This window comes from Chamaea fasciata, unplaced genomic scaffold (assembly GCF_029207755.1).
Source record: "Chamaea fasciata isolate MVZ Bird 193981 ecotype frontalis unplaced genomic scaffold, bChaFas1.0.hap1 SCAF_2, whole genome shotgun sequence".
Classification (NCBI taxonomy): domain Eukaryota; kingdom Metazoa; phylum Chordata; class Aves; order Passeriformes; family Sylviidae; genus Chamaea; species Chamaea fasciata.
Window position 1 is genome coordinate 114,825,588 of NW_027094087.1, and position 68,956 is coordinate 114,894,543.

A 68,956-nucleotide genomic window follows, 5' to 3' on the forward strand; every position below is an offset into this window, starting at 1 on the left:
TCCCGGGGCATCCCGGAGCTGTCCCGGGGCATCCCGGAGCTGTCCCGGGGCATCCCGGAGCTGTCCCGGACCATCCCGGAGCTGTCCCGGACCATCCCGGAGCTGTCCCGGAGCATCCCGGAGCTGTCCCGGAGCATCCCGGAGCTGTCCCGGTGCATCCCGGAGCTGTCCCGGGGCATCCCGGAGCTGTCCCGGGGCATCCCGGAGCTGTCCCGGTGCATCCCGGAGCTGTCCCGGACCATCCCGGAGCTGTCCCGGAGCATCCCGGAGCTGTCCCGGGGCATCCCGGAGCTGTCCCGGTGCATCCCGGGGCTCTCCCGGTACATCCCGGAGCTGTCCCGGGGCATCCCGGAGCTGTCCCCGGAGCATCCCGGGGCTCTCCCGGTACATCCCGGAGCTGTCCCGGGGCATCCCGGAGCTCTCCCGGTGCATCTCGGTGCATTCTGGGGTTCTTCAGGTGAATCCCAGGGTTCTCCCGGTGCATCCCGGGGTTTTGCCGGTGCATCCCGGAGCTGTCCCGGTGCTCTCCCGGCGCATTCTGGGGTTCTCCCGGTGCATCCCGGGGTTCTCCCGGTACATCCCGGAGCTCTCCCGCTGTATCCCGGAGCTCTCCCGCTGTATCCCGGGGCTCTCCCGCTGTATCCCGGAGCTCTCCCGCTGTATCCCGGGATTCTCCCGCTGTATCCCGGAGCTCTCCCGCTGTATCCCGGGGCTCTCCCGCTGTATCCCGGGATTCTCCCGGTGTATCCCGGAGCTCTCCCGCTGTATCCCGGGATTCTCCCGCTGTATCCCGGAGCTCTCCCGCTGTATCCCGGGGCTCTCCCGCTGTATCCCGGAGCTCTCCCGGTGTATCCCGGGATTCTCCCGGTGTATCCCGGGGCTCTCCCGCTGTATCCCGGGGCTCTCCCGGTGCGGAGCGGCCTCGGGGGGAGCCGCCGTCCCCGCCCGCGCCGCCAGAGGGCGCCGATCGCCCCGCCCGCCGGGCTGTACCATTTCCGCACAGTGGGGGGAGGCAGGTGACGCGCTGCGGGCTGTGGCGCGACGCGACAGCGGGTGACACCGGGAGAAAGGTGACAGCCACAGCGCGTGACAACCACAGCGGGCGACACGGCCGGCGGCCTCGGCTTGTAGGGGCCGGCTGGAGCCGTGCCGCACCGCCATGCCTCGGCGCTCCCCCGCGCGGCGCTCGGTGGTGCGGTCCCGCTGCGGGCCTGGCGGCGCGGGCGGGGGCGGCGTTCCGTGGGGCCGCGATTCCATCGGGCCGGGTCTCCATAGGGCCGGGATTCCATCGGGCCGCGCTGCCATGGACGCTGCGGGATCCTATGGGGCCGCGTTCCCTAGGGCCGGCTCTCCGTAGGCGCTGCGGGAGCCCTGCGCAGGTAGGCGGCGTCGGGCAGGGGACGGGAGGGGACGGAGCCCCGCCATCCCAGAGCGGCGGGGTTGGGAATGGCATCACCCGCCCCAAACCCCGCCGAGCCGCCGTCACCTGGGGCGGGTGACACGGGGAAAGCGCCCAGGTGGCTCCACGGCATTCCCGGAGATTTGGGATTGGGGGCGTTGAGGGATTTTTTGCGGCGTTTGGGCTGGGTGGTCCTGATGGATCTTCCCCGCCTCGGCGCATTCCATGATTTTCCCTGAGCAGCTGTTCCTGTGCTCCGGCACCTCCATGGGAAGAAGCTCTTCCCCGTGCCGAGGTGGAATTTCTTGTTTTCGTTTACGGCCATTGCTCCTCGTCCCGACACCCTCAGAGGTGGAAATTGATGAATAATTGTTTACATCAGGATTTACTAAAGAACTTTGTGACCTGGGATTTGGGATTTACCTCCCTAAAGGTCACTGGCAAGTGGCTTTTGTACGGCTTTTTAAATTATTTTATATTGTTATTTCTTTTCCTGCCTTTGTGTCCGGGCACCGACAAGATCTGTTTACCTTATTCAGATCGTTGGGTTTTATCAAACCTTGCTGATTGTTTAGATCGCTGGGTTTTATCAAACCTTGCTGATTGACAGGCAGGAATATCAATCCACACTAAACCATTACTCCCATCCTCGCTTTCCTGGGTGGAAATCAACTAAGTCGTTGATTTAAACATGTCTTCTCACTGGAAATCAATCTTGATTTAAACATGTCTTTTCACTTGAAAAAAAAATCCAAATTAAATGGCTGGAGAAGTGCTGTGACCTGTCAGCAAAGCAGCTGCCTGATTTTAAGTGATCCAGACAAATCTCTTCCTCCTGGAAGTGGGAACAGCCCTGACTTGGCAGAGAAAAACTTCCCAGCTCCTGCTTATTTTGTTCCAGGAACAATCCCACAATTACGATCCTTAGATGAGAGGAGGGAAATTGGCTTCCATCTCTTGCCCGGTGTTTGTCTCAGGTTACTCTTTAATTCTTTTGCTGACGGTATCTCGCAGCTTTTCCACTTTGTTGGGTTTTATGGATCCCAGATAAATGTCATTCCCTGTGTCTGCTGGGAGAGGCACTGCAAACATCCTGATAAAGACAAAATTCAGTGTTCTCTGTGGCCAAATAAACCAAATCTGGCCCCGATGACACTGTGTGATCGTTTTATTTTTTCCGTGGAGGTGGAGCTGGCTTGGCTGGCACAGAGTGGTTTTATTGGGAAAAGAAAAAAGAGAAGAAAAGAGAAGAGAGGAGAAAAGAAAAAAGAGAAAAGAAAAAAAGAGAAAAGAGAAGAGGAAAAAAAGAGAAAAGAGAAGAGAAGAAAAAAGAGAAAAGAGAAGAGAAGAAAAGAAAAAAGAGAAGAAAAGGGAAGAAAAGAAAAAAGAAAAGGGAAGATGAGAAGAGAAGAAAAAAGAAAAGAGAAGGGAATAGAAGAAAAAAGAAAAGAGAAGAAAAGAAAAGGGAAGGGAATAGAAGAAAAAATAAAAGAGAAGAAAAAAAAAAGAGAAGGGAAGAGAAGAAAAAATAGAAGAGAAGAGAAAAAAGAAAAGGAAAGAAAAGAAAAAAGAGAAGAAGAGAGAAGAGAAGAGAAGAGAAGAGAAGAGAAGAGAAGAGAAGAGAAGAGAAGAGAAGAGAAGAGAAGAGAAGAGAAGAAAAGAAAAGAAAAGAGAAAAAGAAAAGAAAAGAAAAGAAAAGAAAAGAAAAGAAAAGAAAAGAAAAGAAAAGAAAAGAGAAAAGAAAAAGAAAAGAAAAGAAAAGAAAAGAAAAGAAAAGAAAAGAAAAGAAAAGAAAAGAAAAGAAAAGAAAAGAAAAAAGAAAAGAGAAAAGAAGAAAAAAAAGAAAATCCTCAGGGAATTGCAAAGGTGCCTTAAACCTGCACTTAAAACTCCTTCTGTTTTTTCCATTTCCTGCAGCATTTTTGAGAGTTTCCCACCGAACCCCTTCCGTTGATGGAGTTAAAGTCGTTTATTAGAACGCATTTAATGTTGTAAGGGACACGGAGGATGCCTTGGCTTTATTTTTGTGTCCTAACAGCAGGGGACTGGATGCAGATGTCCTTCAGAAATGTAAAATTGTTACAGTTGTATTACAGAGCTGGGATTGACCTAAACCTAAACCTGAGCATATTTCAACTATTTTAGCATATTTCAACTATTCTAGGAGAATATTTTTTCATGCTTTCTGACAGAACTGGTGCCAGGGGTAACAAAGGTGAGAAGGAAGGGTTTTTAAGCAGGGGGAAAAAAAATCCAACCACGCTTGGATTCGAAACCAGCTACATTTGAGGTTTTAACCTAAAAAACGCCTTGCTAAAAACACCGGACAATTATATCTTGGACTGTCTAAACCCCACGGCTGTGTTCTCTTGAGATGCAGGGGGATGATAATGCATGGCTTGGCTTTTTGGCACAAACACCTTGGGCTCAAACTCGAGCATCTGCTGCTGCCAGGCTGAGCCCTTGAGCTGGAATCCTCTGGGAATTATTTGCACAGGGAATTTTTCCCGTTCCGGGCTTCAGGTGACCTTGCAGAGCACGGGGGAGGAGTTTAGGAAAGCAAATTCCCAGCTCCTCAACTGCCTGGCGGTGCTTGGAGGGAGGTTTTGGGGATCCTCCCCTTCGTTGTTGTGCGTGGAAAAGGGGGAAAAAACACGATCCAGGGAGAGGAAAAAATGACTGAAAATCTTCTGAAAGAGGCGCTGAGGAGCCCAAATCACACCCAGGGAATTGTCCCTGTGTCGAAATTTTAATCCGCTGACCCGTTTGTCGTGCTGTCAGTGCTTCCCCTCCGCGTTTATCATCTCAGAGCTGAAATTTGGGTGGCTTTTGGTAACTCTGTGGCGTGTTTTTAGTTCCCCAGGAGGTCCCACCCTGCTCTGAGAAGCCAGGATGGATCCAGAGGAGCAGGATTTGCTTGGGGATTACAGGTACAGGAATTATTCTTCAGCCATTGAGAAAGCTTTGAGGAACTTTGAGTCATCCAGCGAATGGGCGGATCTCATCTCTTCCCTTGGCAAACTCAATAAGGTAACAAGTGATGAAATTTTTTTTGTCATTTATTTGTGGTATTTGGAATGTTGTGAAGTTTTCTGTCTTTTGCACCACTTGGAAAAAAATTGAAAATTCACTCGAGGAAAATAATGGAAGGAGTTGAATCAGTATTTTTTTTTAATATAAATGTGAGAAATTCTGTCTTTATGCTGCTAAATTAATTTAATTTTAATCAAAGAAATCCTCACTCCAGAGCAGCTAAAAAGCTTTCCTAGAAAACAGGGAGTGACAAGTTTTGGAATATTTTCTGAGTCCAAACTTTTATTTATTTGGCTGTGCCCTTCCCTTGGATTTTGGGGAAATTTGGTGTCTTTTGACCATGGAGAGAGACAGAAATGTTGTTTTGTAACAAGAGTTCCACATTTCTGCCTTCACTTCTTCATCGTGATTCTGGCTCTCATCAAAATGTTTTTCTCAGAAAGGAAAAACATGAAATAAATCAAATAAAATATGAAATAAAATAAAATGTGAAATAAAATATGAAATAAAATTTGGTGTCTCTTGACCATGGAGAGAGACAGAAATATTGTTTTGGAGCAGGAGTTCCACATTTCTGCCTTCACTTCTTCCTCATGATCTTGGCTCTCATCAAGAGCCAGAGCTCTTCAAAATGTTTTTCTCCAAAGGGAAAACATGAAATAAATAAAATATGGAATAAATAAAATAAAATATGAAATAAAATTTGGTGTCTTTTGACCATGGAGAGAGACAGAAATATTGTTTTGGTAACAGGAACTCCACATTTCTGCCTCCACTCCTTCCTCATGATCCTGCCTCTCATCAAAATGTTTTTCTCCAAAGGGAAAACATGAAATGAATAAAATATGAAATAAATAAAATAAAATGTGAAATAAAATAAAATATGAAATAAAATTTGGGGTCTCTTGACCATGGAGAGAGACAGAAATACTGTTTTGCAGCAGGAGCTCCACATTTCTCCCTTTTTCATCATGATCCTGCCTCTCATCAAAATGTTTTTCTCCAAAGGGAAAACATGAAATAAATCAGAGAGAGAGGAAGGTTTTGATCTTTTCTCCTGACCCAGATGAACACTGAGCCTCTTCTTCAGGTGCAGAATTGCCCAGATCTGCGGCAGCAGAGGAGAAAAACCCAAAGGGAAAAAAAAAAAAAAGCTTTCAGCTGATCCATTAAATACATAAATTTTACGGATTTAATCTTTTTAGGAGTTTAACAGTTGGGTGGAGCAAATGATCCCCAGGTTGGTGTGTGCAAATCAGGGGGGGATGTGGCAGGGGAAGGTGTTGCCAGAAGGAAAATAAGATGTCAGTAAATAAGATTCCCTCAATTCTTTGTTCCTTGGTAATAAATAGAAATGTTAATGTAAAATAGAAAGTTTTAGCAGGGTTGGGGAAGGGGTTTGTGGCAGAAGAATCTGGTTTTTCCTGCAGTGGGTGAGCAGGAAGGAGCTCAGTGATGAAATTGTTTTCACAAACTCCACGTGGTTCTGTCAAAGCTCCTGAGGGGGGAGAACTGAGATTGTTCCCACGTGGAAATGCTGAGAAAGGGAAGGACGAAGCACCACAGAAATCAGGAAGTTCAGGAGTTCTTCTCCAGAGCACTGTGAAATCTCCTCTTGCTTCTTGGTGTAAATTTTATTTTATTTTATTTCATTTTATTTTATTTTATTTTATTTTATTTTATTTTATTTTATTGTATTTTATTTTATTTTATTTTATTTATATTTTATTTTATTTTTATTTTATTGTTTTATTTATTATTTTTATTTTCTTAAGCATTATTTCTTTTATTTATTTCATTTTATTATATATTTATTTTTATTTTTATTTTTATTTTATTTAGTAATTTATTTTTATTTTATTTCTTTTCTTTTATTATATTTTATTTTTATTTATTCATTCATTTTTTATTTATGATTTTATTTTATTTCTTTTTTATTATATTTATTTATTTTACTATTTGTTTTTTATTATTTTATTTTATTTCTTAATTATTATTTATTTTATTATTTATTTTCTTTTTATTGATTTTGATTTTATTTAGTTTTTTATTTCTTTTATTATATTTTATTTTTATTTATGATTTTATTTTATTTCTTTTATTATATTTATTTATTTTATTTATTTTCTTTTCTTTTATTTCATTTTATTTTTTATTTTATTTTATTTTATTTCTTTTTTATTTTTCGTTTTTAAGACTTTTTCTCCTGCAGGCACTCTTGAGACACACACACTCCCTGATTCCCATAAAGCTCAGTAGCCTCACTCCAGGCAATCCAAGGTCTGGAAAAAAGCCAGCCAGGCTTAAAAATGAGATTAAACCCAGGAGTTTGGGGAAGAGAAACAACCCTGCTGCTCCTCTGCTCTCCCTTGATGATCTCCAAATCTCTTCCAACCTCGATGATTCTCCTCAGGATAAACTGGAGATTGTTTTTGAGTTCCTCTGTTGCTTCTAACACCTCAAAATAACATTTTTCTGGCGACTTTTAGAACCAGGGAAACAACGTTTTGAGCGCTCGGATTTGCAGAGATTTGATTTTCTCATCTCAGACGAGCTTGATGTGACTTGACACGACTTCAGCTTCACCTCGAATTGCTTTCAGACAGGCAGAGCAGTGAATAAAGGAGTTTATTTTTATTTATTTTTGTTGTTTTGTGACTCATCTCTTGCTTCGAGTAGGTCAGAGGAATGTTGTCCTAAAACTGTGTGTGTTCCTCGTGGGGTTTATGGGGAGCCTGAGGAGTTACTGCATTTTTTGGGGGGCTGTTTTTTGGATTTTCAGATGAATTTCCCCCTTCAGAGGTAAAAAAAACCACAAACTTGAAGGTGCCAGGTGAGAATTGACAGAATTTCCTCATTTAACACCCCAAACTTCTGAGGGAAAAAAAGATCTTGGAGGGGAGGGGATTATTTAGAATAAAGCAGTCGTAATAAATCATGATGGGAAATGAGCAAGAGTGGAAAGACGCATTTCTAATAAAAACAGAAACAAGCAGGTGCAAACAGGTGGGTGAAACAGGCAATAAATGTGGATTTTAATATTTTAAAGAGTTTTTAGCTGCATTTGCAGTGAGAAATCACTTTCATGCTTGGATGAAAAGCTGTTGAGGTGGGAGGGATGTTGCCTTTTAAACTTAAAACCAGCTGGTGGCTCAGTACAGGTGCGTTTGTCCCTGAAACAGCTGCTTTTAATATTGGTTTTTATATCCCAACATTTTCTATCCAGAATTTTTAATATCCATATCTGGCACTGTGTTCAGAGTATAAACAAATAGCAAATGTGTTTAAAATGTTCATGTGTGGGGAAATTTTTTTTCTTAATTTCACCATTATTTTCATCCTCTTAACTGTCCAGGCAGTTAAGAGGATGAAAATAATGGTGAAATTAGGAAAAAACCCAAATGCACGGTTTGCTTCAGGGGTTTTTAATCTAGATTATAAATGTGTTTTCCAAATTTTAACCTTTACTTTGCAATTTCAAAGTGGTTTTTTTAAAAAAAAAAATTGAACTTCCAGCAGAAAAGAAATCTGGGATTTTTTGCTTCTGAAGGTTTTTTTTTTTTTGTCTCAGAAATTTGGAGGTGAACCTGAGCTCCCCTAAATCCTTGTTCTGTGTGGAGGGGAAAGGAAAACAAACCCCAAAATTCCACATTTATTGTTTTCCTGGGAGTGTCCAAGGACACTTGGAGCGCCCTGGGACGGTGGAATGACAAAAGTTGGAGCGAAAATGATTTTTAAGGTCTTTTCCAACCCAATCCATTCAGGAATTTTGGTGGTATTTGCTCTAAAAGGGCATTTTCTAACTCCTTTTTATCCTTGGATATAACACAACTCTGTAAATCCAAGTTTTAACCTTTAGTTTGCAATTTCAAAGCGATTTTTTTTTTAAAATATCAGACATCCAACAGAAAAGAAATCTGTGATTTTTTGCCTCTGCTGGCTCAGTCACAGATTTATGCTGAAAACAAACCTTATTTCTACTTCTGAGAAGTTCCTTTATTTATTTTTTCCCCCCAAACCCAATGGACAAATGCAATGTGCAGGATTAGGGATATTTTTATACACCCTTTTCTCTCTTCTTTTAATAAATCTCCAGCCCCTGCTTTCCTTACAACCAATTTTCAAATCAATTCTCCTTCAAAATTAAAATTTAAACTTTAAAATTCATTTTCTTCATGGTATTTCTATGGATGCTGGAGCTCTGTTTGGATTTCTTTTTTTTTTAAACTTGGAAAAATGAGTCAGTGGAAAATAGGATCACAGGTTCTTCTTCTCCTCCCCTCTCTCTCTCCTCACAACCAGCGTTTTTGAAACAAGGAATTATGGTCTGTCCTGATGGAAGATAAGCTCAGAAATTGGTGCTGCCTTTCCCAGGAATTCCAGTGATGGAAATAAAAATACTTCCTTGATTTGCATGGAGTTTTTTAATCCTTTTTTAGCAGTTTTCTAGTGCAGCAAGAAATTAAACCGGGAACTGAAGAAATGCAGATATTCCTCGTGTGCATGGGGTTTGACTTGAAGGCACAGGTGCAAAAAAAAAAATAGACAATTCTGTATTTTTCTAGCCCAATTTCAGGGAATTTCTCAGCATCCTTAGGTGTTAGTGTTGGAAGAAAAAGGTGTGGGATGGCATCTCGAGTTTATTCACCTCTACCAACCCAAAGTTCCAATTCCAGCATTCCTGGATCCTGATTTTTCTCTCTTGTTGGAAGCTCAGGATATTTAAAAACCCAACTCCAGTTCTCCCCTTTGCCTGTCAGCTGGAGGAGGAGATTAATGAGCATTTAGGAATCACTTTATTATCACCTCCCTCTTATTCCCTTTGCTAATTGATGCTTTTCAAACCTCTTTAAAAATCCTTGGAATTGCAATTCGGAGGGAAAAACCTGAACCTTCCAGCAAAGCAGCAGCCAGGTTTTGCTTGGGATGGTTCTTGGGGCGACCAAAGCCTTTTAAAATGTTTTCAGGGATTTAAAACAATCCCTGAATCTGCTGGAAAATCAGGGATAATTAGGAATTTTTTAAATAAGGGTGTCCAGAGAAGCTGTGGATCCTTGGAAGTGTCCAAAGGAATGTTTTGGATGAGGTTTGGAGCAGCCTGGGGTAACGAAAGGTGTCCCTTGCCCATCCCTGGATGATTTTTAAATTCCCTTCCAAACCCTTCCAACAATTCTAAATATTCAATTTATCTATCCCTGATATTTGGGGAAAGGAATTCTTATTTCCTTCAGCTCCTTGGAGCCAAACCCAACATGATTTCTGTGTAACAAACACTGAATATTTCCATTTTTCTGCCTGCTCGATCTTGAAATCCCAACTCTTGGAACATTCAGATGGTGTTTGTTCAGTCTGAACACTTGAGAGGGAAAAGATTTACCACTGGCCCGCTTTTTGTTGTTGTTGTTGTTGTCATTAACTCCTTTTAGATCTATAAATATACAGAGAGGGTGTGGGCAAACAGCTGCCAAGGAATATAAATAGAAAGTTTCAAAGTCCACCTTTGCGGAAATCTTTCCAAGTTCTTACGGCTCTGAGGGATTTTAATGTTGAAATGATATTTAATGTTGAAATGATGTGGTGTATGGATAAAACGGTCTCAAACATAAAAGGTATAAAGGGGCAAACTCCACAAATACGTGAAATAAAGGTTTATTTTTGGATTTTGGTTTTTTATCATCCGTTAAATGCAGCTCTGGGGGAGGGCAGGAAGGCAGTGAAGTGGCTCTAAGTGACGTCTCTGTTTGCTCTTGTTATAAACTCTCAACCTTTTGTGGTTTTTTTTTTCCTTCTCCAGTCAATTTCCTGCCAGCTGCTCTTAACTCCGAGGTGTGGATTTTATCTCCTCCCCTTCCTGCTCAGGAGCGCTCAGGGTGGAGCGACCTGCTTTAGCTTTATCCCAGGGAAGGTCATTCCACTTTCAAGCAAAATTAGAAGAACCTCAAGTTGAAAATAATTCCATGATTTAATTTTGGGAAGAGACAGGAGTTTATCCCAAATGTCCTCGTGCTCTGGAATATCTCTTTGTGTTCGCACGTTGAGCAAAGCCTAAAAAAGTGCCCCTGACTTGCAAATTTCGCTTTTTTAATTGTCTCTGGCTCGAAGAGAAAACTTCTTGATTTCCCTGCTGAAATGCTCTGGTGGCTCAAGGAAAGGAATTACCTTTCCCAAGAAGTTTTTTCCTAAAACCTGACCCAGGCGGCAAATCTTAAACACTTCAATATTTCCTGTCCTAAATAAACATCTTTTACCTGCACATGAATGCAGTGAGTGAATTCATCTCAGTGAATTAAATCCAGAGAATTCCAGATCAGAGCCACAGAGAATTCCAGATCTCTGCTTTGGTTGGAAGGTTTGTTATTTTTGTTTCACGTATTCAGGGAAAAAAATTGTTCCCTGTGAGAAGTTGTTGGAACCAGAGGATCTTTAAGGTCCCTTCCCAACCCATGCCATGATTCCATACATGAAGTGAGATTTTATGAGGAAAGATCAACTTTAATTCTTTCTTTATTCCCTAAAAGCTGAGATGCTTTTCTTGTCACTTCCCCTTTTCCCCCCCCCGGAGATGGGAGAAGGATCCTCTATCCCAATCCTGTTCTTTGATTTCCTTTTCCCTCAAACCAGACTTTTCTACATTCCCCATGCCTGATCCCAAATAAAAAAAAAAAAAACCTCACCTGCAGAGTTCTGCTGGAACCAAATACACTTAGGAGTTCAAACTCTTCCCAACATCCTCCTCAACCTTTAATAAACAGCCGTGAGATATTTTTCTATTTCACATCATAACTCTTCCTTCTCCTCTCCTTTCTCCCCCCAGGCTCTGCAGAGTAACCTGAAATATTCTCTGCTGCCCAGAAGATTGATCATCAGTAAAAGATTATCCCAGTGCTTGCACCCAGCCCTGCCCAGTGGGGTGCACTTAAAGGCTTTAGAAACCTATGAAATAATCTTTAAAATCATTGGCACCAAATGGCTTGCCAAGGATTTATTCTTGTACAGGTAATTTGAATTTTTTTTTTTTTTTTTTGCTTTTTCTGAGGCACAAAACAGCTCGCCAAGGATTTATTTTTTTTGTACATGTAATTTGAATTTTTTTATTATTATTATTATTCTCCATCTATTTTAATTAACTCTGATTTTTGTCTGTCTTTTTTTTGGATTCAAAGCTCTGGTTTGTTCCCTCTGCTGGCAAATGCAGCGATGTCAGTGAGACCTGTTCTCCTTGGCTTGTATGAGAAATATTTTCTCCCTCTCCAAAAATCCCTGCTGCCTGGTCTCCAGGCCTTTGTGATTGGGCTGCTGCCTGGCTTGGAAGAAGGATCAGAAATTTATGACAGGTAATCCTGAATTATTCCATGTTCCTTGAAGCAATATCCCGGATTTGGATTTTCTAGGGAATTCTCAAGAAATTTCTGTCTGATTTCTGTAGATAAAAGAGCTTTTAAAGGGCGGTGAGTGGTGGGACCTGGAAAGATGTCGAAGTAAAAAAAAACATCTATTCTCTTCTATTTTCAACCCAGGAGGAGGAAAGAAGAGGAAAAGGAGGGTTAAAAAAAAGAGAAGAGGAAAATGAGGGGGGAAAAAAGAAGAGGAAAAGGTGGGGTGAAAAAGAGAAGAGGAAAAGGAGGGTTAAAAGAGAAGAGGAAAAGGTGGGATGAAAAATGAGAAGAGGAAAAGGAGGGTTAAAATAAGAGAGGAAAAAGAGGGGTGAAAAAAGAGGAAAAGGAGGGTTAAAAGAGAAGAGGAATAAGGGTTAAAAAAGAGGAGAGGAAAAGGAGGGTTAAAAACAAGAGAAGATGAAAAGGAGGATTAAAAAGATGATGAAAAGGAGGGTTAGAAAAAGAAGAGGAAAAGGAGAATTAAAAAAAAAGAGGAAAAGGAGGGTTAAAAAAAAGCGAAGAGGAATAAAAGGGTTCAAAATAAGAGGAAAAGCGGGGTTAAGAACAAGAGAAGAGGAAAAGGAGGATTAAAAAAAGAAGAGGAAAAGGAGGGGAAAGAAAGACAAAAAGAAAAGGAGGGGGAAAAAAAAAAAAAGAGGAAAAGGAGGGTTAAAATAAAAGAGGAAAAGGAGGGTTAAGAATAGAAATGCTGAAAGAATAAAAAGTTTCTTCAAGCTCCTCTGACTCCTGAATAATTCACCTGACTCCCCAAAGCACTGCTCTGGAGATCAATTCTCTTTGGATTCTGTAACATGAGAGAGCAGCTGAATTCTTTCCAATATTTCCGTACAAGATGACCAAAAAATGGAGCAGGGAGTTCATGGGAGCTGCAGATGAACTTCCAACATCTGGCCTCTGGTTTTACACCTTTTTTTTCCCTTTTTTTTTTTCTTCTTCTTTGCCTTGAACAAACAGGATCTGACAGGAAAATTTATTTCCTAAATGACACGTATTTATGACATAAATACGTATATTTCATAAACCTTGGGGGAAAATAATGTTAAAATTAATATAACGAGGGTTTTTTTTGAGAAATACCTGAGGGAGTTTTCCTTTTGTTTACCCATTCTGTGTTAAGAGTATCTCGTCAGAAGATGTGTCAGGTTGATTTTCAATTCTTCTCTCCACTGAGTGTTTTCAGAGCCTTCAATATGGAGGTTCGTTAATGAATTAAAATTAAAATGAATCCATCTCCTGCCGTTCCTGAAAGCGAACAAAGGTTGTGCTTCAGCCTGGACACCATTTCCAGCTCCAAATTTCCCTGGCTTTGTGCACTCACACAGAAAATGGGGAAAAAAAAAAAAACAAACCTGCTTTGAGGGGTTTTTTAATAGAGAAATAGGGGAAAAAAATCACACTGGGAGCGTGTTGTTCCTCTTTTCTCAATCTTAAATTCTTCATGGGAGATTTTAATTCCTCCTTTATGGTAAAACATCAAAATATTCCAGAGCAGGGAATGTGCTCCAGGCACTGGATTTCCAGTGGGATGGTCTGGAATCCATTTCTGGGTGTCCTGTGTGCAATTTGTTGGTTTGTCTCATGGATTTAGGGAATGGTTTGGCTTGGAAGGGACATAAAAAATCAGCCAATTCCACGGGCAGGGACTTCCACGTCCCAGGCTGCTCCATCCTGGCCTTGGGCACTTCACATCTTTTTTTTCTTCCTCCAGTGCCTTCAAAATTAACCCAGTTGGTTTAAAGGTAGGAATTTTTAGGAGAGTATCTCCAGCTCCCACACTGATAAAATTGGCTTTTAGACTTCAATGAATTCCAGCTCAGCTTTTCACCCCTCTGACAAAAAATTCTGCCAGCAGAGGTGCTGCAGTTGTTTGGTCAGGATTAAACGTTTGCAGATATTTCCTGGAGGATTTCCCAGGACAGACAATATCCAAATGGAATAATCCAATTCCTTATCACTTGGTTTTAGTGATAAGGAATCGGATTATTTTTGGACAGTGAGATTCATCCATCCCCACCTGGGACAGGAGGTGGAATAAAGTGGCATGGGGTGGAATAAAGTGATCTTTGAAGTCCCTTCCAACCCAAACCATGCTGAGATCCTGTCATAAAGGGAAATATCCATAACACAAACCCAGAAGAGTCCTGTTGATTTATCATTCCATTTCTCTGGTATAAAATCAGCTGACAAAGGGGTTGTTTTTTCCTTCTTTCTGTGTACAGAACAGATGCTCTGCTGGTGAAGCTGTCCCTGCTGATGGGCCAGGAGGTTTTTTATGGAGCTCTCTGGGGCAGCGTCCTGGGCAGCCCCTCCATCAGGCTCCCTGCTTCCCTCTTCGTTGTCAGCCACATCAACAGGGAGCTCTCGGGCAAACAGCAGAAATTCATGCTTGGCACTGATCATAAACTCACTGTGAGTTCATTTCACACCCCGAAATCCCAAACCTTCTCTGGATTAAATCAAGATTAGAATTAAAATGAATATTTTGAGAAGAGAGGCTGAAAGGCTCATGCTCTGCAATGGCTTCCTGCATTGAATTTGGGGAGCAGCTCTTCTGCTTTTTCAAGTGCAGTTTCCCCCAAAGCCTTTGCTTTGTTCTGAGATTTTGGTGTCTTTTTTTTTTTTATTCTTCCAGTAAAATGGAAATCTTCTTTCTGCAGGGAGTCATTTGTGCTGAGTGATGGAATAAAAGTGAGGCTGATTAGAGTAACAGCTGCATTTTGGGAGGTTTTACATCTCCTGACTCTGGGACATTGTGTTACAAACCCAGTATGAACAGTGCTTTTAACAGCCACAAAAATTTGGTTTTAACTCACTTTGGGTGCAGGAGTTAAGTTGTAATAATCCTCTTTTTTTAAACAAAATACTGTCCATAGGTAGGCAATTTTTCTTCCTTTCCTTCCTGTGATTATTTGATAAAGTAAAATCAAATCAAATGTTGTGTTTTCCTTTTGCAGATAAAATCTCTGTGTGTGTCAGTGCTGGATTCCAATGTCCTTGTGCAGAGGAACACCCTGGAAGCAATCCTCTTCTTTTTCCCCTTTTACACAGCTTTGGTAAGGGGATTATTACGGGATTGTCCTGTGCAAACAGCCCAGCTCCCACCTCTGTTCTTACCAAATGGCTGAATTTTGAACCTTCCAGATCCATCAGTTTTAGGGTTTCTTGTGCCCCATCAATTTAAGGAGTGGAGGAGACCCTGAGAAGCATCTTTACAGCTTCCGAGGCTGAAGAAATTATTTCACAGGGACTTTTGGGGGATATTTGGGATGTGCTGGAAGTGTTCAGGCCTGAGTAGCTCATGTGGGAGAAAAAAAAAAATGGAATTTATTCAAGGAGGATTTTAGAATTTACAGTTGTCCACATGAAATTATTTCTGGTAAAGCCCAGGGATGAAAATCTTACTTAAAACTAAAGTTGTTGCCATTATTTCCTCACCTCCCTGTAGGACAGGCAGAGTTTAGGGTGGAGGGAGGATTTTTAAATCTTAGAGAGGGGAGAAGCTTTGGGCTGAGCTCAGGGTGGCCTTGCAGGGTCTGAAGGAGCCCCAGGAAACCTGGGGAGAGACAATTCCCAAGGCACGGAGGGACAGGGCACAGGGAATAGCTTCCAACTAAAAGATTGTAGGGTTAGGTGGGATATTGGGGGAAAAAATCATCCCTGGGAGGGTGGGGAGGGGCTGGGATGGAATTCCCAGATTGGCTGTGGCTGCCCCTGGATCCCTGGCAGTGTCCAAGGCCAGGTTGGACATTGGGGCTTGGAGCAGCCTGGGACAGTGGGAGGTGTTGGAATAGAAGCTTTAAAATCCCATCCTGTGGCTCCATGATCCCCCTTTTCTCAGCTCCCTTCAGGCTGTGTCACATTCCTTGACATTTTTCACACGCAAACCATTTTCCCCTTGATGCTTTGTTACCTTTTCCCCCCAAAAAACATTAACGTTCCCACTTCAAAAACCCAACCCATCGCCAGCTTCGCTCCTTTCAGTGCTCACCAACAGCTGAAAAATCCCTTTATTTTCCACCCCAGGACTGCGAGGAAAGCACCATCCTGCTGAGAAGGGCTGATCTGGTTTATATCCTGTCAGCAGCCACACAGACACTGCTGAGGAGAGACATGTCCCTCAACAGGAGATTGTATGCCTGGCTGCTAGGTAAAAAATCCAGGGGTTTTCTAGGCTCTGAAAACCTGACAGCAAAAAAAAACCCCAAAAATAATCTCTTTTTTTTTGAGCTGAAATATGCTGCTTTAGCTGTTACTGAATGATGGTGAAGTAAAGTGGTGTTTATTTGTCATTTATTAAGTGCCTTAATACAAGGAGATATTTGGCCAACGGGTGAATTTATTCACTTCAGAGGTGATTTCATTTCGCTCTGAATCCCAGGGTGTCTGGTAAATTCTGCTTCCAGCCACAGCTTGTTGTGGAGTGTTTCAGTGGACTGAAAGGACTAAAAGTTACTGGTTTAACCTTGTTTTTCTGGAAGAAATAGTGATTCCCACTGTGCTGGGCCTTGGTTTTGATTTATGTGCTGGGCTGAACATCTGGAGGCCCTCAGACTGGGACCTGTGGGCTGCTGAAATGCCAAAAAACTAAAAATTCAGTGTGATTTCAATATAAACCCCTCAGTGCTCTGTGCTGCTCTCTGGGCTCCTCCTGCCTCAGAGGCAGGAGGCCTCTGATATTATTATTTATTATTAATATTTTAAAATTTGTATTATTATTTCTTGTAGGCTCTGACATTAAAGGTGGCACTTTTGCTCCAGACTCCTCCACCACTTCTGAAGACCGCGCTGTTTATTTCTTTGCAAAATACTCCAAAGATCTTCTGGTTGAGGTTGGTGTTCATTTCATACAGATCTATTCCAGGTAAATCCGTGATCTTTTAAATTTTAGCTCCAACTGTGTCCAGAATTATTCCCGATGATGGATTTGTCCTTCCCTCTCTGTCCCTGTGGTTACATTTCCATCTCTCTCAAAGCCTCTGTGCTGTATTTATCCCAATACTGGATTGTTTATGGAATCTATTTAAATTCGAATTAGTTAAAAATGTTTCTCTGCGTAAGATCAACCCTTGAGCAGAGATGATGGGAAGATAAAATTGATTTGTTTACCCTGGCTGGAAAATTGGTGTTCATTTGTAGTCAGCCCTAAACAAAATCAAATTTAGAAACACTTCAGCTCTTAATAAGATGACAATCTATCTGTGATGGATAATAACATGGTGATGTTTTCCTTTTCCTAGAGTTTGATTGTGATTCTGCACCAGAAATTCCCAGAGTGTGACCCAGAGGAGAAGCACCAGGCTTATCTCAAACCCTTCAGGATCCTCATCAGCCTCCTGGACAAACCTGAAATAGGTGAAGCCCCAAATCTGAGCTGGGCTTAACAAAACCCTGCACAACCCTAATCCTGACTCTGTGGGAGTGTGCAGGAGGCTGTTCCTTGCCTTGGCAACAGATCCCCTCTGCAGGTTCTCTCTGGCTGCCCCACAGAGCCTGCGTGGATCCCAGGGAGGGAAATGGAAATCTGGGCTCTCCTGTAGGGTCAGCACAACCCAGGCTGGGATTTGTGCCAACCCCAACCCCACAGGCTGGGGACAAAGTGACCTGAGAGCTGCTCAGGCAGGAAAAGCCCTGGGGGTGCTGGTGACGGGCTGGACACGAGCCCAGGGGTGTCCAGGTGGGCAAGAGGCCCCTGGGCTGGATGAGGAATTGTGTGTCCAGCAGGAGCAGGGCAGGGATTGTCCCTCTGTGCTCCAGGGCTGTGTCCAGTTGTGGCTCCTGGAGGAGAGCCCTGGAGGGGCTGGAGCGTGTCCAGGGCAGGGCAGGGAGCTGGGGAAGGGGCTGGAGCCCCAGGAGGGGCTGAGGGAGCTGGGCAAGGGGCTGAGCCTGGAGAAAAGGAGGCTCAGGGGGGACCTGGTGGCTCTGCACAAGTCCCTGCCAGGAGGGGCAGGGAAAGGAGGAGAGGAAATGGCCTCCAATTGCACCAGGGGAGGCTCAGGGTGGAGATTGGGCAAGGAAATTTCCCTGGCACAGTGCTCAGGCCTTGGGATGAGCTGCCCAGGGAGGGTTGGAGTCACTGTGTGTGGGAGTGTTCAGGAGGAGTCTGGAGGTGGCCCTTGGGGACAGGGGTTGGCTGATGCTGGTGGCACTGGGGTGGCACTGGATGGTCCTGAAGGCTCTTCCCACCTTGATAATTCTGCGATTTTGTGCCTTGAGCTGGCATCTGAGGGACATTCCCAAAGAAGCACTTCCAGCCTTGTGTCAACATTCAGCTCAGTTTGTTCCTTGGGGTTTCTCTTCCCCTCCCTGTCCCGTGTTTGTGCAGCACCAGGAGGATGAAGCTCTGCCCATCCTCATTTCAAGGACAAATTCACCTTTCTGCATTAAAGAATTCAACCAAAGTGACTTGACAAATTTTTTAAAAAATATTTTGGGTGGAAAGTGATGTTGCCAAAGAGGTTGTTCCCCATTATAAATGCATTGATTATTCTAATTTAGAAAATAAATGAGAGACATGGCTGTGGATCCAATACTGGATGTGTTGCTTGGCTGCCTGACAATCTGCACTAATCCGAAGTACAAGTAAAGGGATGATAAATCCCTTTTAAATCAGGGATATTTAGCTCAACTGCATTATCCAGTTTAATCTTTCCAGGCAGCACATGAAGTTTAACTCCTTGAGCCTTAAGCCATTAAGACTTTCACTCCCTTTAGAAATGAATTTAACCATGCAGCAATTACTTAAAGGTATCAAGTCAAACATCACAAGCTTTTTCTGCTGTTCTTAAGTCACTTCAACTTTTACATTTTCATTTTTAAAAGCACTCATTGCAAAGCTTTATGCACCACTTTTTTATTATTATTATTCCATGTTCAGGGCGCTGAAATGATTACTTCTTCCCTTCCTCTGGAGACAACTCCTGGATTCTTTTGTCCCCTTTCCTTGCAGGGCCACAGGTTGTTGGGGATCTGTTCCTGGAAGTTCTCAGAGCTTTTTATTCCTACTGCGAAGACACCCTGGGTTCTGATCTCAAACTCAGCTACAATCAAAGTGGCAACATCCTGGCGAGGTATGACAAATTCCAAGCTCTGAGCTGAAACTGAATTGATTTTTTTTTAAGCTAAATGGTTAAAATTAAGGAGTTTAATGAAGTTTTTGGTTGTAACAAAGTGACTTTCTGGACAGAGGGTGAATTTTTTTTCTCTGGCTTCCCCTTTCCCCACGCACAATGAATTTCTTTTGGATTAGAAGAGAAAAAAAAAATGAAGTTTGCTGCATGTGATGGGTGTTGAGTAACCAGGCTGCTGACAGAGCTCAGCCTTGTGATTTCCATCATCTGAAAGATGCTCCAGCTATTCCACAATGATTTACTCTTTGATTTAAAAAAAAAAAAAAAAAAATCAGCTTTTTTTTTTAGCTTGTAGAGAAAGGGGAAAAGAGATTTTAGAGTCCCTCAGCTCATGTGATGTGAATCCTCACTGACATCTGCTTTTCTTCTCCTTCTCTTTCCCCTCCAGTGCAATCAAAGAGAACAAAAACGCGTCAGAAATCGTCAAAACGGTGAATTTGTTGATCACATCCTTGAGCACTGATTTCCTCTGGGATTACCTGACCAAATGCTTTGAAGATTGTTTCAGGTGTTTATGTTGTGCTCTCAAAAATGCCTAAAAACTTCAGAGGTGTCTGTTCAGGATAATAATATTTCCTGCAGCTTTTAAGGGACATCACACATGGTAGGACCGGCCAGATCTGTAAGTTGTGTCCACAAATAATTCAGGAATGCAGCCAGGTAAAGAATCAGATGGGAATTTCAACCTGGGAAAGAAAGAAATTCCGTTCAAATCAACAGAAGAAGGAGGAAGGGTTGGGAGGAGAGGTGGAGAGGGAAGAAAAAAGATAATAAATGGGCTTTAAGGTCTCTTCCATCCCTCTGATTCTGTGATATCTCCCTTTTTTATCGTTTTCTATGATATCTCTCTTTTTTTATAATTTTCTAACTCTAAGGCGGCAGATTCTGCCGCCTGAAAATGAGCAGCTCTTCATCACACCACACAGAGCTGAGGTTGTTTTGACAGAGCATTTTCTCCTGCTGCGTTAGAAGCCCTTTGCCTCAGAGCTGTTCAGTATTTTGTGCTGATTTCAATGAAGCTTTTTTTGCTTGTAACCAGAATTTTACCATTTTAAAAAAAAAAAAAAAAATCCACCAAAACCTTACATAAGAATGGTTTTTTTTCACTCCAGAAACAAATCCACAGGGATGAAGTATCCTCTGGAGAGTGTGAGCACTCCTCCTTCCATTTCAGAGCTCTGCACACTGCTGGTGTTCCTGCTGGATGTGATTCCTTTGGTAAGGCTGAGTTTATCAATCTCTGATGCATTTGATGGGAAAACCCCTTTAAAACATCCCTCATTTCTTCCAGGAGCTCTACTCAGAAGTGCAGACTCAGTACCTGCCCCAGATGCTCTGTTACATGGTGCAGTCTCTGCTGGAAAACATGGAATTGTTGGGGCTGCCAGAACTCACTCATGCCTTAAAAACCTGTTTTAAGGTGCTCAGCAAGGTGCAAATGCCTCCCTCCTACCTGGACATCGAGACAGGGAGTGGCAGTGGGGTAGGTGCTTTTCAACCCCTCAGGGATGGATTAAAAAAAAACCCTTGAAAACTCTTGGTTTGAAGGATTTTGGGGACAGAATTTAAAATGTTAATTCTCCTTCAGCCTAGAGGAAGGATTCTGAATCTGAGTCCCTCAGATTGCATCTGAAGGGAGCCACAGGAAAAATGCAGAGACAGTTTCCAGGAGATGGAGGGACAGGACACAGGGGAATGGCTTTAAACTGAAAAAGAGTAGGGGTAGATGGAATATTGGGAAGGAGTTATTCCCTGTGGGGGTGGGGAAGGGCTGGGATGGAATTCCCAGAGAAGCTGTGGCTGCCTCATCCCTGGAATTCTCCAGGGTTTGGAGCTCCCTGGGACAGTGGAAAGTGTCCCTGTCCATGGCACTGGGTCATTTCTAAGATCCTTTCCAACCCAAACCTATAATTCTATGACATTTTTAAGTACAACAACAAAGATTTGTTGTTTTTTTTTTTTAAACTTCCCTTCTTTGGCTCCTTCCAGAGCACTCTGCTGCTTTGTTACTCTCACTGGGTGTTCAGTTCTGGCCTGTTGGAATTATTTGTGGTTTAGTCTTGTCTGCCCCCTGAGAAGGATTGGGATCTAAATGGTTTTGGAGACAGTAACTAAAAAAACTGGAGTTCACAGCTGGTTAGGTCCGCGGGGCTTTCGATTGATATTTCAGTGGAACACAATGGGGCATTGTTGGTGTGCAGAGGAGCACGCTGAGGAATGAGGAATCAGTGGGATAAAGCAAACCCAGGAGCACAGCCTGCCAAAATGCGCCAGCGGAACAAACACCTGCATCTGAGCAGAAGTAATGCACCAGCTGGAACACTGCTCTGGGGGGGGAAATTGGTTTTACGGCAACACAGCCCTCTGTTTGGTGAGCCAGTGGGTGAGGTTGACACAGATATTTGTTGGGTTTGGAGTTGTTTTAAAGGGAAATGAACGGAGCTGTTTGTAAACGACTGGGATCCCCAAGCTGGAAATTTTTCTGTCACTGCTGCTCTGTTGGCAGAGCCACATTAACCACATCCCTGTTGCTGTTGCAGAGCCCAGTGCCAAAGGAAGGTGTGGACATAACCCTGGAGACCAAAGCTGAGCTGCAGGAGGAGGAGGAGGAGGCTCCATTCCCTCCCCTCAAGTCAGAGGACAGTGGCATTGGCCTCAGTGCCTCCTCCCCAGAGCTCTCCCAGCACCTGGGGGTGCCCACGGTGACCCTGGACAGAGATGATGTCTGGAAAAAAGGAGGGAGCATCCAAAAAACTCTTCATTGCATCCAGGAGCTGGTTGCCAAGTTTTCCAGCAAATACATTTTCGGGGTGCAGCTCCAAGAGGTGAATGCTGAAGGCGTTGCAGCAATAAATCTGAGTGGGAAGGAGAAAAAAGAGAATGGCTACAGGTTACCTGAGGGTGGCAACAAGAAAAAGAGTCCCTGGGATGCCAAACAAATCACCGTGCCTCAGGTGAAACAAATGCTCTCAGAGCTGTTCTCAGCCCGGGGCTCCCCCTTCAGGAGCAAGAATTCCCCTCCTCTCCTCTCTGGACACAAAAAGGAGAAGGAGGAGGAGGAGTGGGACCTGGAGCTGGTGTTGGGACCCCTCAGGGGTGACTGCAAGGAAGCTTTTTCTGCAGCTTGTCACCTGCTGCTGGATTGTACCACGTTCCCAGTGTACCTGTCCCAGGAGGAGATGGAACACTTGTACCTCTCTCTGTTTCAGGGGCCTGGTAAGAAAAGTTTCCTTCCTTTCCTGAGCATTTGTAGGATGCAAACAGTGAGAGTTTGGCTGTTCTCAAGACCAAAGTCAGTAAAAACCCCTAGGGACTGAAGGAAAATTGTGAATTAAAGCCTCACCCACCTCAGCATCTGGGGTGTGTCTGCCTGCTGAGTTTTGCCAAGCTTTTCAAATTCAATTTCTTTTTTTTTGGAAAAAATCCACTAGAAAATTTGGAGCTATGGAGATACAAAGACCTCCTGGCCTGCACAGCCTTGCATGGCTCAGGATTTTCAGGATATCCATCCCTGTTGTCCATCAGGGACATCCTGATGTCCATCCCTGTGTCTCTGAAAAAGGATGTTTCAGAGGAAGATGGGTGTAGGTGGAAAATTTGAGTTCTAAACCGTAAGAGAGGCAAAACCACCTCTTAGCCCAAACCTTCAGGATTCAAAGGAGTTCAGTGTAACAAATAACAATAATTCTGTGGATTTATCCGTTCCTTAGCTTTAGCAGGAGCTGTTATTGGCCTGGAAGTCAACTCACAAATAGGTTTGTGGGGAATGGAGAGGTGAGAAACTGGAAATTTGGGTTCTGTTCCTCACCTCACTCCATATTCCTGCAGTCTGATGATATTCCCACCCTCTCCATGGCTGAGCATGGCATAGGCATGGAATACTTCAGGAAAAGATGGCTTGGGTTGATGTCAGCCACCTCAGTTATAAATTTATAAATCCAGAAATGAGGGGCCCTCAGTGCTGCTGGAAGAGCATCCATGGATCCTGAGCCCTCTGGAGTTGTTTGTGACAACGGAAAACAAAACTGCTCCAAAGAATGGCTGGGAAGGAGCAGAAAGCAGAAATCCTATAGGTGTTGGGGTCCTGTAAGAGCTTTCTGCAGGGAGAAGGAGGGAAAACATGGAGAGAAATGTTCCAGGCCAGACTTGGAGCACCCTGGGAGAGTGGAAGGTGCCCCTGCCATCATCAGTGTCCCTCCCAACCCAAACCCCCTGTGATTCCACCAGCTATTGATGACGGCATCTAGGCACTCATTTTGACTCCTGTGACCTTCTTAAAGGATTTTTGGGAGCGTGACCCCAGCCCTGAGGTTGTCCCAAAGCCTTTCTGTCCCTTTCCCTTGTGAGCAGGAGGTGACCCCACCTTCCCCGCGTGGCTGAAGTCGCTGATGACCATCTGCTGCTGCGTCAGCGACTGCCACGTGCAGAACGTGTCCATCTTCACCCTCCTGGAGGTCATCAACCACTCCCAGTCCCTGGCTCTGGTCATTGAGGACAGGATGAAGAGGTACAAAGGGTCTGGCCACAACCCTTTCCTTGGCAAGCTGCAGATGGTCACCTTGCCTCCCATCGCTCCTGCCGTCCTGAAGATGATCTCAGAGAAAACAGATTTCTACCAGGTGTCCATTTTCTTTTCTTTCTTTCTTTTTTTTTTTTTTTTTAAATTTTTAATGATCCTCTAATTGGTACAATCCTGGGATTCTGAGGCAGTTTTGGGGATGCCTTCTGCCAACAGGAGGCCAGGAAGGAAATGCTTCTGATCATTAATATAATTCTGACTAGAATTCTGTTTAGTTGTTGGCTGTTTGTTTTTTTTTTTCCCCCTAGAGAGTCGCCTGTGTGCTGTGGAATCAGCTGAACAAGGAGACTCGAGAGCACCACATTGCCTGTGTGGAATTGTTCTACAGACTCCACTGCCTGGCTCCCTCAGCCAATATCTGTGAGGACATCATCTGCCAGGCCCTTCTGGACAGGGATAAAGTGAGTCCTGCATGCCCTGAAACCCCTCCAGCAGTGTGGAATCATTCCAGTGTTTCCCAGATTTCCTGCTGTTCCCTTCTCCATGTCTTCACTCCTGTGTTTTCCAAGAGTCTGACAGGCTCTGTCCATTGCTTTAACAATTCCCTGGGATTTGTTCAGCATGGGATTAGTGCTGGACTTAATCCCTGGATACAAAATCTAGCATTAGGTATTAGCTGGAGTTTTAGCTCAAGCCCAAATCCTGTGGTTTTTGTGGGTGTTTCCCATTGCACCAGCTCCACCAATATCTGTAAAAATCACTTTCTTTTAGCTCGATTTTCTAGTATTTGCTCTCACAATTAGCTGTATTTTAAGTGAGCCAGTTATTAATTCTTTTCCTCCCCTAATATAATTGGCAGCACAGTTCTTTAAGAGCTGTCAGTACATTTTGCACAATAAAACTTGACCCAGTCTTTGCTATTTAACCTGCAAATTTTACACCATAAAAGTTTACAAACCTTTTCGAAGCTCTCCGCCAATAACCACTGCCTGCATATCACTGTGTTTCCCATTTTCATCCAGCTTGGAAACCTCCCTAAATCTCCTTTTTCTTTTTTTTTCCTTTGCCAAGGGGACAAGGCTGGAAGCTCTGTTCAGATTCTCTGTCATGTGGCACCTGACCAGAGAGATCCAAGGCAGCAGAGTCACTTCCCACAATCGCTCCTTTGACAGGTATTTCCACTTCCATTTGCATTTTTATGTTTAATTATATCGTGCTTTATTCTCTTTTCTGAGCTGGGGAGGAGTTCTCTGTAGGGAGAGTAAAAAAAAAGGGAACAAAAAGAACATTTTCCACTTCCTTGGAGTTTATCTCTGTGCACGCTGTGGGTTTTTCTGGGTGAAGGAAGTTGCTGTAAAAATAGAAAAAGATTAATAAAGGAGAAGTAGCTTTTCTGCAGAGCAGATACTTTTTTTAATCTTGGAGTGAATTAAAATTTGCCTTCCAAAGAAAACAACACCAGCTCCTTGTAAAAACAAAAATCTTAGTTTCGTTTTCCTCCCTATGGGATAAAAGGAGATAATAGCAAATAAATATGGGAAAGAACTTAACGAGCGGGAGGATTTGTGTGGCCTTGCTTGTACAATTCCTGAACTCAGTCCAGGAAAAGCTGCTTGGCCAAAGCTCTTGGGAGCAGACCTGGCTCATTCTTTCTTGAGCACGCTCTGGGTGTGTTCCCTGCCAGAATTTTATTGCTTGATTTAACGTTTTTTTAGAAGTTTCAGCTGTTCTTGGTGCTGGTGATGCCTTGGAGTGGCTGCCTAGAGTAGAGACAAGATAAAGAAAATAAGAGTGGGGATTTATGAGAGGCTAGATACACCTGGGGCACTCAGAATCCTCCGAGGCTACACCCAACATGGACAATGGTCACGAGTTTTTTGGACAATTCAAAGTTTGGTCCATTTACATGTCAGGGGTTAATCCTCCACTTATAGCTGCAGATAATGAAATCACATCCCCCCAGTTTGCTGCCCCCCAATTCACCTTTTGTTGCTTTTTTATCTTTATTTCTGCCGGAGTCTGGATTAATTAAATGCTCCAGAGATGGTGTTTCATGTTTGGACTCTGAGTTTATTAATTGTTATCTCTGTTACAGTCTCACAAGCTGTGAGTTCTAGCCAACAAAGTGAAAAATGGCCTCTGTCTCACCCTCTACAAGGCCTTTTAAGCACAAACTGTCTAATTAAGAAATGACACCTAAATTATTTTGACTTTTAACCCAATAACCAACCACCCCTGGCCCACAGTGTGGACTTTTCTATCCAATTACAAAACCCCACCCAGACCATGGAGAAGAAGGTGAAAAAGAAGGATTTAACCTACACCCTCAGTCCTCCATCTTGCTTTATATATATATTAATATATAAACCCTCCAGCTCTGAGTTTCCCACCCTGTGCTATCACACCCTTCCATCCAAACCCCACGGCCACAATCCCAGAGCTGTCACTCCATTTTGGGAGCCTTTTCCACGGCCTCAGGTGCAATGCAGTGTTTGCTTGGGGCTTGGTGCCTGCCAGCACGGAAAGCCTGGAATTCTCAGTGCCCAGGGCTCCAACAACTTCTGTTCATACTTTTCAGTATAAAAAATACACAACCTAAAACAAAGTACACTTTTCAGAGCCTGAGGCTGTTGGGTGTCCTTGGATTTCAGGCTTAGAGAAGGATTCTTTTGTCGGACCAAAACGTGAAGACGGTAACACTTCATAAGGATTTTACAGCTATGCGCTAATGCAGTAGAGGATTTTAAAGATAAAAAAAGCTGAAATCCCAAAGCGTGAAATCGCTGCTTTGTCCCTCAGGTCGCTGTTCGTGGTGCTGGACAGCCTGAACTGCCCGGACGGGGCCATCGGGGCGGCGGCTCAGGGCTGGCTGATCCGGGCGCTGTCCCTCAGCGACGTGGCCCGCATTTTGGAGCCCGTGCTGCTGCTGCTGCTGCACCCCCGCACCCAGCGCACCTCCATCACCTACATCAAGCACAGCAGCCCCCCAGGTACGCCTGGGGGGAGGTTTGGGATTGCCGCAAGGGCAGAGTTGGTGGCTCCTCTTCCCCTGCTGACAGCTGGGAAGAAAATTAGCCAGGGGTTCGTGAGTGAGATGAGGAGGGGGGGAAATGTTTTAAGGGTAAAATAGGCTCAATTTCAGCTGCAAAGTGAATTTATTACTAGCGGAATCAGAGGAGGATAATGAGAAGTAAAATGAGTCCTTTAAAAACACTTTTCCCTCCCCAGCCCTTCCCTCCTTCCCACCCAACAGCACGTGGGGGGTTTGGTCAGTTCATCACTGAGATTTTTGTCACTGCCCAGGGAGAGGAGTCCTTCCCCTGCTGCACCATGGGGTCCCTCCCACGGGAGACAGTTCTCCATTAACTTCTCCAGCTTGGCTCGACTCTAGCAAGCAGCAGTCCTGACAAAACTGCTGGAACGTGAATTCTCCCCATGGGCCAACAGTCCCCCCAAACCTGCTGTGGTGTGGGTCTCTCTTTCCATGGGGTGCAGTCCTCCAAGGACAGGCTGCTCCAGCCTGGAAGCAAAGGCCCTCAGTTCTCCATTGAGTCTCCCAATGGATCACAGCCTCCTCCAGGCATCCACTGGCTCCCCCATGGGCTGTGGGTGGATCTCTGCATCCCCAGGAGGGGCTGAGGGAGCTGGGCAAGGGGCTGAGCCTGGAGAAAAGGAGGCTCAGGGGGGACCTGGTGGCTCTGCACAAGTCCCTGCCAGGAGGGGACAGCCGGGGGGGTCGGGCTCTGCTCCCAGGGAACAGGGACAGGAGGAGAGGGAACGGCCTTAAATGCACCAGGGGAGGCTCAGGGTCGATATTAGGAAAAATTTCTTCATGGAAAGGGCTGTGAAGCATTGGAAGGGGCTGCCCAGGGCAGGGATGGGGTCACCTTCCCTGGAAGTGTTGAAAACTGTGGATGAGGCACTTGGGGCCATGGCTGAGAGGTGAACATGGGCGTGGTGCTGGGTGATGGTTGGACTCTGATCTTGGAGGTCTTTTCCAACTTTAACAATTCTGTGATTTGCCCCAAATATCCAATTTTTTTTTTTTTCTTTTTTCCTGGAGCAGAGCAGGAAGTGGAGAAGTTTCTGGGAGTTTTATGGACAGGAAGTTCCTGTCACCTGTCCCGTGCCTGTTACCAGGCTGTGCTTGCAGCATCACTCTTCGGTGTCAGTTGACAAATAAATGTCACAACATCTACTGGGCTGCTATAGAAACACAGAGCTCATCTATTCCTTCCTTATTCCACAGCATTTAATCAAGGAAAACATTAGCTCTTTAATTAATTAATTAATCAATCCCTCTGTTGCCATCCTTCTCATTGCCCTCCTGATCTCCACAAATATTTATTGTTCGGGAAACATGAAAGAAGACAATTGTCACTCCTAGGGAGTCTGAGCCTAAAAGTGCTTTATGTTTTGATCCTGTTCTTTTTACAATAGGTTAGCTCTGCTCTTTAACCACTTGAAAAGAGAAATAATTCTTGCCTTAAGAATAATTCTTGCCCCTTTTTTTAGCCTCACTCGTTACAATTAATACTGGACTGCAGCAAAGTCATAAACTTTATAAACAAGTTAAAAACTTCTTTTTTAATGATTTATTGAGTATACAGCACGTTGTGTTGACTAAATGACCCTTAAAGGTCCGTTCCAAGCCAGACTGTGATATGATTTTATGCGCGAAACAGAAATTAAAGGAAAAAAAATATTTTTTTTTCAGACTATGTTCGTGATTGGCTTTGCAAGAAAAAGGCCCCTCTGAAAGAGTCTGGCATCTCCGAGAGCAACTCTGAGGAAAACCTCCCCTTGAGCCAGTTCACCACTGTGGACAGAGAGGCCATTTGGGCAGAAGTGGAAAACGACCCAGAGAAAGCCGAGCTGAAAGCGGAGCAGGCCGAACACGAGGGATCCTCCCAGGACACAGAGGGCGAGCAGGACAACAGCGAGCACACCGAGTCTGCAGACACCAGCACAGGCCACGACAGCGACAACACCTCCTCCTTCTCCCCTTCCCTGGAGCTGCAGGAGGGCAGCCACGAGGACAAGGAGGCTGCAGGTGATGGCACAGGGGCCCCAGGCCACGGGAATTCCCTCAGTGCCTCCCTGTCCGAGAGCTCCAAATCCAGCGCGGGGCCCAACCTGGTGAGGGCCGACTCCGAGAGGACTCAGGCCTCGGAGTCTCTGTCCAGCGACGAGGAGGTGGACCTGGAGCTGCAGGAAATCACCCAGTGCAGGCTGCTGAAGCAGCAGAAGGAGAAGCAGGAGCTGGCCGAGGCCCTGTTCAAGCACATGCTGCTCTACTTGCAGCCCTACGACTCCCGGCGGGTGCTCTACGCCTTCTCCGTGCTGGAGGCCGTGCTCAAAACCAACCCCAAGGAATTCATCGAGGCCGTGGCCACCACCAGCGTGGACACCAGCTCCACGGCCCACCTGAACCTCATCTACAACCTCCTGGCTCGCCACCAGGAAGCTCTGGTAGGGCAGAGCTTTTATGGGAAGCTGCAGCCTCAGTCCCCCACCGTGTGTCCTCACTCCCTGCTGCTCGAGCTGCTCACCTACCTGTGCCTGAGCTTCCTGCGCTCCTACTACCCGTGCTGCCTGCAGCTCAGCCACAGGGACCTGCTGGGCAACAGGGACGTGCAGGTGAAGAGCGTGGAGGTGCTCATCAGGATGATGGCCCAGCTGGCCACCACGGCCAAGGCAGGGGAGGCCAAAGCCGTGGAGGTGATCAGGGAGCTGCTGGGGAGGTGCAAGGTGCAGGAATTCGTGCTGCTCTCGCTGTCGGCCTCCATGTACGTCAGCCGCAAGCGCTACCGGCTGCTGCTGGCCGAGGGCGCCGAGCGGGAGCTCCTGGAGGAGAGCCTCATCAACTTCGGCCACGACCAGATCTGGAGCGAGCACCCGCTGCAGATCGAGCTGCTCAAGCTGCTGCAGGTGTTGATTGTCTTGGAGCACCACCTAGGGCAGAGCCCCGAGGAGCAGGAGAACCAGCCAGACCTGTCCAAGGAGTGGCAGCAGGCCCTGAACTTCCAGCAGGCCATCGGGGCCATGCAGTACGTGTACCCGCATCCCATCACCTCCCAGGGGCTCTTTGTCTCTGCTGTGGTCAGGGGGCTGCAGCCTGAGTATGGCCACGGCATGCATCCCACCTGGGTGGGCTTGGTCACCAGCTCCCTGCCCTATTTCGGGAAGTCTTTAGGCTGGACAGTGGCTCCGTTTGTGGTGCAGATCTGTAAAAACCTGGACGAGCTCGTCAAGCAGTACGAAAACGAAGCCGTGAAGACGTCTGCCAAAACATCTGCCAGGTAAGGGCCACCTGGGGGGATTTGTTAACCCAGAAATTCCCCTTTTCACAGAGCACTGAGGGTGCTGGAACTCCTTGGCTCCCAGAGTTTGATCCTTAATTCCTGCTGCACCTGTCCCTGGAGTGAGGTGGAAGACAGGATTGTTGCAGCAGCTGGAGGAAGGGAGGAAAGAGGAGCAGCAGCTCCAGTGATATTTCCTGAGGGAAGGGAAGGGGAAGGGAAAGGGAAAGGAAATTCTGCCTTCCCTCTGCCTTCCATCCAAGTATAAAAGCTCCCAGTTTTATGGATCCTTTCAGTTTGATATTCCTGACCTGATGCTCCTGATATTCACTCCCAATTTTAGCTCTGGAATAGAAACAGGAATTTTTAATCGAGGAAATACCACTTGGCTTATTGACACGTTTGGGTTTGTTTTCCCCTTCCAAAGCTTCACTTCCAAAAGGGAAAATGTGACTCCTGATTACCCCCTCACCCTTCTGGAAGGGCTGACAACCATTGGGCACTTCTGCCTTCTGGATCATCCCAGTCCAACAAAAAAGGTACGTGGGAATCCCCTGACAAGACTCACATCCCTTTTCCTTCCAGGTGAATAGAAACAGTGAATTGGACAAGAAAATTGTCTTAGAGAGGCCTCAGAGCACACCCAAAGAACTGAACTGACTCCCAGTGAAAGGACTGAGCCTAATTTTCCTGTCTTTGAAGCCTGCAAAGTGAATTTTAACTCATTGTTCATGAGGACTTGGGTGATGCAAGCATCTGTCCTTAACAAACTCATTTATTTCCTTTTGAGTTGATAATGTTTTGATGTGTTCCCTACAATTTTTAGGCTCTTGTGCATCAGGAATTATTTTAACAGTGATATTTTGGGATTTTTTTTTTTTTTCCCCAACAGTCATCCTGTTCGGCTGAACCTGCCAACCTGAGGAATGCCAGGAATGCCATCCTGGAGGAGCTGCCTCGGATTGTGAACACCATGAGCCTCCTCTGGAGTGTCATAAAGAGGGAAGACTCCCAAAAAAGACCAACTGACTTCTTTGGGACAACTAAAAGCTCCTCTTCAGTCTATTTTAAAGCAACCAAAGTAGGAGCCCTTTTTGAAATGCTGATTTTTGTTTTTTTTTTTTAATCTCCGCATCCTCCCCAGTGCATTTTACACTGAGTTCTTTAATTGTTGTTTATTTTCTGTACATCCTGGGAAAAGAAATGGATATTTTACAAACTAGGAGGTGGTCTTTGCCTTGCATTGATAATTCTTTTCCCTCTTTTACAGACACTAAGAACAAAAATATTGGACTTCCTAAATCCCTTGACAGCACAACTTGGGATGCAGCTGATGGCAGCAATTGCAGCAGTGTGGAACAGCAAGAAACCTCACAGGAGTCACAGCAAAACCAAGGTGAAGCTAAAGAAAAGCACCTTTTTATTTCCTATATACAGGCAAATTTTATATTTATATAAATATAAATCGGCTCTGTTTGGAGATTCTTTGGGGTTTTTAAAATAGCACTGAAAAATCTGAAATCTTCTTAGAAAAGGCATCAGGACTACAATTAAACCTCAATAAATCATCAAATAAAACCCACATTGTGGGTTTGAATCTGGGAGTAAAAGGCATTTTTTTTTCAATACTGGATTGCAATTGAACAATGATATTTTAAAGCCCATGGATCAACTCAGTTTCCAGAGAAATGAGAGTTGTGTTCTCTGGAACTCATTATTTATTCTGGGGAGAACGTTTTCCTTTGCTGCTTTAGTTGGAGCAGAATCCAGTTGTTCTCAAAAGGTGTTGGGAGAAGACCTTTAAATGGCAGGGGCTGTGTTTGATTTCCATTTCCATTTGAAAATGTAATTTCCATTTGATTTGATGGGTGTGTCTTTTGCTTTGTTTCCTTCTCTCAGATTCTCCCAGTGGCCAGTGCATCCCAGCTCATTCTCGTGGACTTAATTTGTGCCCTGAACACTTTGAAAATTGACACCATTTTACATCTGGTCAAAGAGGTGGTCAAGAAACCAGCACAAATCAAGGGGGAAGAGGTAAGCAGGGAGGGAATTCCATTTCCTTCCTGAATTCCAGCCTGGATCTGTTTCAATGTGTCTTTGAAACATCGTCAGAAGGGTTTTTTCTTTTAAATGTGGGTAAGTTTTGGTATCCAGATTGTGTTTGATGCACAAGAAGTAGATTCTTTAAAATATAGCAGGCAGATGGTGATGGGACAATGGGAATGGTTTTAAACTCTCAGAGATCAGGATTAGATGGCATTTGGGGAATAAATCCTTCCCAGAGAAGCTGTGGCTGCCCCTGGATCCCTGGAAGTGCCCGAGGCCAGCTTGGATTTTCTTTTTCCTTATGCTCAATGTGGGTTTTGCTTTTCTTTTTCAGAAATCTTCTCTCGTGGATATCCCAATGCTGCAGTTCAGTTTTGCTTTCATCCAGAGGTAACTGAGTCCTTCTAGAAGAGATTTTTCTGTTTGACTCCAGTGAGGGAACAGCCAGTTTTGCCACTTCTGCTTTCCTTTGTGTCCCAGGACACTTCTGTGCAGGAAATGTGTTGTCCCTTGGTTGGTGACACACAGGCACAGAGCGCCAGGGCTGTGACACTGCAAGGGGAAGTGACAGTCAGGAAGGGCAGGGCTGATCCTGAAGCTTTCAGGCCACCAAGTTCCTCTTATTTATTATTTCCTGTTCTTTCCTTAACTCTACCTTCACTCAGGTGTGCTCTGGTTTTATTTTTTTTTTGGCAGGCTCCCTGTCCCAGCCCTGCAGGAGAACTTCCAGCCCTTGTTAGGGCTCCTCAGAGAGTCTGTGCAGCTGAACTTGGCTCCTCCTGGCCACTTCCTTCTCCTCAGGTACTGCATGGGGAGAGGAGAGCTCTCCCTGAGCTTTTCCACTGTGCAATTCCTAACTGAGAGTGTTCCGATTCCCCCCCCACAGCACCCTGAATGACTTTGTGACAAGGACACCCACCCTGGAAAACAAAAAGGACCAGAAAGACCTGCAGGTACCTTTCAGTTCCTCTAAACCTGGCACTGTTCATGTGAAGACAAGTGGAGATGAGCTGATCTGACCTTTGGATCTGAATTCCTGGGGTTTTTTGGGAATGCCTGGATGTGCATCCACACATTTTGGCTGAGGTGAACTCAAACATCAGAGTCCCAAATGCCTGAAATCTTTTCAAAGCTGTTTTTTTTTCTGTGCTCTGTTAGGATTTTTCCTCAGAACTGAGCTCCTAACACCAGTGGGATGCCAGGAGTTCACATCCTGTGTGTGAATATTGAAATCTCCAAGCTGTCCAGGAAAACGAATGAATCCTTGGAGCTCCCAGCTGGGTTTGGCAGTGGGAACGACTCTGAGCTCAGCTGTGTAAAGAAAGGAGCAGAGCAGGATTCTTTTTATTTCACCAGGACACTTTGACCACTCCTCACCTGGCTGGTTTTGGGCTGTGCTTACAGGACTTCCATGTGCCAACAGGGAAATTCAGTCTCTCAGAACAAAACGCCAACAAATGACAGAAAATGTCATTTTACAGCCTCTGCTTTGCTTTGGCTGGGGGGGGATTTGGTTCCATGGCAGCTCCTCATTTCCCTGGGAATTAAAAAAAACACCAATCAAACATCTGATGCCACTTTGGTTACCTTACAGGAGGTGACCCAGAAGATCCTGGAGGCTGTGGGGACCGTTGCTGGTTCTTCCCTGGAGCAGACCAGTTGGCTGAGCAGGAACTTGGAAGTGAAAGCTCAGCCTCAGATTTTACCAGATGAATTCAACGTGGAGGATGCCAATGGTAACTGGACTTTTCCTGACTCCTCTGCTGAAGGCAGCACCAGGGGCTTTGATGATGTGTGGTTTGCATGGTTTTCTATTTCAGCCTAACGCCAGTTTGCAAACAAATGTTCACTTTGGGCAGCAGATTAGGAAATAAGCAACATTTAAACCTGTCTGAAGGGAAAACTCGATTTATTTTTTTTTTTTGCCTCTTTTAGATACATCAGTGGCACCATCCTCAATGGTTTCTGCCTCTGCTCCTTCAATCTACAGTGTCCGAGCCCTTTCTCTCCTTGCAGAGGTCAGTGGGGATATCGGGGTTATTAATGAGGAGGATTTTCCCGGTGGATCAAACAGGAGTGCCAACCTTTGGGGGGCTGTTCCATGGCACAAACTCCCAGCCTGACACGTGGCAGGCTTTCCCCTTTTGCAGCAGTGGGTTTTCAGAGCTGTGCTGTCCCATTTTTGCAGGTGCTGGCCTCCCTGCTGGACGTGGTTTACCGCAGTGATGAGAAGGAGAAGGCCGTGCCCCTCATCTCCCGCCTGCTCTACTTCGTCTTCCCCTACCTGAGGAACCACAGGTGAGTCTCTCTCTGCTCCTGGCATCTTCCCTCTCTGATAGTTTTGTTTTTCTTTTGTTTCTCCATTCCCTGCTCCCATTCTGATGGGCTTTGAGCAGTGTTTCCCCAGGAGCTGAAGCTGTTGTTGTTTGAGCTCTGTGACAGCAGTTTCTGCTCAGCTCTGGGGATTCCCTCAGCTGGGATTTTGGGGTTCACTCAGATCTCTCCTTTCTGTGCCTGTCAGGGAATGGGGATGGGGCAGCAGAGCATGGGCAGGTCCCAGGATCCACCAGGAAGCAGGAAAAGCATCATCTCTCCCTATCCCCTTCCTCGTTTTTCTCAAAAATGTGGGAGAGATGGATGATATCCCATGGAGACACAGGGCGTGGAATCCGGGAACGGTTTGGGTTGGAAGGGACCTTAAAGCTCATCCAGTGCCATGGGCAGGGACACCTCCCAGTGTCCCAGGCTGCTCCAAGCCCCAATGTCCAACCTGGCCTTGGACACACACAGGGATCCAGGGGCAGCCACAGCTTCTCTGGGAATTCCATCCCAACCCCTCCCCACCCTCCCAGGGAACAATTTCTTCCTGAAGAATCTCATTCAAACCAACCCTTTTGTGAGTTGGGATCTATTCTTGAACTTTAAAAAAACCCATATTGATAATTTCTTTAATCCTCTCCCTCAGTGCCTACAACATTCCCAGTTTCCGCGCTGGTGCTCAGCTGCTCAGCTCCCTCAGCGGATACGCCTACACCAAGAGGGCCTGGAAAAAAGAAGTGCTGGAATTGTACATGGATCCATCTTTTTTCCAGATGGACACCTCCTGCACTCAGTAAGACATGGAATTGCAGCTCTTCCAAGCTTGTATGCTGAATTCAAAAGGGAAGGCTTTAAAGAAGAGTAACATTGGGAGGGAAATTCCATTTAGAGCTTTCTTATGGAATGGGATAATGTTAAAAATGGGTCTCAGCACTAATTCTGCTCCAGACAAGAGTCTGCAGCACAAATCCTGCCTGGAAACTGCTTCCTTGTGTCAAAAGTTTGACCCAACCAATTTCTGAGGTGAATCCACAGCTTTCCCTGGATATCTGATCCCTTCTTTCTCTCCTGCAGCTGGAGATCCATCATTGATCATCTCCTCACACATGAGAAAACCATGTTTAAGGATTTGATGAGTAAGTATCAGCTGCCAATCCTTTATTTCTACCTCAGTTTGAAATCTCTTTGCATTTGAGCCATTTGGGTGCATTTTTATTCCACTGATTTATCCATAAAGTGCGGACTGTGCATACTTGACCATTTTGTTAACTCCATTCCCAGCTACTGCTGAGTTAAATCTGGATTTTGGTCACGTCTAAAGTACACCAGAGGAGGTTTTGCTGTAGAGGTGCTTCTCTTGGGTTCCCACATTGACATTTTGCTCTAATTTTGAGTTCCCAGGAGGAGACTTTGGCAAACTCTGCAGGTGTCTGCCACGAGCAGCGCAGCAAACCTTTGATTCATGTGCTGTGCCCTCTAATTCAGGCTTGAGGAGAGCGTGGAAGAACAAATCCTGGGGGGAAAAGCTGGGATAGGATTAAATTGCCCTCAAGCACTTTTAGTCCCTTTTTTCAGCCTTTCTAAAAGAATAATTCAACCTTTACAACACGAGACAAATTTTATTACACGAGACGAATTCGCGGTGGGTCACCCAGAGCGAGTTTTGTTTCTGTAGAAGCTTTCAGGCCACGGGGGTTATTTCCAGCCCCACAGGCAGGCAGTTTTTGGGGGGTGGCTAACTGTGCAGTGTGTGTTGCAGCCATGCAGAGCAGTGCCCTGAAGCTGTACCCCAGCTTTGAGCAGAAGGCCATGCTGCTGAAGCGCCAGGCCTTCGCCGTCTTCAGCGGAGAGATCGACCAGTACCACCTGTACCTACCCCTGATCCAAGGTGAGCCTTCAGCCCTGCCCTTCCCTCAGCTGGAACACAAAAAATCCCTTTATCCACAGCTGCCCCTGAATCCCTGGAAGTGTCCAAGGAGTTTGGAGCAGCTTGGGGTAGATAAAGGTGTCCCTGCCCATGGATCTGGCTGATCTTTATTGTCCCTCCCAACCCAAACCATGCCGTGCTATAAATTCTGTAAGAAAGCAAAGTCACCTCTTTTCCAACAAATGATTCTGATTCTGTTGGTTTTTTTTGTAATTTGGAACAAAATTTATGAATCTCTGAATTCCAACAGATGAGTGATCTCAGCAAGGAAAGACAGGAATCTTGGTTTCAAGGCCTTTGGTGTGGAAATGGGATGATTTCACTGCAATCTGCCAGCCACTCTTGACCTGTTGTTGTTCTCCTTAAATGCCAGTTTGAATCGTGTTTTGTGCGCTGTAAACCCACTCAGGCTGTGTCTGAATTACAGTTTAATTAATACAGTGTGAGGAGTTTAGTCTAAAACTGATGATAAAGTAAAAATTGTGTTTCGCCACCTTCTACAAGGTGGAGAGGGACCTTTCACAAGGGGTGGAGTGACAGGACAAGGGTGAATGGCCTTAAACTGAAAGAGGCAGGGAAAGATGGGATCTTGGGCAGGAATTGTTCCCTGGGAAGATGAAGAGGAGCTGGGCTGGAATTCCCAGATTTGCCGTGGCTGCCCCTGGATCCCTGGCAGTGCCCAAGGCCAGGTTGGACACTGGGCCTTGGAGCAGCCTGGGACAGTGGGAGCTGTCCCTGCCCATGGCACTGGCTGATCTTTAATGTCCCTTCCCACCCAAACTATTCCACGATTCCACACTTTAATTCCCAAAGCAACACAAATTCAGGAAAATGCTGCTTTGATTTTTTTTTTTCCCCTTTTTTTTTTATGCTTCCTCCAGAACGCCTGACCGAGAACCTCCGTGTGGGCCAGACTTCCCTGGTGGCTGCTCAGATGTTTCTGTTCTTCAGAGTTCTTCTGTTGAGGATTTCCCCTCAACATCTCACCTCTCTGTGGCCAATCATGGTCACAGAACTGGTAAGAAAGAAGTTTTCAACTTATATTTGCAAAAAAAAATCATCCTGTGGGGTTTTTCCCAGTTTACCTTTTTTCCTCTTCCCTGCTTGGAAATGTTTCCACAGTTTCACATTCATCTGATAATTTCAGGGGGAGAAGTTAAATCGTCATTAGGAAATTCCTTTTGGGTTAATTTTGGTGTTGTTAATGGAATCTCTTGCCTGAATTACTGATTTTATTTTTATTAATTTGTATTATTATTATTAATAATAATATCACTTTTAGTTGGGATTGAGTTGTAGGAACATTTCAGCATCTCCTTAATTATTTCTTTAAAGATCCAGACATTCCTACAGCTGGAGGAAGATTTAACTGAGGAAGAGGAACCAGCAAAGTAAGAGTTGACCATTTGAGAGACTTCTTTTAAATTAATTAATTGAATTAGTTCTCTGGGATAGGGAGGAGCCAACAGGACATTTTATATTTGTGCTACTAGTAAATCTAATAAATACTAATAAATCAATTTAAGATTTTTTTTCTAGCAGCTAAAATGGTGATTTGCTTAAAAATGTAAGTACTAATTATTAGTTGTATACAAAAACAAAGTTAAATGCTAAGTTGGCAGTTGGATATTTTAACATGGTGCCATTTTTTGATATATTTTAGATTATTTTGCTCCTACAGAGCACAAATAAAATAAAAATACTCCTGCAAGAGGTCCTTTGTGTAAATGTGGGCATTCCTCTTGTGCTGACAGAAAAACCTTGGCTGGATTGGAGTTTTAATGGGACTTTTTTTTTTAATTTTTAAATTTAACCACAGGAGCAACAGCAAAATGAGCAAAGCCAAAGGCTCAGGGGATGAGATCCAGCCCAACGAGCTGTGCCTGTACCTGGCAGCCTGCAAATTCCTGGACACTGCACTTTCCTTCCCCCCTGACAGGATGCAGCTCTTCCAAATGTGAGTTCCTCTCCTCCTTCTGTTCCTTTATCCTTTAATAAAATTCTGGTTTTTCTCAAGATTTCATTTTGCCTTTCAGCAAGTTCTTTTTAGGAGCGGTGAGTTTCAGATAAATGGGATTTGGGAGAAGGATTTGGTTTTGGTACAGGAGGATTTCATCATCCTCTTTAAGGGAAAATTAACTTGGAAAATTGAGAGGGGAGAAAGGTGGAGATTGTTTTCCATCTGCACATACTTGGAAATGTTTTAGAGCTGGTTGTATTTAAATATTGACAAATTAGTGATGTGATAATTCATTAATAGCAAAAGAGAAGATTCAGGACGGATTTTTATAGAAACAACCAGTGCTGCACTAAACTAGGTACGATCCAAACAAGGATTTTCATCTTTTTAAGGAATCAATCCATTTATTCCAGGTACAAATGGGCCTTTGTGCCAGAAGTGGACACAGAATCATCTCCTGTCACCTCCCAGCTGGTGGAAAACCACCAGGAATGTCAACCACACATCGTGAGGATCATGGATCTGCTCAAGATGAAATATGGGGTAAAGAAACTTTGAAACTTTTCCCTTTTTTAAAAAAAAAAAATCCATTAACTTACTTTTCCAAACACAAGATTTTCAGTTATTCAAGGGAATTTTAGATATTCCCTGTGAGGAGGAGGAAAAAGCTGCCCAGAGGAGCTGTGGCTGCCTCTGGATCCCCAGAATGTCCAAGGCCAGGTTGGACATCGGGGCTTGGAGCACCCTGGGACAGTGGAAAAACTCATGGATGAGCTGCATGATCTTTAAGACCCTTTCCAACCTTTACTTGTAATAAATCCCAGCTTTTTTTTTTTTTCCCTTTCAGGACCCAAAACACTCCGAGGGAATTGCCAGGAATCCCAAATTCCCCCTGCTGAGCTTGTGCTCCATCTCCAGCATCACCCAGCTGATGCCTTTCTTCCAGACTCTGTGCTGGGCATTCACAGCCCGTGGCAGTGACTCCCAAAATTCCCACTCCTCTGCAGCTGCCCCCATGGATTCCCTTGGCAGCAACAGCATCAGGATCCTGCAGCAGCTGGAGGACAGCGTGGAATGTGATTTCCTGGAAAATCTGGAAAGCTGAGCCTCACCTGGGACACTCAATCAAGCAAACACAGGGAAAAGCTTGGCTGAAATTCCTTTTTTTTCCAGCCACCCCTGAGATTTCCAGCTACAGTTTGGGATTTCTCCCTGTTCAATTATTGAGGAGCAGGAATCCCCAGTTCCTCTGGTGGGAGAAAAGGGCAGTTTGGTGGGAATTTCTCAAAGTTTCTGTGTGGTTTTATTTGTTTGTTTTTCCATGAGAGGGATTTAAAGACATTTTGTAAATAAGGGAAAGAATGTTTTGGACTTGGTGGAAGTAGCAGCTGCCCTGGGATTTCTCCAGGACTTTCAAGTGCTTTTGGAAGTGTGTCCTGAAGGAAAACTGAAGGAAAAATCCATTATTGCATGTCAGTGTACAATCAGTTTGCAATGAGTCATTTCCTGAGGTGAAAGCCCCTTAATTTGGCCCAAATGGATCAAATCCTAAACAAATCCCCCAAATTCCTCTCAGATGGATTTTCTAAGTCTCAGCATTGTGCAGAGAGCTGCAGCTTTGCCCTCGCTGGAATTTCAGCTCTGTGCTCCAACAGTATCTTCAGGCTTAGCAATACCTAATCAATCAGAAACGTGCTTAAAACACACTTTGTAATTAGCATTTCTTGAGGGGCTTTTGGTTTTAATTCATCCATGAAAAGACTTCAATTCATATTTTTTAAATTAAACACTTTGGTCCTTTCAGTGACTCAGGTGGCTGCAGCTTCTGAAGTGCAACTCAATGCAGATAATGCTGTAAAAATAGAAACTGCTTAACTAAAATGAAAATAATATTTTTTTTTTTATTTGTAAGAACATTTTTTTTTTTGTACAAAAGAATGTATTTGGCTGTTCCTGGACGGTGAGAGAGGTTAGGGGGATCATCCCAGTGCTTTTCCTAAATTAAAAGGGACGTGGGAGAGGTTTGGTTGGGAGTCAGGGATTTCTTTTTTCCCCAGACTCCCCATAACAAGCACAGGAGCCTTCTCTGCAGTGGGTTTGAGGTACAGATGGATGAGATTTTCATCTGGGGTTTACAAACTAAAACAATGAAACCTCCTTTACTCTCACACTGGAATGCTGTACAAAAACAATACCACCATGGGCTTCTGCTGAACTTATTTAAATTATCCTTTGTGTTTTTACAGTGGAGGAAAGGGGTGGACTGAGGTGTGCTCATTAGGAATGTGAATTATTTCTATTAATGTAATTTATTAATGGTCTCTAATGCTGTTGGAATGAGCACAAGTGAAAAGTCACCCTTTGAAAGCATTATTTGGACATTGGAGCAGGCCACTTGGAAAATGTTGGTGTTCATTTCCCACCTACCTTCAATAATTTATATGGATAAGCTGAATACTCAGGATGGTTTGGTTACTTTCACTTTCAATTTCCAGCTGCCTGCATTCCATGCTTGGATATTTCCCTTCAAATGCTAGAGTTGGATGGGATTTTGGGCAGGAATTCCTGGCTGGGATGGAATTCCCAGAGAAGCTGGATCCCTGGAAGTGTCCAAGGCCAGGTTGGAGCAACTTGGGACAGTGGAAGGTGTCATGGGCAGAGGTGACACTGGATGGGCTTTAAGGTCCTTTCCAACCCAAACCATTCCAGGATTCCATGATTCTGTTATTTCATGATTCTGTTATTCCATGATTCTAGCCAATAAATGGCTGTTAAAATCTAAGACAACTTTTTTGCCATTAAACTGCTTCCAGTGGCCTCAGACATTTAAAGGATTGGCATAATCCTTCCACTTCACAAGAAAAAGTTCTTTAAAATTCAGTGCCCAAGCAGATTTTTTGTAATTATAAATGAAGTGAAAAAGGAGGAAAGGGCTTTAACTAAAAGTCCTGCTTGAGTGCTGGAGGGGCACAGTCCCACAGGCCCAAAGGGGAATATTTTATTCCTTTATTCCATAACTTTTTATTACTTTTCCATGTGGTTGCTTCCTCCTTATGCTCCCACTGATAAATCCCCTGAGGAGCCACAGCAGGACCTGCTCTAAGCTGGTCCTACCAAAGCAGAACAACCTCACTGGCCATGAATCTGGAAACGTTTTTGCTGGGAATTCCAGACATTCTCTCCTTTTCCAGGAGAGGGAATGCTTTTGCTTTGTTGTGTTTTTGCTTTTCAGTCTAACCAAGCTCAGCTTTGTCATTTGGATACTCCAGCTCCAACACAGCAGAGCCACAGTGCACAGAGGGAGACTTGGAAATATTCCAAAGGATTTCATTTTCCTGAAAGAAAAAATCAGGAACCGAGGTGCAACCAAGGTAAACTGCTGAAGAGCAGCAGGGCTTGAAGTGCAGAGCATTAAGTGATGGTTGTGTATCCCATACCATACATGAATGTAATTCTTCTAATAATATTAAATGTTATTTTGCAACGCCTTTTCAAATGCAGTTCTCATTTTTCAGCCTGCTTTCACTGCTCACTCACCAACTTTAGTTTTTATCTGACTCTGGCAAAGCTCCCAAATTCAGGACCCTTTCCAGGAGGAAATTCCTGGTGAAAATCCCATTTCAGGGGCTGGGGGCTGTGGATTCCAGCAGCAGGACTCCCTGCTGGCCCCTGCCTTGTGCTGCTGCCTCAGTTCCTCTCTCATCCCACGGCTCTGCTGCTCCACCTCGTGTATCCCTGGCTTTTACAGCCCCGGAATTCCCACACTGGTTCCCTGTCCCTCCTTGGAACCAGCTCTGGGGAGTTGTGTCTGGAACATGGAGCATGTGGAGGCAGCAGCTGCTGCAGGGATCGTGGATCGACCCAGGATGGAGGGAGAGACTCCCTAGGAAATCAGGAGCTGCACAACTCCAGCCTGAACGTTTTCACACATCCAAGGGCATGCCTTGGAAGTGCAGCCTTTCACCCAGAGGGAAGAAAACTCTCCTGCACCATGAGCTTTAACCCCTCAGGCTGAAGGAGTGTGGTTTAAATAACTGTGGGAGAGCTGCTGTTCACATTTCACCTTCCCTGGAACACGGAGTGAGGGATTGATGTGGATATGCCAAACCTCGGATGAGAAGGAACAGGGTGTGGCTGGGGAAGGGGCCACCAGGAGGTGGGGCAGCAATTTCTGGGAGAAACCTCCTTGTTCTGGCACAGGGATGATGGGGTCAGGGATTGTCAGACAGAATTCCCAGATGCTCCTCCAGGGTCATCCTGCTCTGCTCCAGGAGACAACCTCACTGCTGGGACAGAATCCCAGAGTCATCCAGGCTGGAAAAGAGCTTTAGGCTCTGCCAAGATCCAGTTATTAAAGTTACTAAAAACGCCTCTGCCTGAATTAAGGTGCAGACGAGACCATCTGCCACTGACAATAAATGGGTTTTATTTGATAGTAAACACGAGAGAGAGGAAATAAAGAGATGTGTTGGAACCCTGGGCACTGGGAATTCCAGCCTTTCCGTGCTGGCAGGCACTGAGCCCCAGGCAAACACTGCATCGCACCTGAGGCCGTGGAAAAGGCTCCCAAAATGGAGTGACAGCTCTGGGATTGTGGCCGTGGGGTTTGGATGGAAGGGTGTGATAGCACAGGGTGGGAAACTCAGAGCTGGAGGGTTTAGAATACAGTAATATGGAGAGAAAGCAGGATGGAGGGTTTAGGGCAGAGGCTGAGTCCTTCTTTTTCACCTCCTTCACGGGTCTGAGTGGGATTTTGTAATTTAATTATTATTAATATAATTACATTAATATATATAAAATATAAAATATAATATTTATTTTATTTTGTAATTGGATGGGTAAATCCTCATTGCGGGCCACGGGTGGTTGGTTATTGGGTTAAAAGTCAAAATAATTTAGGTGTCATTTCTTAATTGGACGGTTTGTCCTTAAAAGGCCTTGTAGAGAGAGAGATGGGGGCCATTTTTTAGTTTGTTAGAAGCTTGAAGTGCTGTACAGCTCACAGCTTGTAAGAGTGTAAAGAGATAAGAATTAAAAGACGTCTGAGTCCAAACAAGAAATAATATCTTGAGCATTTAATCCCAACCCTGGCAAAAAAGAAGATAAAACGCAACAGAGATAGAAAATAGTTTGGGGTGGGTAGGGGGGACAGAAAGAGAGTGACAGGGCCAGAATAAAGAAAACATGCCCACCCCATGGATCCCAGCGATGTCCTGTTGATCCTCCCCAGCTGCTCTTGGTGCTGATGGTCCCACAGGAGCACAGAATCCCAAACCCAGCCAGGGAAGGATCTTTGGTGTGTTTGGCTCTTTTGTGGGTGCATTCCTCTCCCTCGGTCCTGTTTGTTTATCCCTAGGCTGGCACGATGGGACAATAGCATACCCAGGGGTTCAACTTACAGTCCAAAGCCCCTCAGGTATCTTCAGGGAGGTTTCTGTGGTTGTAGCTTCTTCATACAGTTTTTGTTGTGATGGGCAAAACCCTGTCGTAACAACGTTCAAGGCATGAATCATTTCAGTCCCTGACAGGCTCGTGATGTCCAACCACAACCCCAGCACCAGCATCACGTTCACCATCAAACCCCGTCCTCAAGTGCCACATCCACAAGTTTTTGGAACGTTTCCAGGAATGGTGACTCCACCACAACCCTGAGCATCCCGTTCCAATGTTTTCCCACCCTTTCCAGGAAGAATTGTTCCCAATACCCAAGCTGAGCCTCCCCTGGGCCAGCCTGAGGCCGTTCCCTCTCCTCCTGTCCCTGTTCCCTGGGAGCAGAGCCCGACCCCCCCGGCTGTCCCCTCCTGGCAGGGACTTGTGCAGAGCCACCAGGTCCCCCCTGAGCCTCCTTTTCTGCAGGCTCAGCCCCTTGCCCAGCTCCCTCAGCCCCTCCTGGGGCTCCAGCCCCATTCCCTGCCCTGGAATCAGCAGTAAGGCAGAAATAGAAACTGCCCTGGGGAGCCAGACAGGAACACTGTGAGCGCCTGGAGAGCAGGAGCGCTGTGGGGAAGTGCGCCAGTGGGAAAAGCCCTGGGGATGCTTGTAGGAACATCCGCTGGTTTCATTTCTATTCACTCTTCTATTCACTATTTCATTTCTATTTCGCTCACAGGTTTTATATTTTTAGAATCTCTTGCCAAGCAATCGTATCTGTGAGCTTTTCCTGTCTCACCTTCCCCAAGGGGTGCTGGTGGCAGGGGCTGGACACGAGCCCAGGGGTGTCCAGGTGGGCAAGAGGCCCCTGGGCTGGATGAGGAATTGTGTGTCCAGCAGGAGCAGGGCAGGGATTGTCCCTCTGTGCTCCAGGGCTGTGTCCAGTTGTGGCTCCTGCAGGAGAGCCCTGGAGGGGCTGGAGCGTGTCCAGGGCAGGGCAGGGAGCTGGGGAAGGGGCTGGAGCCCCAGGAGGGGCTGAGGGAGCTGGGCAAGGGGCTGAGCCTGGAGAAAAGGAGGCTCAGGGGGGACCTGGTGGCTCTGCACAAGTCCCTGCCAGGAGGGGACAGCCGGGGGGGTCGGGCTCTGCTCCCAGGGAACAGGGACAGGAGGAGAGGGAACGGCCTCAGGCTGGCCCAGGGGAGGCTCAGCTTGGCCAGCAGCAGGAATTTCCCCATGGAAAGGGTGCTCAGGCCTTGGCAGAGGTTGCCCGGGGAGCTTTGGAGCGCCCATCACTGGAGGTGGCGCTCAGGGTTGGACGACAAGGCAGAGAACGGGCAGCGCCGCCGGGCGATTCCCAAGCCCGTTTCCCAGCGCCCCGCCCCGCCTCCATTCCCCTCACGGCTCTCTCAGCCCCGCCCACCCCTGAGGGGGCGTGTCCTCGCCCCCAAAGCTCCGCCCCGCGCGCGCGCGCTCCCGCTGCCGGAAGCGCGCAGGGGCCGCGGGGAGGCGGAAGCGCGCGCGGGGCCGCGGCCCGAAGATGGCGGCGAAAACACAGGGCGGGATCCGCCTGAGCGCGGTGAGTCCGAGGGGCCGGCGGGGCCGCGGCCGCCCCGGCGACAGGGACGTGAGGGGCGGCGGCCTGAGGGACCGGCTCGCTCCAGCCTGCTGCCGCGGGGAGAGGCGCTTTCCGCCGCGCCGGGCTGCGCGGAGCCCCGTCAGAGCTGGCCTTGGGCACTGGCGGGGTCACTCCCTCAGGCGGGGCTGGGGCTGGGGGGGGGACGACACGGGGCTTTGCCGCCTTTATCCCGCCTCAAACCCTGGGAAATGAACTTCTGCGGGGCTGTGCCGAGGGGGAGGTGGGGGCTGGGGGTGGGCTGGGGGATTTCGCAGCCTCTGCTCAGCGCCGTGACCTCTAATTGCCAACTTACAACTTCAAACCTTAACCACTTTTATTGCGAGCGGCCTAATTACTTTTTAACCCTAATTACATCTGAGGGGAGATGAGTGCTCACGTAATTAAACGCTGCCGTGTTGTGATTTTCGGTGGCGGTGTTGTTGCTGAGCTGTTGTGGGAATTGACAGTCGTTTATTTGTGCCGATATAAATGAATTTAAAGCTGCTTTTTCGGGCTAAACAGGAGGGTTTGTTTGGTTTTTTTTTTTTCAAGTCAACGTCTCTAAACCCCACCTAGAGCTTCACCTGGCTCGTTGCCGTGTTTATAGAATATAAGAAGCAGAAGTACTACGATGAGTAACTTGGCAAATATTTGAGTGAGAAAAGGTGTGTTCGGGTTTGCTGGAATTACGGAATCATTTAGGACGGGAGGAAAACCTCCGAGGTCATTGAGTCCAACCTCTGGCTGCAGCTCTATCACAGAATATCCATTTGTGTTCCCTTAACGTGGATTTATATTACCCCGAGAAAAGTTGTCATGAATTCCAGAGATGAGCCCTTAAACATCATCTCCTCGAAGTTCCAAAATTTCATTTTTAATTTCGATTTCAGGCTTTTCATTCTTCGCGGGTGTTTGAAAATCCACAGGTCGTGGGATCGTTTTTTTGTCCTGCTTCTTGAGATAAAGATTTGGGTTTATTTTGACTTTTTTTGGACGTATTATTGAGAGGAAAAAATATCCCAAAAAAAATCAGCCTTTGCATCTGACAGCTCAGAGTTTAAAATCATTCACCTTGCCGAGCTGAACTCTCAGAGGGAAAACCAAAACAAGATCTTGGTCACTTTCTGATTTATTTCCAGGCTGCTCTTTGCTTTTTTCTGTTGCAGGCAGGGCTGCGAATTTGCATTCGGCGGTTTTCCAGTGAAAGCTGCGGGTTTTGGGGCTTTTTTGGGGTTTTTTTTTAGCTCAGGTGAAGCAGCTGATCCGGTTTATAAAAGGTTTGGTAATGCACAGAATGCTGGGGGGGAGCTGATGGTCACAATTCTTTGGGACTATAAAGAATATTATATATATAAATGTATAATATAGATATTTATATTTATAGATATAAATATATAAAATATTTCCCTGCACTCAGAGGCACTGGGAATTCCTTCCCACCTTGGAATTTCTCTCCTGCTGTTGCTCTGGCAATACTTTTGTCCAGGTGGGTGATGCAGGAGCTGAGGGAAGTGATGCAGGTTAATTTTTTCAAAGGTGGATTTCAATCGGGATCAGCCCCTGGATGTGGTTCAGTGCATGCTGGGGGTGGAGAGGAGAAATTTCAGGAAGTTTCAGCAGGAACTTCCTCATGGAAAAGGTGCTCAGGCTTTAGGAAGAGCTGCCCAGGGAGGTTTGGAGTGACAAGGTGGGGATAAGTCACAGCTGGGACTTTTCCTGCCTGAACAATTCCATGAAAATGTCAGTGTTTGTTCCCAAGAAATTCTTCAATAATGCAGGATAAACCAACCCCCTTTTCCACTTTTCGCTCCAGTGTGTGAATGACTGTAGTGAGAATGGGTAACACAACAAAAAAAAAGGATTAAGTTCCTAAGATGAGGCAAACCCTGCAGGGATTTGGGACTTTTTTGTGCATACTTTAATCTCCGTTTCAGGTTTGCTTGGAAAAGTGAAATTCCTGAGTTTTCCTGTTGTTTTTGAGAGAGAAACTGGTTTATTCCTCAATCTTTGCTGGCTGTAAGTGCAGGAGATGCTGCTCCCAGGACAGCTGAGTGCCAGAAATGCTCAGGTGGGAGGAGTGGGAGGTTTGGGTTGTGTTTGGCTGCACTCGGGCTCGGCAGGGAAAAAAAAAGAAATTATTAAACAAAACTAAGCAATGAAATAAGTTTGACTGAGCCAGCAAAACAGCTGGGCCGACCTGGTGAGTGTTCAGCTCTGACTGAACCTCAGTTAATTAGGAGCTAATTAAAGTGGTGCATTGATGGATGCAGTGAAAGGGGACGGAAGAACTTCAGATGTTTCTCGGTGAGTTCATCAGGAATTGGGGAGAGGTTGGTGACAGCTGGATCGCTCTGGGGGAAACCACAAAACTGGTGGCCTTAAAGCACTTTTCTTCCCAGTGATCCAGAGGATAAAGGCACAATTCCTGGGATGTTCTCAGAATTCCCAGTGTTCCAGAGGATAAAGGCACAATTCCTGGGATGTTTTCAGGATTCCCACTGGTTCACAGCAGTGGAATGAGGGGGGGGGGGGGTGGAGCTGTTGTGTTCCAAGGTTTGATTTCTGTGCACACAAAACTATTTCATTCACAGGCAAAAACAAACAAACAAAAAAAAAAGCCATTTATTGGTGATGATGCCACTGTGGGTGACACTGAGGTTCTTTCTGGTGGTCTGGGGAGGTGATTTTTCCTTTCCAGAAGGAATTTTCTTCTTGGAAAGGGTGCTCAGGCCTTGGGAAGAGCTGCCCAGGGAGGTTTGGAGTCCAAGGAAAGGCTGGAGGTGACACTCAGAGCTCTGGGCTGGGTGACAGGGTGGATCAAGGATTCCATGAGATTCCCAGATCTGTCAAAACCAGTCAGGACTTGTTACCAAGTCCATATTCCAGGGAATCCAGCAGGGAATTCAGCATTTCCAGCCTCCTGCATGGCTGGAGCTGTTCAGTGTTTCAGCAGATGCCAAATCCCTCAATGTTCACCCCTGTGGTCAGTTGGGATTTGTCAACATGGTTTTGTTTTGCCAGGAAAGAGATTTCAGGTGGGAAAACAAAACAAAACAAAAAACCCCAAAAAAACCCACCAGTTGTTCCTGGTGGATTTTGATGCCAAAGCTTAGCAAACAAAGGAGCAGATGCTGCAGGAAAAAAATCACCCAGGGCTCTGAGGATCCCCTGAACTCCTTTATAGCACAGGGAGAAATCCAAAAAAATCCTTTTGCTGTGGCACGTGAGAGATTTTCATGAATAACCCAGAGGAATTCTCTTTTTGGAGTCAGAATGAATTGGAAATGTTTGTTGGGAGCGCCCTTAGCCTCAGCCTGACTCACATTTTGCAAACCTGGAGCTCTGAGGCACAGATGGTGACCAGGATCCTGGTGTCTGTTCCCACCGGTGCTCCACGGGGAAATTCAGGGATTAAGTTGCACTTGGAAATGTGTCATGTGCTGCTGTGACCTGAGCAGGGAGGTGACAGCTCTTGGCACTTTGCTGCTGCTTCCCCCTGTGCCTTTCTGCCGCTCTGTGCCTCCAGGATTTGCTTTTTGCATCGTTCCTCTTCACCTTGCAGCTTTCAAGTTTCTGTTTGCTTTACACTTGACTTTTATTTGCACTTGACACCTTTATAAAAGTGCTTGTCGATGAGGAACTCTGTAAAAATTATGCAATATGGATGTGGACACAGTGTTTTAAATTATCTCTCAGATTTTCTCTATAACAGTGTGGATTATTTTCTGGTTTTTGTGTAACTCGGTGGTACAAGGGCTGTTTTCAGTGTTGTGTGTTGCTTTTTTTCCTGCCGTCACCGCAACTCTGTGCTGGGGGTTTGTGTTAAAGGCTTTGGAGGAGTGTAACCGTGGATTTCCTCAGGGAAAACGCAAACACAAGTGCCAGCTGCAGCAGTTAAAACTTCCCCAAATGTTGCATGGGCAGGTCCTTAACTTCCAGGGATATTTAGTTCTGGTTTTCTAAGGCTTGAAGTGAACAAATGTGAGCCTTGGAGATTCTCTTGTCACTGACATCTCTGAGTTCCATCCCATAAAAAGGTGCTTTATTTGCATGTTTTCATCTAATTCTGGCAGTGTGTACACCAAATGTGTGAGATCCAGCTGGTAAAAGCACAAAGCGCCGCTGGGGAGGGTCTGAGAGGGGACTTTGGTCACTGCCCACAGAGAGTTTTGGGTGCTGCTCACTCTTCACATGAACTTTGAATCCTCCTGCTTGAAGATGTGAGTTTTTAACATCTGAGAGTTTCTGTTACTGGGTTTGGACCGTGGCTTTGATGTTTTCTGGCATCATTAGATAGCAATGATTCCTTAGATTTTTGTAAACACTGTTAGGATGACAACCCATGCTCAGACTGTGCTGAATTCCCTCTCCAAGAGCTGTATTAATATTCCAATCCCCAGAAATCAATTCAGTTACAGCCTTTTTTTTTTTTTTTTTGGTGTTATCCAAACCAACTCCATGGAATCTTTAACAGAAACAGGGTTTTGTCCCTTGGAGAGCACAAACTAATGCCCCTGCTTGTGCTTTATTCCAGCTGTGCCCAAAGTTCCTGCACACCAACTCCACCAGCCACACCTGGCCCTTCAGTGCAATTGCAGAGCTCATAGGTAGGTGATCAATAACTTGGAATGATTCTTCCTTTTTTTTCCAGCAGGGGAAAGACCTGGCTGAACATCCTCAGTGTTTTGTTCTGGTCCTGTTACCTGAATTACCTGGGGCTTGTGCTGATCTGTTCATTTGCTCCTGTTGATCATCTTGCCTTTGAGTTTGAGCAGAAGTTCATTGGACAGTGTTCCTCTTTTCCACAGGCAGGGAATGATGAGGTGGTTCCTCAAAATAAAGGTGTGGCTTGGGACCCCAGCCAAGCTGAGCGAGCACCTTGGTGCTGCCAAAGGAGCAACTCCTGTGGTCACACATCCCTTTTTCCCCTTTTTTCTCCCTCAAAAATTCACCTAACAGAAGAAAACAGGGATTTTTCAGCTGGATAAACCCAAAGCTGTCCCAAAGGAGGAAACCAGAGCCCTGTGGCTGTTTTGGGAGTACAATCTGTCAAATCATCTCAGCTCTTTTCACACTCCAAACCCTTCCAAACTTTCAGTTGTGCCTGTACATCCTCTTTTCTGAGGCTGAAATACATTTGATGAAATATTTCACTGTGTTGCAATTTGGATTTAAAGTTTCTAGGCAGAAACCTGCTCAGCCGTAGTTCCGTTTATTGGCTTGAGCTGTTTTCTGTCTCTCAGCCTTCCCCCCCCTCCCAAATCCCAGGGGATGAGGGGAAGAGATGGAAGAAAGTTCTGTGGGGCAGTTTTGCTGCCAGGGGGGTTTTGTGGAGCCCTGGTTTCTGTTTCACTCCTGTTTGACTCTCTCACATCCTGTAAACAGAAAATTGAGTTGGAAGCGTTTTGCAGCTCCCTTCTGCAAGGGCTGGGAGAGAGCAGGCATTGCAGCAGGTGCTCTGCAGGCGGGAAATGAAACTGGAACCTTGGCTTGGTTTCATTTTCTCTTCTCCCGGGAGCTGCTCACCTCCAGCTACGTTTTTGGTCTCGGTGTTGCCGTCATTGACAACCTGGGGAACTTTGTGTTGCTTTGGGTGAGGTTCTGGGTTGGATGCAGCTGTTCCATCCTCACATTGTGATTTACTTCAAGCTGTGTTTGCACTGAGCTGGATTTTTGTTTGCTGGTCCCCCTCGGTGTTTTGTTGCCCCCAGACAACGCGTACGACCCTGACGTGAGCGCCAAGCAGATCTGGATCGACAAAACCGTCATCAGCGACAACATCTGCCTCACTTTCACCGACAATGGCAACGGCATGAACTCAGAGAAGCTGCACAAAATGCTCAGGTGGGCACCCTCCTCACCTGTCCTGCACAGATTCCAGCTCTGCTTCTGTCGTTTCTCACTTTGTTCCTGTTCCTCATTTGTAATTCGCTGGTTTTGCTCATAAATTCAGCGTTTCTGAGTGTCCAGGTGAGATTCCAGAGCAGCCAGATGCTGCTAAAGCTTCCCTGGAACTTTTACCTCATCATTTCCTTTTATCCTTTCTCTTAGCCTTCCCTTTATGCTGTGGGGGCTCTCTGTAGTGCCTGCTAGTGGAGATGAGGAGAATTCAAATATTCTATTTTTACTGTTACCATACTTATTAATTGCTTTAGTTTAAGTTAATGAATGAGAGAAAATGGGAGATTCAGCTCAAACCCTTTGGAATATTAATAATAGAATGTATTGTAGAAAAAGTAATTTTCTATTTTTTTAAGTAATTGTCTGTTTATCTTTAAATATCCTGTAGGGTTGGAACTGATTTTTCTCTTATTTCTACAGCAGCAAAAAGCTTTCGGTGCAATTTCTCTCTTAGTGTAAAAAATTACTTTTCCTGGAGATTTACATTTGAGCAAGCTTGAGTCCAAAGTGTTATTTTTCTGTTAAATACCATAACTAATAGCTTCCTAAATTCCACATGCAATTCCCTGTTTTACTTGGAAGTTTGATATGGAAATGGAAAACTTGTGGATCAATCATTTTCTAGGAAGCAGAGAGGGGAAAAAGTGGAGAGGGGACATGATTAACATGATTGGTTAACATGATTGGTGAATAGGAACGACACCTCTCTGATCCCATTGCTTAACTAGAAAAACAGCAAAACACCATTTGGAGAAAGATCGTTTTGAGAAAGGAGATTTGTTTGTTTTGAGAAGAAGCTTTCTTGAGAAATTTTTTCCTTGGGAAGAAAGTTAGCAGCTGCTAGCAGGCTTAAATCTCTCAGACCCAGAAATATCAGGTGTAGCCCTGAGATGATTTGGTTTTCTGAAATTCTTTTTCTGTTAACAGGAGAAATGTTTTTGTTAACTGTAACTTTGCTTTTCATTCCTTTTCCTGGGAGGGACTTCTTGCTGTCCCTCTGGTCTGACCAGTGTGAGTGAAGAGGTTTTGCCTTTGTTTCACCAATCAGATTGGTCTGTGTGAAATAGTATAAAAGGGAGACACATCCCAAAAATAAAGGAGTCATTTCCAGCCTTCTGAAGCTCGGGATCTGTGTAAAACACCGTCAGTCAGGCCCACAAAGTCCTGCACTTTCATCTCTTGAACCCTCAAGTTTTCCAGGGATTTTTTTTCCCCACCCTCCTGACGTTTTTTTCCGCGTTGCAGCTTCGGCTTCAGCGAGAAGTCGGTGATGAACGGGCGCGTCCCGGTGGGGCTCTACGGCAACGGCTTCAAGTCGGGCTCCATGCGCCTGGGCAAGGACGCCATCGTCTTCACCAAGAACGGGGACACCATGAGCGTGGGCATGCTGTCCCAGACTTTCCTGGAGGTCACCAAGGCTGAGCATGTCATGGTCCCCATCGTCACATTCACCAACCAACATATCCTTGTTCCCCGTGAGAAGTGGATGGGTGGAGGGATGGATGGGCGGAATTCAATAGGATGAGGTTTAATAAATGTCAGCTCCTGGATTTCGGCCACAATAACCTCATGCAGTGGGGTCAGTGTGGCTGGACAGTGGCCAGGCGGAAAGGAACCTGGGGTTCTGATGACAGCAGCTGGACATGAGCCAGCAGTGTGCCCTGGTGGCCAAGAAGGCCAATAGCTCCTGGCCTGGATGTGGAATGTGTGGCCAGCAGGAGCAGGGAGGTCATTCTGCCCCTGGACTGGGCACTGGTGAGGCCACACCTCGAGCGCTGTGTCCAGCTCTGGCCCCTCAGTTTAGGAAGGACATTGAGATGTTCAGACACTTCCAGATGAGGCCACGAGGCTGGTGAGGGGAACACAAACCCTGTGAGGAACGGCTGAGGGAGCTGGAGTTGTTTATCCTGGAGAAAAGGAGACTCAGAGGTGACCTTGTCACTCTCTACAACCTCCTGAAAGGTGGCTGTGCTCAGCTGGGGTTGGTCTCTCTCTCCAGGCAGCACTCACAGAAGGAGAGGACACAGCCTCAAGCTGCACCAAGGGAAATACAGGTTGGATATCAGGAAAAAGTTTTTTACAGAAAGAGTGATAAAGTACTGGAATGGTCTGCCCAGGGAGCTGGTGGAGTCACCATCCCTGGATTTGTGTAAGAAAAGACTGGATGTGGCACTCAGTGCCATGGTTTAGTTGAGGTGTTGGGGCTGGGTCAGACTCGGTGATCTTGGAGGTCTCTTCCAACCCAGGGATTCTGTGGAAGTTGTGGGTACACCCCAAATGTGAGAGATGGATGTTTATAGCAAGATGGAGAGATTAAGTCAAAAAATTCTTGGAGATGCTGTAATTGGTTAAAACCTTTAAGTTTGAATGAGAAGCTGGGAACTGAGTCCAGAAATTTCCCTCATTTTCTGAAATCTTTACTCCCTTCCAAGTCCCTTTCCTTAACGCAGAGCCCACGGCAGATCAGTGATCTTGCAGAATCCAAGAACAGCCTCAAGGCCATCCTGACACATTCCCTGTTCTCTACTGAGGAGAAGTTACTGGCTGAGCTGGATGCCATCATGGGGAAAAAAGGCACCAGGATCATCATCTGGAACCTTAGAAAGTAAGATAAATCCAGTCTCTTACTTCTCATTAATTTCACATTTTCTTGCGAACATAGAAGGATTTGGGTTTGGGGTTTTTTTTGTGCGTGGAACAACTGGAACAAGCTGTATGCAGTTAAAAAAATGGGAAGCTGGACTCAAATGTGTATTTTAGCAAACCTCTGAGAAATTCCCCTTTTTTTTTTCCTTCTTTCCTGGCTCTACCACCACACCTCCTCTTGTAATTGCTTTTTTTCCCCCCTATAATTCATACCTTTTCCCATCTTCGTTCTTAGAGATAAAAACGACAAACCAGAATTTGACTTTGACAAGGATAAATACGACATCAGGATTCCAGAAGATTTGGATGAAACAGGCAAAAGAGGCTACAAAAAACAGGAGAGGCTGGACCAGATTGTCCCAGAAAGTGATTATTCCCTAAGAGTACGTGTTGGTTTTTTAAAATTTGGGGTTATTTTTGGAAGCTGAAAGGGTGTAAATGTTTGAATTTTAATAATTTGTGTTTTATAGGCTTATTGCAGTATTTTGTACCTGAAGCCAACCATGCAGATCATCCTGAGAGGACAGAAAGTGAAAACGCAGCTGGTTTCCAAAAGTTTGGCCTTCATTGAGAAGGATATTTACAGACCCAAATTTCTCAGTGTATCCTTTAATGTTTCCATTGCAGAGCTGAATTCTGTGACCTGATCCTGTTGCAGTTACATTGATGAGTTTTGGATTTATTTTTTTGATTTTTTAAGTCATACTGAAGGAATTACCTCAATATAAGAAAAGAAAGCTCCAAGACCTGCTCAGAATAACTCTTACTTTTGGTGTTCCATGAGATTCACTCTGTTTTTTCCTTAATGATCTGCTCAAAGGCCAAAACAGTCAGAATTACTTTTGGATTCAACTGCAGAAACAAGGATCATTATGGAATAATGATGTACCACAAAAACAGACTCATCAAAGCTTATGAAAGAGTTGGCTGTCAGTTAAAGGTAAGAAATTGAGGCCTCAAAATATTTTAACACCTTGACAAATTTCATTCAAACACTGATTTTAAAAAAAGAAGATGGATGGAGAGCAAGATATTGATGTGTACTTTATAAAATCACTTTTTTTTTGCTGTGTGTAGCAGTTTGAAAATGAATTGAGTTGTTTGTTTTGAGGCTATTTAGTACAAAAATATGAATCGGAGCATATCTTCCAGGACAAAAAGAGGAGTGGAACAGAGGATTTGTTATTTAAGGGGTTTATATCAAGATTCTCTCCTTGGAGAGGAGTCAGAAAATCCTTTTTAGCCAATGTAGATACAGTTAATAATTACCTCCAGCAAACTCTTGCAGTGTTGGCATGGATTTTGTGTTGGTTTTCCTGATAAACTTTAATTCCTTGCAGGCAAACAACATGGGCGTGGGTGTTGTTGGGATTATTGAGTGCAACTTCCTAAAACCGACCCACAACAAACAAGATTTTGACTACACCAACGAATACAGGTATTTTTATCTGCATTTTCTATCCTATATTACCATTTCTTGGGAAATACTTGATTAAGCTGCTGCTTTTAATAGGAAGAGTAAAAGTTTCTGGTGTTCTGGCCAAAGCTGGTTTAAATGCCAACAGCTCCTTTTAGACATTTTTTTGTCTGCCTCCTCTTTGTCTCTTTCCTTCGAAATATTTTCCCACAATATCCACACCAGCCTTGTTCCCATGTTTTTTCCTGGATATTACGTGGCTGTTCAGGAGGAGGCATTTTCCATGTGCCCAACCAAAGGTGGTTTTAATGTGGATTTTAATGTGGAAATTTGGGGCACGGATGGCAAACATTGATCCTGAACCATTTCCTGTGTGTGGCACCAGCAGGAATTGGGAATGCCCTTGGCAGGCACATTGAACAGGGAATGTTTTCCTCTTTTTGGGGTTTTTGGTACATAGGAAAGGGGATTTTCCTCAATCCCTTGGGTTTGATTCGTCTGTCAGCACCCCAGGAAATCTGGGAACTTTGGGCCCAACCTGTCTGTCCTGAATATAATTAAATCAATATCCAGAGAAGTGGGGAGAATCACAGGATCATTAAGGTTGGAAAAGACCTCCAGACATTTGAGTGCCACATCCAGTTGTTCCTGGACATAACTTTGGGGTAGAGGTGTGAGTTAATCTTACAATTAAATTATAAATTCATCTGAGGAGAGGGATTTCACCCCAGCAAAACAACTTCTCCTCTCTTGTCTGCTGTGTGTTCTGTCAGCTCCTAGTCCCGTGGAGTTCCCATTCCTGCAGGGATTCCACTCTGCTGTGTTCTCTATCATCCAGGAACAGATTTTCCATGCCAGCTGTATTCCATCCAGGAACTGCATTTCACCTCTGATTTCAGGACTGTTCCAATGGGAGTGTAACTTCCCAACTTTCTCTGATTTTACCCCCAGCACTTGGAATGTGGGCACAGTGATTCCACACTCAAAACATCTTCTGGGAAGGTTTTTCTGCCAGGAGTGCTCCAGGCTTTTGACAAGATGTTTTTTGTTTTGGGGCTGGCAAGTTATGAACCTGATGGGAAAGTTCCCTGCCCTTCAGAGAAGGGATGTGTGGTCCCATCCCTGCCTCACTGCCCATTTCTGCCCTTCTGGTGGCCCCTGGGTCAGCAATCCCAGCCTGGGCTCCAGAGGTGACCTGGATCCAAGCTCTGGGTCACAGGAGTTCACTGCACAAACATTTGTGTGGGTCCAAGGCCTGGGGCTGGTTACTCATCCACTGCATTGCTCAGAGGTGAATTCCACAGGCTGACAGGGGCTCTCCTCACCTCCAGCTCACCTGGGAGCTTTGTTGTTGTTCCTCACCTCTCCCTGCTGGGTGTGCCCAGCTCTGGGAGTCCCTGAGCAGGAAACAAAACTGAAAATGACCCTGGGTGAGACTGAGCTGCTCCTTTTATCGCAGTGTAGACTTTATATCACGTTGAATGATCAAATGTTTGCCAGCTCCTTGTTGTGAAGTTGGACATCAGCTGAGAGTAGCCATGAACCTGTACTTGGGCTGTAGAGGCACAGCCAAAACCAGGGTGAGGTGCTGGATTGGTTTCGTGCTTTTTTAAATTCTCTGGTTGAGGCTGTACTAGTGAAGTCCCTCCAGGATTTGCTTTGTCCATCAACAGCACTCTTGATTCTTTCTTGAGCACTCTTTGTGCTCTGATTCATATTTCCAAGAATTCCTTTGCTGACAAACATGACTTCAGAAAATTCCTCATTTCTCCTAAATAAAAAAAACCCCAAATTTCCTAAATTTTCCTAAATAAAAACCAAAAATATACCAAAACAAACAAACAAACCCCAAAACAAAACCAATTCCTAAAAAACTTTTTACAAAAGGGAAAGCTTTAAGAAAAGCTTTTTCCTCACTCTCGTGCAATTCGAAATATCAAAGTGGTTCATGCACTTTCTCTGTCACTGGAGTTTATAAAGGTTCTTTCTGTGCCAGAATTGGATGATTCAAGGTGGCCTTTGAATTCCTCTCTTTGTAGACTCACGATAGCAGCACTTGGAGAAAAGCTCAACGATTACTGGAACGAGATGAAAACCAAGAAAAACGAGGAATATCCCTTAGCTCTGCCCGTCGAGGAGATCCAGTGAGTGCCAGTGACAGCAGGGAACTGAGCACCCTGTCACTGCTTTACCTGCTATGAGAACACTCTTTGGTGGGCAGCTGCTGATTTATTTGGGTGTTTTTACCCAGGAAACAGCCTGACCAGACGTGGGTGCAGTGTGACGCGTGCCTCAAGTGGCGGAAGCTCCCGGACGGAATCGAGCACTTGCCGGAGAAGTGGTACTGCTCCCTCAACCCTGACCCCCAATTCCGGTAAGGCCACGGCCCAGGGACACCTCCCAGCCCTCACTGATCTCCTGGGAGCAGCAGGGGCTGTTCAGCTCCTTCTGTTGTTATTTCCTGTCCCCTTCCTTCCCTCAGGAATTGTAACGTGCCAGAGGAACCAGAGGATGACGATTTAATACATCCCACGTACGAGAAAACCTACAAGAAAAAGTGAGTTCTGGAGACTTTTACAAGGCTATCAACACTAAAAACCAGCAAGGAGAGCTGGGCAGCAGTTGGGGTAAAAGTCTAGCTCCTGGAGGGATGGTGCTCCACGAGATTTGGCAGTGTGGGAATAGTTTGGGATGTCCCAGAAACAAACTCTGAGGGCAGTTAGGAGACCTTGCTTGTGAAATTTTCAAAGTCCACATTGCAGCACATTGAAAAGATCAATACATTTATTTAGGAATAAAAGGATTCTATCCAAGGGGAGAAACTTTCAAGGTCCACATTTGCAGCATATTGAAAAGATCAGTACATTTATTTAGGAATAAAAGGATCCTTAGCTAAGGTGCATGACAAAAACTGATTTGGGTAATTGTGAGGCTGCCTCACATTCTGGAAGTGGGAGTTTGGGGTTGTTTCAAATATTTTAATAAATAATCTGGAGGGAACCTGTTGGAAGTTGAGCTAACTTCCAGCTTCCTGAGGGGAATCTTCATTCAATAAACAAGAATACTTGGATTATTGTATCTAGCTGAGATGAGGAGCATTGTGTTTGCTTGTAGAGCTTAGATTTAGTTTTTATAATGAATGAACAGTTTGAATGTAAGCTCTTCTCTTCTGTTTTCTCTTTGCCGCTGTGCAGGGACAGGGAGAAACTGAAGAGGCGACTGGAGTACAGCCACCAGGTAACTCCTGCAGCTGCCCTGCCTGCCAATGTTGCTTTAAAATCCAACTTTACCCTGATGGCTCTGCCGGATTCGCTCACCATGAGGAAATCCTAAATCCCCTTTCTTTGCTGCCCAGTGATGGAAAATCCACCGTTTCTTTCTCCTTAGGAAGGAGTTTGAGTGGGACAAAAGCCACAAGTAGAAGAGATGTCAGCCACTCGTGGCTGTTTTCATGGCAGGACACCCAGTTCTTGAAAGGGGATTTGTTGGAGAGAGAGGTGATGAGGATGTGAAAGTGAAGATGCCCTTAAAAGTGGGGATAGGCAGAGGTGGAACAGCTGCACTTGTGCAAGGAGACACTCATTCAGATTAAATCCAGATGCAAATCAAGGGGTTTGATGGGAATGTCTGGATTGTACCTCAGAATGAAATTTCCCAAGTGGGATTTAGTTTCAGTTGCATTCAAAGTCAATTTCTGACCTAAGACCACTTCATTTCTGGAGAAGACATGCTGCATGTGCTGTTTTAACCTGTTTGTTTCATTTTATTGTTTCTCTGCCATTACATCTCCCTCAGCACAAAAGTAAATTTCTAAAAGTGAAATAATTGCTCATTTTGGGCCAAATGTGAACTCCGAGCAGCTTTCCCAGGGATGTGTCTGATGGGCAGACTCCAGACAGAGACACAGCTTGGGAAAAGCTCTTGCCTGGGATTCTGCACAGCACTTTAAAATGAAAAACTTGGATTTGCAGTCAGCCTTTCTCATCCCGAAATCCTGGGCCTGGGTTCAAGGAGGTACTTGGGTGTGGAAATGTCAGAATTTTAGGTGTTGGTATATAAAGAACTACTTAAATCTGTCCTGAAGAATCTACTAATATCTGTTTATTTCCATTCTTAACTTACATTGTCTTATAGATCAATAATGAAATACTTCTAAAAACACCTGTTTCTTCAAGTAAAGACTTCAAAACCTTCTCAGCTCCAAGTACAAAGGAAGCTCTTCCGAGGTTAATTATCCCCAAATCATCAGATGCTTCTGTTAGAAGATCTCTGCCTATTTTAATTCAAGTCTCTTCCCCTCATTTGGATGCTGATAGCAGGTGAGTGGAACCTGTACAAACAGGAGACTCCTGTTTATTTCTAAAATTAATAACTTAATGAAAATGATGGTGTTGGGGGGGGCTTTGGCTGCTGAAATTCCTGTGGCAATTCTGGGAGCATGGGAAGCTCCAGGTTAAAGGGACCTGGAGACGTTGTCAAGTACAAAAGTGACAAAAGGAAATATTTGCAGTGATTTCTGTGTTCTCCACACTCCACAGGCTGTTTTCCTGAAGCTCTGTGGGGATATTCCTGGGAATACTGAATCTGTTTCAGAATAATGTGGGAGCGTGTGGATGGCAGGCATTTGTTTTTACAGGAATTTACTCCGGCTACACAAATGAAAATCCCATGCAGGGGATTTTCTGGAGTGGTAATTTTTGAACAGCGTTCAGAGAAACGCTGCACGTGGTTGGAAACAAATGATTTGGCAGCATTTAAGCAAATAAACTGATGATTTAAATATTTTCCTCCTCAGCCTCAAAAGGAAGACGCAGAGCTGTGCAACATCCGTGTCCCTAAAGACACCTCGGCTCAGCGACAAAACATTCAACAACCACAAGGAGGATGATGATGATGATGAAGATGTCATCATTTTAGAGGAGAGCAGCACTCCAAAGCCATCAGCAGATGCTGATGTTCCCGTGGTAAAAACGGAATGTATCAATTTGGATCAGGAGGAGAAGCAGAAGGACAACTCTCCCCTGGGGGAAGCTTGCAGTGCAAGCACTTCAGAGGCAAGAAGTGAACAGCTGAGCTCAGCAACACAGACAGAGCTGCCACAGGTGGTGGTGAAAAAGGAAGAGGTGGAAGACATCCCAGTCCAGATTCCTGGGGCAGGCATGGAAAAGGAACAGCACAAGGTCAATGGTGTTCCTGAGACGTCTGCAGAGCTGGAAAACGAACTGAAAAATCAGCTGCAGCTGTTGAACAAAGAGAAAGAAATGTACCAAAGCAAATGTGAAGCGTTAACCAAACAGGTGGAAACACTGGAACAGCAGCTCTTGGAGATGAATAATAAATATGTGAAAAAGGAAATGTGCCATCAGGCAACAGAGACAGATCCCTCCATGGGAGAAGGGAACGCTGAGGGGAGGAGCTTGGCAGAGGTGACAGCTCTCTATGAGCAGGCCCTGGGGGAAATAGCCACGCTCAAGGAGCAGTGCAGCACCCTGCAGAACCTAAAGACTGAGTGCAGCAAATGTGCTGATGGTGAGAGCAAGAGTGAGGTGGATGAGATGGCAGTGCAGCTGGATGATGTTTTCAGGCAGCTGGACAAGTGCACCATTGAGAGAGACAGGTACAAAAGCGAGGTACGGCTGCTAAAACACTCCTGTCGCTTCCATCACCTCCATTTTTCACACAGCATTTCTGCTGCACGATGTTCTGAGTAGTTTTTAACAGCTTTTGTTTTGTCTTTTGATTGGCAGATTGAAGTCCTAGAAGTGGAGAAGAATCAAATGGCCTGTCAGTGTGAGGAGCTCAAGGCAGAGCTGGCTCAGTTAAAAGCTTCAATCCCCCAGGCTGTAGCACGTGCAAATGATTCTACCACCAGTAATGTAGAAGACACTGTAAATTTTTCTGATGGAGAAAGGTATCAGTTTTGTTCTTTCTAGATGTTATTGCAAGTTTTTTTTGTTTGTTGGTTGTATTTGAAATGTTTTGGTGAAGGTTATGTCTGATAATAAAATGTGATGCACAGAATTCTTTTCTACTGCCTTTTGTGACTCCTAACTAATGTTTTGGTTTTGTTGTGTTTTGGTTTTTTTTTTATCAAGTGATGTTTGTGATTTATGATTTATTTCTGTGAGCAGGATTGGCCACTGCACAACAGAATGGCAAACTGATACTTGTTAAAATATCCAAAATGTTGTATAATTTCTAAACACAACTTGCAAACCAAGGAGAGAAAAGGGAGGCAGGAAAGAGGGTGATCATTGTTTTCTGCTGTGTAATGACCTTCACTTTGAGGGTCTGGTTTTCTGTCTTGAATCAACTGAAGAGTCTGGATTTGAAACATTCCTGTAAGAACTCCTTGCTGCATGCAAATCCTATGGAATCAGGGTCCAGGGTGTGTCTTGGAATTAAAAGCAAGGGTTGAAACTTCCAGCTGGAGAGTTTGGAGCTTTGGGAAGTGGGAATAGCACACACACCAAAAAAAACCAACCAAACAAACAAAAATAAACCCAAACCCCCCCCCACAAAAAAACAAAAAAAACCCCCAAAACAGAGCAGGTGGAAGCAGAGTGAGCTGAGGTCCCTGCCAGGGGACAACCCAAGGGGAAAAGCATCACCTGGGATAAAAGGGGAGTCAATTAAGGGACTAATTCAGCAAATTGATCCCTGGCATCAGATAAGAGGCCTTTCAGAGGGAGCTGAGGGCCTTGTGGTATCTCCAAAAGTTGACATTCCTGGAAAAAAGCAGTTGTTATGCCCGTATTTAGGTCAGCCAGAGCTCCATCCTGGCACTGCAGCCTCAATTCCAGGGAAAACATGGAATAAATCTACCTGGAAGCCACCTGCAGCTCCATGAGGGTCAAAAGGGAGTAAAGGCAACCAGCATGGGCTGACTGAGGGTAAATTGGGGATCAGCAGCAAGGCCAGGAATGGAAAAGGCTTTTTGCACCTCAAGTCCTGTGTCCAGTTCTTTGCCACTGGAAAAGGACATTGAGGGGCTGGTGTGGCCAGGGAAGGAGCTGGAAAACATCCTGGGAGGAACAGCTGAACTGGGCAAGGGGCTGAGCCTGGAGCAAAGGAGGCTCAGTGGGGACCTGGTGGCTCTGCACAAGTCCCTGCCAGGAGGGGCAGGGAAAGGAGGAGAGGAAATGGCCTCAAATTGCACCAGGGGAGGCTCAGGGTGGAGATTGGGCAAGGAAATTTCCCTGGCACAGTGCTCAGGCCTTGGGATGAGCTGCCCAGGGAGGGTTGGAGTCACTGTGTGTGGGAGTGCTCAGGAGGAGTCTGGAGGTGGCATTTTGGGGTGATCGTTGGACTGGATAATCCCAAAGGTCTCTTCCAACCCTGGGGATTCTGGGATTCACGGCCTGGGTGACCAAGCCAAATGAACTCAATAAATTCCTGATGCCATCAAATTGGAGAGAACTCAGGAGGGGGCAGAGCTGCTGCTGGGGGACTTTGGAGAAATCAGACAAAAATGAGCTGGAAAAAAAAAACTCCTGAAAATTCTACAAAGCTGGAGGCAGCTGGTGGGAAAGCAGCTGCAGGAAGGTGCCCGCGGGGCTGGGGGAGTGGCCGTGCACTGTGAGCCCGCAGTGCTCTCTGCTGGTGCCACAAACCCGCTCCTGCAGGGCTGAGCTGGGCTGGGGGAGTGACTCCTCCCTGCTGGCTGGGCATTGGGAGCCCTGGATCCACCTCTGGATACTCTGGCAGAAGGTGGAGAACAAGCTGGATAATTCCCAGACACCCCTTTCTCTTAAAAAGAGAAATTGAGCCAACATTAAAAATTACCTGTCAGCATTTAATTTTATTTTTCCTTACAGCTCTGATTTGTGTTTACTGAAAGAATTAGGAAATAAATGCAGGATTTGGAAGTAACTTGCCCCACGAGTTGATGGAGATAGGGCAGCACTGGGAGAATTGGTCATGGAGATGGTGAAGGATCTGAGTGTAGAAGGAAATGGGCCACTGAAGGGATGGCTCATAGCAAAACAATTTGATTGGGAAGAGGACACAACGAGGACATCCAGGAAAAGAAACCAAAAAAAAGGGAGGCACAGCCTTTTCCCTGGCCTATAACTCTTATTTCCTATTTATATTTTAAAGACTTTGGACAAAACTCCTCTTTCCTGCCTTCTCTTTTCTCTCCTTTTGTTCCCGTGGGTTGTGGTAGTTTGGGTTTCTAAATGGATAAAAATACCAGGGCTTAATATTGCTTTGAGAAATACAGGTGGCTTGGGCTAAAGGATTGTACCAATGCTTATTCTGAAATATTTCAGATGGGAATTCAGGTTAGTATTGGTTGGAAACTGAGGGAATGTTCCTCTTCAAGCTGAAAACTGAAGAGAAGCTTGGAAAAACTGGTGGGTTTAGAAATAATCTTGATGCAGCTAAAAAACCTAAATCTAAGCACTAAAAGCAAACACAATGCTCCTCATCTCAGCTCGATACAATAATCCAAGTATTCTTGTTTACTGAATGAAAGTTCCCTCAGGAAGCTGGAAGTTAGCTCAACTTCCAACAAGCTCCCTCCAGATTATTTATTAAAATATTTGAAACAACCCCAAACTCCCACTTCCAGAATGTGAGGCAGCCTCACAATTACCCAAATCAGTTTTTGTCGTGCACCTTAGCTAAGGACTCCTTCTATTCCTAAATAAATGTGTTGATCTTTTCAATATGCTCCAAATGTGGATGTTGAAAGTTTCTCCCCTTGGAAAGAATCCTTTTATTCCTAAATAAATGTACTGATCTTTTCAATGTGCTGCAATATATGAACCTTGAAAGTTTCTCCCCTCTAAAAGAACAGTTTTATTCTGAAATAAATGTATTGATCTTTACCTGCATCCATTTTTTTTTTTAATTTTTATTTTGCTGGTTTATGGGAGTCACGGAGCATCTCTAAGCTGGATTATGAGTCCAGCTTTGTTAGGTGAGCTCTGAAGACACAATTCCATCTCCATCTAACCCTGTCCTGTTCCTCTCCCCAGCCTGAAGCTCCGCTCTCTCCGAGTGAACGTGGGACAACTCCTGGCCACCATCATGCCCGACCTGGACCTGCAGCAAGTGAATTACGACATTGACGTGGTGGATGAGATCTTAGGGCAAGTGGTGGAACAGATGCATGAAATCAGCAGTACTTAAAAAAAAAAAATAAATCTCCATGTCTTAGCAGAGTTTTCTTGCTCTTCCATGATGACCTGTAGGTTCCAGACTGTAAATAGGGCTGCTTCACTTTATATATTTGACATAGGTGGATCTCTCCGTGTAAATATTCTGCATTTAGCTGTGTTCACTTCCTCCTCAAGGAACACTGTCAATACTGACCCCCCCCACCCCTGATGTACTTAATTAAGGATTTTGCTTTGGAAATGTATTTGTAATTAAATTTGCAGATATTTTTACTATTAGGAATCTTAATACTTTTCTACAGACACCTTTTGGTTGACTTTGGATCTTATAAGAGCATTGATACCTGTGAGTATTTCCTCTTCTAAAGTAGTGGAATATCTTAGAAATGCAAAAAAAAAACAACCCAAGAACTTCCTTGATTTCCTTCCCAGAGTTGTTGTATCCTGCAGTGTTGTTCCATTGCTCCCAGCAGTGTTCTGTGTTGCATTCATGGGATAGAAATGTAAGTAGTGGGTGAGAATTTGGGCCATATTTGGGGAATATTTGTGTGGTACTCCCAAAAAACAGACTTTTTTAAGGGTTTTGTCCTGAAAACTGGGGATGGACCAGTTGGATGGAAGCACTTGGAAAAGGAGGGAAGTTTCTTTATCCGTGGTGTAAACTGCAGGGTGAGCTAGAGCTGAAAATGTTCAGCTTCAACAGCTTTGGACAGTTTTTATTAGAGGTAAGGAAAGGGAATTCCTCTTTTTCACATCTCCTCCTTTAGAGTTGTGTGCTCTAAATCTTCCCAGTTTTCCACGGACATGGGAAAACCTGGGAGCAACGGTACCAAGAGAAATTCCCAGCCAGCTGCAGGGATTTCTTTCCAAATCATTGGGAATGACAGACTGGGTGGCAAAGACAGCAGATCCATTTTTTCCTCTGTGGTGGGAATGGTCACCCAAAGAGCTCTCCAGAAAAATGGGTCTCGCTTTTGAATATAAAAAATAATTTTTTAAAAATATCATTTAATTAGTGTTCAGTATGTTAATTCATAGGAAGTATCTTTTTTTCTTTCTTTTTTTTTAATAAAGCCAATATTGTTGGCTTTTGCACTGCTACTGTCCTGAGTTAATCCCTTGGTGGCCCTTTTAGTTGTAGTTCAGTGGAATTCTTTCCATGGACAGTATTTCTGTGGAAAATCTCTCTCTATGCCAATAATGGGAATGCACTACTGTTGTACTTTATAAAGGAGAAATTGAATGTTTGATTTGGGAAGAAATGGCTGTAATATAACCATGTATGACTTTTGCAAAGTTTATATTTCCCACTTCTTGGTGTGTAGCTTTTCCATTTCTTAATCATTATTTATTACATTTCATCAGACTGTAGCTGAATTTCTTATAGACAACTGGCAAAATAGAGCACATGTCTATATTAAAAATGGCAAATTTGCAATGTACATTTACACTTTGGACAACGGTGGACTTATGGAAATGGTTTCTATTTACTTGTTAAAATGTATTTTTTGTAAAAAATAAAGAGATTTAAATCGGAGTCTGTGGGATCCCAATTTGTGTTTGTTTCTAAATAAACCCTGTGCAGAATGGCTGAAGTGTTGGGTGTCAGAAGAAAGCCTGGCTCAGTGTGGTGGTGGACTGGGCACAGCAGGATGGATTTGGTATGGGAATGTCCTGGAGATGGAAAAAGCAGAGGGTGTTAATGGAATTAAGTGAATTTCAGGACGTTCTGCTCTTGGTACGTGGATGAACTTCCTTGCCTTTCGAAGTTCACCGAGCACGTGGACTTGCACCATCCTGGCTTCCTGAGGCAGTTCCTACTGCCATGGGACAACTCAGGACTTCTGTAAAATTCATTTTTACAATGAATTTACTGACAATGACAGTGAGCTGTGCCACAGGGATGACAACAAAGAGTTCTCCCATGGGAATGGAAAGGCTGAGAGAATTGGGATTGTTCAGCCTGGAGAAGGTTTTAGGGTGACCTCATTGTGGCCTTCCAGTACCTGAAGGGAGGTGACAAGAAAGATGGAGAGAGACAATTTCCAAAGGATGGAGTGACAAGGGGGAATCACTTCAAACTAAGAGAGTAGGTTCAGATTGAATATTAGGATGAAATCCTTCCCTGGGAGGGTGAGGAGAGGCTGGGATGGAATTCCCAGATTTGCTGTGGCTGCCCCTGGATCCCTGGCAGTGCCCAAGGCCAGGTTGGACTCTTGGAGCAGCCTGGGACAGTGGAAGGTGTCCCTGCCCATGGCAGGGGGTGGACGAGCTTTAAGTTCCTTCCAACCCAAACCATCCCATGATTTTATGATTTGGAATTCATCTTCCTTTGCTCTCTGCTGCTGTGTGAGGCCGTGTGGGGTTTGCAGAGCTCCCAGAGCACCATTTTGGGCTTCAGCCCCACGCCCAGAGGAGCTTCTTCCCCTGGGCAAGAAGTGAAAGCGGAAGCCTTTTTCTCACTATGTTGTTGTTGTTGTTATTATGTTTTTCAGGCAAAAGGTTTGCATTTGAAACAGGGAAGTTTGGGGACACGTAACCCTTTAGGACTGTTATATATTTACACCGCCCAAGCACAGCAATGCCTGTGAAATTAAAAAGCAAACAAACAAAAACCCCAAACAAATAAAAAAACCCCCACAACAACAAGAACAAAAACAAACAAAAACCAACCAAACAAAAACCACCAAAAAACCTCCCAAAAAACTCAAACAACAACAACAAAAAAAAACCCCACCCAAAACCCCAAACAAAACCCACAGACACTCTTTTGAGGAGGTGCAAGCATTGGACTTGTTTTTTTTTTTTTTTTAATTTTAGGTTTATATTGATATTTTTGCGGGTTCCCGCCTCCGGCAGCGCCTGAGGGCGGCTGAGGCGGCGCGCGGGGCGGGCGCGCGCATGCGCGGGGCGGGCGAAGGCGGGAGCGCGCGGGAGCCGCGGGCGGGCCGCAGGTGAGGGACGGGGACGGGGGACACCCGAGCGGGGGGAGCCGTGCCCGCGGTTGGGGTTTGGGGGGCTCTGGGCAGTGGGATTGGGGATCCCCGAGGTCTGGAGAGCGGCACTGAGGATCCTCGGGGCTCCGGGAGAGGCTAGCGGCGCCTCTGCCTTTCCCCTGCCCGCGCCGGGCCGCCCGCGCCCGCTCGTTGTTTGGATTCCGGATGGGGTTGTTACCCCCCCCAAAAAAAGTTTTTTCTCTCGAGTCTTTAAACCTATGCGCAGGGCTTGATACCGTCCTCTTGCAATCCCCAAACGGGAACTTCAGCCGTAATAATCACAGCTTTTAGAAGCAGCCTTCCTCAAAGCATCCCGTATGCTGCGGTGCAGTTCCAGGCGCTGCCGGCGGTGCCTGAGAAATCTGCGCGAAGTTTGGCCGCCTGAGCCGCAAGGAACAAGAATTGATGTGGGGGTTGGTTCTGTTTCCTGCAGCAAACATGAAGGTCATCACGTGTGAAATCGTGTGGCATAACAAGGAGCCGGTTTACAGCTTGGACTTCCAGCATGGAGCGGATGGGAGGATCAATCGGCTGGCCTCGGCTGGGGTGGACACGGCCGTGAGGGTGAGTCAAACCTGGCTCTGTGCGGGGTGTGGGGTTTGTGAGCCAGAATATCGGGTTGGTTTCGTTATCCAAAACATTGGGTTATTGGCAGGGATGTGCCACGGGGAGTGGATGGTTGCAGGGAAGAGTGTAAGGTTGTACAGCTGTCTATAGAATTGTAGGGTGGTCCGGGTTGGAAAGGGACATAAATGTCACCCAGTGCCACCCCTGCCATGGGCAGGGACACCTTCCATTGTCCCAGGCTGCTCCAAGCCCCAACGTCCAACCTGGCCTTGGGCACTGCCAGGGATCCAGGGGCAGCCAAAGCAAATCTGGGAATTCCATCCCAGCCTCTCCTCACCATCCCAGGGAAGAATTTCATCCTAATATTCCATCTAAACCATCTCTCTTAGTTTGAAGCCACTCCCCCTTGTCAATACATACTCTTGTAAATAGTCTCTGTAGTAGTTTATTCCAGTTGTCTCAGATAAAGCTTTTTTTCCTCACTGGCAAATTGACCTCTTTTTCCCTGATGGTGCATATGTTTGAGGGATTTTTAAAATAAATATCTCAGGGCCAAAGAAACGTCAGTTTTCTTTGACGTAAAAGATGCTCGCTAACAGGAGGGTGGAGTGAGGTTGGGGTCAGACTCTGCTGCCGTGTCCCAAGGGAAAGGAGGACAGGAAATGGCCTCAAATTGCACCAGGGGAGGCTCAGGGTGGAGATTGGGCAAGGAAATTTCCCTGGCACAGTGCTCAGGCCTTGGGATGAGCTGCCCAGGGAGGTTTGGAGTCACTGTGTGTGGGAGTGTTCAGGAGGAGTCTGGAGGTGGCCCTTGGGGACAGGGGTTGGCTGATGCTGGTGGCACTGGGGTGGCACTGGGTGATCCTGGAGGTCCCTTCCCACCTTGATGATCCTGTGACAGCCTTGGAAAGCTGTAACACTCTCATAACCAGATCTGGAAGGTGGAGAAGGGCCCGGATGGAAAAGCCATCGTGGAATTCCTGTCCAACCTGGCGCGTCACACCAAGGCCGTGAACGTCGTGCGCTTCTCTCCCAGCGGGGAGATCCTGGCCTCGGGAGGGGATGGTGAGAGCTGCTTCTCCTCTAGCTCATCATTTTGAAGTCAAACTAAATGAAATCCACCTGAGTTAAGTTTTGTTTGGACAAAAGGGAGTGGGAAATAAAGCACCTTGCTCTGATTGCTTTACAGACGCTGTCATTTTGCTGTGGAAGCTGAACGACAGCAAAGAGCTGGAGCCTTTGGTTTTTCAGGATGAAGATGAAGCTCAGCTCAACAAGGAGAACTGGGCA

The 68,956-nt window shown here is 45.4% G+C and overlaps 3 protein-coding genes across 6 annotated transcripts in view; all 3 read left to right on the forward strand.

The window, feature by feature from the left end:
- Positions 1–1,237: 1,237 nt before the first annotated feature.
- DOP1B (DOP1 leucine zipper like protein B) lies at positions 1,238–41,516 on the forward strand. Of its 2 annotated transcripts, none has more exons than XM_066177178.1 (37): positions 1,238–1,379; positions 4,255–4,429; positions 11,247–11,428; positions 11,596–11,766; positions 14,049–14,238; positions 14,784–14,882; positions 15,853–15,976; positions 16,555–16,658; positions 17,067–17,181; positions 18,776–18,896; positions 19,345–19,464; positions 20,069–20,174; positions 20,248–20,439; positions 21,497–22,172; positions 23,307–23,575; positions 23,784–23,936; positions 24,547–24,647; positions 26,275–26,465; positions 28,193–29,777; positions 30,205–30,316; positions 30,670–30,858; positions 31,048–31,173; positions 31,677–31,811; positions 32,158–32,213; positions 32,520–32,624; positions 32,710–32,776; positions 33,418–33,559; positions 33,759–33,841; positions 34,012–34,121; positions 34,789–34,935; positions 35,217–35,278; positions 35,902–36,030; positions 36,951–37,087; positions 37,405–37,460; positions 37,889–38,026; positions 38,443–38,572; positions 38,877–41,516. In XM_066177178.1, the coding sequence occupies exons 2-37, from the start codon at positions 4,292–4,294 to the stop codon at positions 39,132–39,134; spliced, it is 6,819 nt and encodes a 2,272-aa protein (XP_066033275.1). In that variant the 5' UTR covers positions 1,238–1,379; positions 4,255–4,291; the 3' UTR covers positions 39,135–41,516. The 2 variants fall into 2 exon arrangements, with proteins under 2 accessions (XP_066033275.1, XP_066033276.1); XM_066177179.1 differs by lacking the exon at positions 1,238–1,379 and adding an exon at positions 1,412–4,175.
- A 3,379-nt stretch (positions 41,517–44,895) lies between these two features.
- Positions 44,896–65,625, forward strand: MORC3 (MORC family CW-type zinc finger 3). Of its 2 annotated transcripts, XM_066177182.1 has the most exons (17): positions 44,896–44,975; positions 49,549–49,621; positions 50,726–50,858; positions 52,161–52,373; positions 53,371–53,520; positions 53,797–53,944; positions 54,032–54,163; positions 54,382–54,501; positions 54,902–54,999; positions 57,018–57,122; positions 57,230–57,352; positions 57,461–57,535; positions 58,173–58,215; positions 59,113–59,297; positions 59,774–60,608; positions 60,726–60,889; positions 63,963–65,625. In XM_066177182.1, the coding sequence occupies exons 1-17, from the start codon at positions 44,937–44,939 to the stop codon at positions 64,114–64,116; spliced, it is 2,790 nt and encodes a 929-aa protein (XP_066033279.1). In that variant the 5' UTR covers positions 44,896–44,936; the 3' UTR covers positions 64,117–65,625. The 2 variants fall into 2 exon arrangements, with proteins under 2 accessions (XP_066033279.1, XP_066033280.1); XM_066177183.1 differs by lacking the exon at positions 63,963–65,625 and having other exon boundaries at positions 59,774–60,595; positions 60,726–60,820.
- Positions 65,626–67,027: 1,402 nt separating this feature from the next.
- The window catches only part of CHAF1B (chromatin assembly factor 1 subunit B), an 11,257-nt gene continuing 9,328 nt past the window's right edge, over positions 67,028–68,956 (forward strand). The window contains exons 1-4 of one of the 2 annotated variants that reach the window (XM_066177185.1): positions 67,028–67,057; positions 67,533–67,663; positions 68,599–68,731; positions 68,856–68,956. The exon at positions 68,856–68,956 is cut by the window's right edge and continues 17 nt beyond it. In XM_066177185.1, coding sequence (XP_066033282.1) covers positions 67,538–67,663; positions 68,599–68,731; positions 68,856–68,956 — 360 coding nt within the window. In that variant the 5' untranslated portion in view covers positions 67,028–67,057; positions 67,533–67,537. Of the gene's footprint in view, positions 67,058–67,504; positions 67,664–68,598; positions 68,732–68,855 lie in introns of those variants that run through there. The other variant, XM_066177184.1, reaches the window with a different exon arrangement.

Coding starts and splice junctions, on each gene's coding strand:
- DOP1B (XM_066177178.1), top strand. CDS start 4,292: ATGGATCCAGAGGAGCAGGATTTGCTTGGGGATTACAGGTACAGGAAT. Junction 20,175..20,247: donor TGCTGGATGTGATTCCTTTG/GTAAGGCTGAGT, acceptor CATTTCTTCCAG/GAGCTCTACTCAGAAGTGCA. Junction 31,174..31,676: donor GGAGTCACAGCAAAACCAAG/GTGAAGCTAAAG, acceptor TCCTTCTCTCAG/ATTCTCCCAGTGGCCAGTGC.
- MORC3 (XM_066177182.1), top strand. CDS start 44,937: ATGGCGGCGAAAACACAGGGCGGGATCCGCCTGAGCGCG. Junction 53,945..54,031: donor AAAGTGATTATTCCCTAAGA/GTACGTGTTGGT, acceptor TGTGTTTTATAG/GCTTATTGCAGTATTTTGTA. Junction 54,164..54,381: donor ACAGACCCAAATTTCTCAGT/GTATCCTTTAAT, acceptor ATCTGCTCAAAG/GCCAAAACAGTCAGAATTAC.